Here is a 72,089-nt window from a genome sequence, read left to right on the forward strand (position 1 = left end):
CCAGCTCTCAGAGATTTCCACTGCAGCCCCAGCTGCTGCCACCTCACAGAGAGATTTCTGCCCTCCTGGGGATTGAACAGCTCAATCCCAGGAAGGCAGAACAATGCATATCCTTTAGGAGAGGGGTGTTACACTTTCTCTCATTGGAAATAGGTGTTACAGGCAAGGGAGGGGTAGCCTCCCAAAGGCTCTGGAAATGCTTTGAAAGGCACCAATTGTGCCCTCCTTGCATAATCCAGTCTACACCGGTTCAGGGACCCAGAGTCCCTGCTCTGGCATGGAACTGGGCAAAGGAAAGGGGAGTGATCACTCTGCTGTCGATCATCACCCCAGAGGTGGTGCCCAGAGCTCCTCCCGAGTGTCCCTGGCATAAGCCATCTTGGATTCCAAGGTGTGGGGACCCTCTGGAGACCTCTGAGTGGCCAGTGTCAGTAGGTGATGTCAGAAACCCCTCCTGATAGGTGCATACCTGGTAGGTAGCCAATCCCCCTCTCAGGGCTATTTAGAGTCTCTCCACTGGGTGTTTCCTCAGATTCAGTTTGCAAAATTCCTCTAGGACTCCTCTGCCTCCTCTGTTTCAGCTTCTGACTGTCGGCCCAACCGCAGACTGCTCCGGGAACCGATGTAACTGCAACAAAGTATCCAGGATGACTCCTGTGACCTGCAACTTCAGCTCCATTCAGCATTTGCAACAGTTTCCAAGGTGTGCATGCTCTGAGGACTGCCTGTCTTCACCCTGCACCAGAGAAAAAGAAGGAATTTCCCATGGAGTGATGAAGTCACTCCCCTGCTCCAGCAGGCACCCTTCTGCGACGATGACCGGTACTCTGGGACTCCTCTCCTGAGAGTGCTCCCTGGACACAGGTCATGGACCAAAGTGGCCCAGACTGTCAAAAGGTCCGGCAGTCCAAATATGGTGGAGGTAAGAGCTTGCCTTCTCGTGCTGCAACAGTAGCCCTGTGCACCGGGTCTTCTGCAGCTCCTTGGGTTTCTGTGCACTTATTCCAAGAATCCTTCATGCACAGCATTGCCCTGGTCCCCAGCACTCCATCCTGCGACGCACAGCTCCCTGAGTTGTTATCCGATAGCGTCGGACCTTCCAGTGTAGTGCTGCGATGATCGCACTTTGCATCTTCTTTGTTTTGGGACTCCCGTGGGTGCTGCCTGGTCTTCTGACGGCTCTCAGAAGTGCTGAGAGCTCCCTCTGTCTCCTCAGCCCGAGTTGAGGCCCCAGGACCCCCCTAGATCAAGGCAGCTCCTTTTTTAAGCAAACCGCGTACTTGCTTGAACCAAAGCTTGTTGGCGGAATCCAGCGACACAAACAGTCTGCATCCAACAACTCGACGTGGGACATCTCCTGCACCATACAGGAACCTACAGCCATCTTCTTTGGTGCTCTTCTGTACTTTTCTTCTGATTGGAGAATCCACCTTTGAACCTTCTTCTAGGTTGGCAGGGGCTCCTGTCTGTCCTGGACTCTTCTTCTACTTCTGTACTGGTCTCCCCTGTCCACAGGTCTTCAGGTCCAGGAATCCATTGTTTGTTGCTTGCAGTCTTGCTTGGTTCTTGCAAAATCCTTTATCATGACTTGTAGTGTGCCCTGAGGAAACTTGCTGTACTTTAATCCTGCGTTACTGGGCTCTGGGGTGGGGTACTTTACTCAACTTTGTGTTTTCCTACACTCCCAGCGCCCCTCTACACACTAGACTTACCTAGGGGAGAATTCGTCATTCTCATTCCACTATTTTCGTATATGGTTTGTGTTGCCCGTAGGCCCATTACAATCTATTTTATTTTCTACTGTTTGCACTATTCTATGACTGTTTACTTACCTGATTGTCGTTACTAGTGCATGTATTGTGTATACTATGTACCTCCAGAAGAGTATTACCTCTAAGATACGTTTGGCCTTGTGTCACTAAAATAAAGTACCTTTAATTGTTGTAACACTGAGTATTGTATTTTATTGTGTATAAGTACTGTGTAACTATAGTGGCATTGCAGGAGCTTTGCATGTCTCTTAGTTCAGCCTAAGCTGCTCTGCTGCAGCTACCTCTAGACAGCCTACGCTGCTAGAACACTGCCTACATTTCACTAATAAGGGATAACTGGGACTGGTATAAGGTGTAAATGCCTTAGGCACCCACTAAAAACAAGGACAGCCTCCTTCAGATGCACCTACTCCATTTGTCATATCCACATGTGGAGTATAATAGACTCTGAACACATCTAATCAACACAAGTATAACCTGTGTTGTTGCAAAGATTGATACAGACTTTGTGGACCTACTCATCTTAGTCATTCACCTAGCAAACAAAGTCAAGTACACTTATGGGACCTACTTAGCAGGGAATTAAACACAGACAATCACAGGGAGCACACCAACACTTTAAATACAATGGGCACCTTTCATGTGTACAAAAGCCACATGCAGTTCAAATTATCATGATAAGTGGCTACATCAAAATAACATTATCTACGTATCAACATCACTATCCACACTTCAGACATGAATAACCTTACATCTTTAGAGGAAAGGTACACTGACATAAAACAAGATCTAAGGTAATCATGATTGAGACATATACCTAGAGTCAAGCCAATTGAATGATAACATATCTAATGAATCCAACATGTGATTGTTAGCTACAACACCTGCAACACAATGAAGTCAGTGCAAATTACCTTCAAAACTGATTCTGAATTGCAAATGTAAACATGCCAAAGTTGAACCACAAAGCTGAAAACTTGCAGAAATTACCAATGTACATATGATGTTGGCTACAATAATGTATATTGTACCTATATAAAGGATGCCCTCCCCAATGTAGCATGCCTTAAACAATTGCCAAAGGGAATAGCATGGTAGCTACTTACCTTCACAATAACTTGTACATGGTACACATAGTCTGAACTCCCATGTTAATGATATGTCTTGCACTAGGAATGTAGTAATACCACACTGCTTTTCAGCATGTCGGATTACCATCCTGACTAAACATCAGAGGTGCCAAGGTACAGTCCACACTGATCAATAGGGGACACAGCTTCACCACTCTGAGTAAGTTTTGCAAGTATGCCATGTGAAATCTCAGATAGAGTTCGCACCCTCACATGATCTTGCCATTTCTTACACAACTCAGGGATATTTGTACTAGAGCTCACCTGTCAGACATGATGTTGCACAAATAGTTAGATCTAGGGGCATTGTAGTGCAGAGGACAAATACCTGTTTAACAGGATATTTGGAGTATGAATCAGTTGGTCGATAGGACAAACCAGCAAGGTGTGTATAGAGCCGTACGGTGGTACACGTATGACACAGTCACATGTGCATCACCACATGCTTTTATACAATAGTGTCAACATGGGTGAGTATCATGTCCCTATACACAATAGAATGTCCACACCTGTGTATCAATGTTATAAACTGCACATCTGGTGGTCCTAGGAGACCCTTTACCTTTAGCACTTACCACGTTGTCACAGCTTAAATACTTACACATCATACACTGAACTGGCAGAGGGATGTACATGTGTCTAGACAGTACTTCCCCCCTTGTGGCTGCTGTGCTACCCTCAATCACCCATCTAAATGAGGGTAGGCCACCGCAAAAATGTGGACCATTAATGAGGCGTATTGTGGTCCGAAGGGCACCCCTCTTTCCTTGGGAGGACATCCCCAGCTGGGCCTCTGATGTCTTCCAGGCCCATCATCTCGGGTCCTCCCACCACTTCCTACAGTGGGTGCTCTGCCGGCTGTGGACCCCAGGGTCTGCACTTGCTTGGTGATGGCACACCAGATTCCCTTCTTATGATGGCTGTTGACCTGCATGGATGACACATACCAGAGGAGAAAGTTATGCCCACAGGCAACATCCCAACACAAGTGGTGAAAAGAATTTCAGTCATAGCAAGTGAGCAAAAATACCCTTCCTCGCGGTTCAAACTGCTTAATAAATTACCATCAGCAGCCAGGCCATGTTTGAAGTGGAGTCAGCCATACAACATTCATGATCAGTAACATGTATTGAATAGAAGCATATAACCAGGCAACAAGATTGTACAGTACATGGTATGGGTCTACAATTATTTCTCACATCATTAGTGATGTTCATGCAGCATAAAATGTTGTGGATCAAGGAAGATAGATCACACACTGTCTACTATGTATCAGTACTGTATATCTGTCTATCCACATATACACATGTCCATACACCAACACATGATGACTCAATCCTCCAATCCTGCACATTTCATGTACACCATCATACACTCCACCTTTCACATAATGGTACACCATTGGACTCACCTGCTCCTCTGGTACACTATATAGCTGTCTATACAGGGGTCAGACCTCATCCACAACCTTTTCCAGCTCTTCTGGAGTGAAGCCTGGGGCCCTATCACCTGCTGGACGTGGCATGATTGCTCCCAGAAGCAGAACACAGCAGCTCAGGTCGTGGAGGTCTTGTTGGCATCAGTGTCAGGAGTCAAGTGAGGAATACTGATGAAGATAGCAGTCACTACCACCATGTACAGGACCGTCACAGCCGGTGGACATGTCATTGACCAAAGCCCGCCAAAGGCAGCAATGTGTTCCAATGGCAATGTCCACCGCATTGTAACCGCGTACAGCCATGGAGACATAGGCCGGCGGAATTAGGTCACTCCCTCATGTCCAGTACAGTAGGTCAGGCAGCTGCCATTTTGTCACAATTATGTGTATGGAAAAGTAATAGAAGGTGTGTCATTTACTTATAACAAGTCTTTACCAACACATTTTAAGTGCTGCCTTTATATGAACTGGTCTTAATGTGCATGTGAGTTGTAAAGGCTGTGTAAAAGAGGTAAGGCTGGTTATGGACATGTATTTCTAGCGTCAATGTCCTATTGTCAACGTAAATGGAGTATAGGTGCAACAACTATGTCCCACATGTAAACTTAGACATGTCAATTCCTGCTTGTCACATATTTATGCATGTAATGTACATTTGAGGGTTTAGGAGATCTGATTCAAGGAAACAGTCATAGAATGCATAGTTATGTGCTGTAAATCAAATTTCATATGTTTCCCCTTACATCATATTGAGATATGTGTGCCTTGTATATGAATATAGTAGTGATGTATAGATTGAAGCCTTCACCTAGTATATGGTTCTGTCCCACATAGGTACCCTGGCATGAGGAGATAAAACAACCTCCAGTGTACCACCCAATAGTAGACCTGCAAACCACGGAGGAGATGCACATAATACAAATCTATCAGCTGAATAGGCATACAATCATGGATCTATGTCGTCAGTTGGAGCTGGATCTGATGCCTGCCATTCGCAATCCCAATAGAATACCTCCCATCATTCAAGTCCTGTCAGTGCTACACTTCCTGGCCATTGGTTCCTTTCAGAATACCATGGCCCTAACTGCAGGGATATCTCAGCCCATGTTCAGCTTGGTTTTGAAGGCTGTGCTATCTGCATTTTTGAAACACCTGGACAGCTACATCAGGTTTCCCCAACATGAGAATTTGCACTATATGAAAGTAGAGTATTATACTTTGGGACACATTCTACATGTGGTTAGAGCCATAGATGGCACACATGTAGCCCTGGTTCCCCCTGAGTGCCAATGAACAGGTGTTTAGGAACATAAAAAACTACCACTCCATCAATGTCCAACTGGTCTGTTTGGCTGACCAGAACATTTCACAAGTATGTGCAAAGTGTCCTGGATGAGTCCATGATTCCTTCATCATTCGGAACAGCAATATCCCACTGCTGATGACACGACTGTACACAGAGAGGGCTTGGTTGGTTGGTAAGTCATAGATATCATATGTGTCTGTAAAGTTTTTCTTATGGCATAACAAATGGGCATTTCCAAGATATATGTTTGTGTTGTTGTTCCTATTCCTTACAAGGGACTCTGGTTATCCAATCCCTCCTTGGTTGTTGACACCAGTGAGGTAACCAGTAGGGGTGTGCGGGGAGCTCCGCACTACTGGTGGAGCTAACAGAGTTTTTTCCAAGCAGAACGCAGAGTTGTTTAAAAAACTCTGCTAGCCCCGCCAGCGAAGCTGAGCTCACCTGGTGCATGCTGCAGCCAGTATAGGCTGCACAGCACAAGTACAGACAGTCTGCATTTACACTGTGCAGTCCATAACTGGGCTTCAGCGCGCACCGGAGCAGATGAGGGAGGCACCCACTGAGGGAGCTTGTCACCGTTGGACGACAAGGAGAGGCTAGCCCTCCAAGAAGACCCGGGTAAGTCCTCGTCTCTTTTTTGTAATTGTTTGTGCACAATGGTGCACAAACAAAGGCTGAAATAGCTGCTTATGCTGCCTACTGTCCTGGTCTGATTTCAGGCCAGGGCCCTGGCAGTGAAAGCTGCAGTTTCAGGCCTCTTGTGCATCTCCCTGTCCTTTTTGCAGTGTACACGGGGCAGGCCCATGCACAACAGGCCTGGCTGCTTTTGCTGCCTATGGCCCTGGCCTGAATTCAGGCCAGGGCCATAGGCAGCAAGAGAAATCTTCTGTTTCAGGCCTCTTGTGCACCGGCCTGCCCTGTGTGCAGTGTACACTGGGCAGGCTAGTGTACAAGAGGCCTGAAATGGCAGCTCTCACTGCCTATTGCCCTCCTAAATGCGCCCATCTCAAAAGTGCTAAGCAGGGTCAGGCCTAGCTGTCCAGGCCTGACCCTGCTTAGCGTTTCCTAGATGGGAGCATTCAGGAGGACTCCGAGGGGTATGGAACTCCGGCTTTGTGGAATTCCATGGATTTTTTTTCAACTCCGTTGAATTCTGTAGAGCCAGACTCCATTCACTCTGCTCAGGCCTAATACACAACCATGTCAAGGGCAGTCCACTTCAGTGAGGCCCACAGAAGAACAAGGCATGTCATGGAGCAGACATTTGGGCTCCTAAAGGCAAGATTGTGCAGCCCTTCTCTACTGCACAACCTGGCCCTGAGACATCAGATACCAATCATTTTAGATGAGGTTGAGCCAGCATATCTTGTAGGTGTAAATGCAGATTTGCCAAGTGAAGATAATCATCAAAGTGATGTATATGTACACATCTGTCCTATCCCTTATCTTTGTCAATCTCAGATTAGCTGAGTTTCTGTTTGGTTTATCCTCATTTGGAGATTTCAGACAATGTCACAGTCAGATGGGATTTGCAGGCAGACATTGGAAGTGGACATGGATGAAACCATGTACTGCTCATCATGAGTTTGTCGAGTGTGACTTATATGGCCAGACTGTTAGGACGGTGGAATGGCAGTGTGCTTTTCCATCAAGTAGTCCTGTATGGTACTGGAGGTGGACAAATGGTGCCATATGTGTGTCCACTTGTGTCTGACACATGTCATGATGTCATCATGTTGAATCCAGGGCCTGTTCCATCACATGTTTTCTGTTGTATGTGACCTACCTTGTACATAGCTGTGTTACTACTTTGCAGACCAATGTGCATGTCTCTAAGGACTAACATAGGTGAGTTGCAAGCCTACAGTTACCTGACCATGGTAAGTGAAAGGTTCCAGGACTGGGGACATCAGTACCAATCTCTGTTTGTATCATGGGTATGGTTAGTAGAAAGCAAAGGTATGGGCATGTGATAAGGCTTTACCTGGTGATGCAAATAACCTATCTATTTGCCTCCTGGGCTGTAGCAGGACTAACATGTCCTGTGGGTTAGTAGTGTATGACAACTGAGCTGACATTCTGGAGTCATCAGCAGTGCTCCTCTATCTGCTGATTGAAAATCTGCAAATACATATGTGGACATGTACTTTACAGCTGAATTTTGTCATGACTCTGTTACAATCCGAATGGCAAATGTATCCTGGTCATACAGTACATGTGTGATGACCCTAACAAAGGTTTACATTAGAGTTGAAAAATTTGGTACAAGAGTTGTCATGCATGATAGTTGTACATGGTTGCTGCATCATACTTACACAGGACCAGTGTCTAAGTGGTATTTATTGGAGACTGTACAGCTATATGAGTGATTGAAAAACAAAATTACACAATGGAAACAGTGAAGGGGTCAGTCTTGGTGGATAAAATGATCTGGGTAGACGCTACACCTTTTGGAGACACATGTCCAGTGTCCATGAACCATTGGAAAACTGAATTAGGTTTCAGAAACAGTCAACAGGGTGTATTTGTTGCACACAAGGAGAACCAATCAGGAGAGGTTCACTTTCTGGCAGTGGGTTTGATCTTGGCATCTGCTCCTCCTGGATGTCTGGGTGAACATGCTGGGGGTTCTTCAGCTGCAGACGGTGGGGTGTCTGAGCCATGTCCTTCCCCAGGCAGGACCTCCATTCCACTAGCAGTCGCAGATGTTGAAGGGCCTGATGAATCATTGCTGGTGGATGTAGCCTGATGTTGGGTGCCAGACCTACTCATGGTAGTGTTGATGTCCGTCAGCACCCAAGCAATGGAAGTCAGGATGGCCTTTTGGGCCGGCCGTTGCTGCATGGCTTCCTCGTGACTGTCCCTCTGCAGCTGTTCAATTTCCCCAATGTGGTTAGTACCTGGCCTATCATGTTTTGGGAAGTTTGGTAGACACCCAAAACTTGGAAGATGGTGACCTGGTCAGTACTGTTCGTTTGAGCCCCCATTAACTGGCCCACACCATCCCTCCCATGCACCCTACTCCCACATGCCTATGCCCCTGGCAGTGTGCTCACTCCCACTGGTGGCAGGACCGTCATTGTCAAGGGTGACAAGAGATGACTCAGGTACCTGTACTGGGGGGCAAACAATGGTAGAGACTGTCCTTGGGACACAGGTTTAGGGGTGATTGGTTGCCTGTTATGGTGATGCAACAAGGCTGGGAGGAGTCAATGTGGGCATGGTGAGGCTGACAGTTGTAGACTGACCAGGTGTCCCTGATGGGCCAACTTCGTTGTCAGTGTCCAAACATCTAGGGGTATTGTCCTCACTGGTGCCTTCATCCAGAGGGATTGTGGCTGTTTCTGGTGACATTGGCAAGGTTACCTGTAGGAAAAGTGGAACAGACAGTTAGTGTGAGTGATGCAACAAGTGTTGTTTAAGTTTGAGTAGTAGTGATGCTGTGTGAGATGCATACATTGCCTTTACATGCTCCCCTGAAATGACAATGACAGCTGCTACCAATTCTTTGTTAGAACAAAGGGCCATAAGTATGAACACATTTTCCCATAGACACAGAATGGGTAAAACCCTTTGATACATCTATCCCAAAGTGAGACTCAGATTTTTCAATTCCACCATGCTCAAAGCTGTTTAACTATGTTAGCTGAATAATGACATGAGTGATCACATTTGTTGCCTGGTAAAGTGTATGCCATTGTATATCCAAATGAAAACCGAACAATGGTGTCAGAGTTGGCACACAGTAGAGGGGTTAACAGTTGACGTTGGCCTCTATCAGAATGTACTACAAGTGCATCCAGTTTGGTATCTGGTTCTGCATCCCAGGTGAGTCAATGTCAATCTTAGGAAACTTTCTCCAAGGGCAGTTTGATAGGGCACTCAGCTGTAGCTGTGTTTTGCTATTACTGGTAGTGGAAGTGGGCCATAAACTGTTTAATAGTGTAACATTCATGATGGATTACCTTACTTGTTGGTTTCACCTGCAAGACATCTCAGATCTAGTGTACTTTACTGTATTTCTTTATGGTGAAATAGTGCGTTCTGGGAGTTGTAATGCTGTCAGTTCCCATTACTTCACAAGCCATTTCCAAGGACTGTTGATCCATGTGAGCTTAGTAGACATGTGGAATGCCAAAGAGTGGCATTTGTACATCTGGCTCAGAGTAGCGGTGGGTGATTTGGTAATTAAGGTGGTGAAAGGAGGTGAGGAGCTTACAAAACAAAACTTTTTGATGCCATGAAGGTTGTGAGGACTTACCAGTCTCCACTTCACCAGGAATTTGTGTCAGGCCCTATGGATGCAGGATGTCCAAGACCTTCTCCTTTCATGATGTGAACTGTAGGGGAGGAGATGGGGGCCCACCACCAGTATTGAGGACCGCCAGCTGGTGCCTGGATAACATAAACATACCTTTCCCCTGAGGTCATTCCACCTCTTCCTGATGTCCTCCTTTGTGCATGGATAGCTGCCTAAGGAATTCACCCTGTCAACTATTCTTTGCCCCAACTCCATTTTCCTTGGTATTGAGGATTGCTTGAAATGTGTTCCGAAAAAAAGTGGCTCTATCCCTACTATTTCATCTACCATGACCCTCATCTCATCATCAGTGAAATGTGGGTGTTTTTTGGGGGATATGGTAGTGGTGGTAAACATGGTGAGGTTTAGTGTGGACAAAAAGAGGTGGGATGTAATGTTAGTGATGAAGTGTAGGTGCTATGATGTGAGTGAGTGACATTGTTTTGTATTGTGTGTGTGATAGTAAATGTTGTGTTTTGTATGCTGTGCAGGTTTGGGATGTGTGTTGTGAGATTTGTATTGGTGCCTAATCTTGCTTTCTGTTTCTCTGCAAAATGTTGCTCCTCCATGGCTGTGTGTTGCGTTTTGGTTGCAAAGAATTATGGGTTGTGTATGGGTGTGTTTTATGGTGCAGTGTGTCAGTGTTGGGCGTGTGAATGTGTGTCAGGTATGGGCTATTTGAACTATCCAATGTGGAGCAGAGTTCAAACTGCAGTGGTATGCACCGCCAATGGTTTTCCACCATGAAAGAACCGCTGTCATGATTTGTGGATCGTAATCAGATGGGAGGATTTTTTTCGGGCTGACGGTGCTACTTGTGGAACCGCCTCTTTTCCATCCTCCAGTGTCCTGGTGGTTTCGGAATTTGGCTGTTTTTTGACAGACTTTACAGTGTGCCTCTTTGTACGGCGGTCACATTACCGCCAATATGGTGGTCTTTTTGTGGCCATCACTGCTGCTGTCTTACCGTCAGACTGCAAAACTTAGGGGGTCATTCTGACCCCGGCGGTCATGGACCGCCGGGGCCAGGGTTGGCGGGAGCACCGCCAACAGGCTGGCGGTACCCCGCAGGGCATTCTGACAGCGGTGGTTTGGCCGCGCTCAGAAGTGGAAAACCGGCGGTCTCCCGCCGGTTTTCCGCTGCCCAAAAGAATCCTCCATGGCGGCGCAGCTCACTGCGCCGCCATGGGGATTCTGACACCCCATACCGCCATCCTGTTCCTGGCGGTTCGCCCGCCAGGAACAGGATGGCGGTATGGGGTGTCGTGGGGCCCCTGCAGTGCCCATGCCAATGGCATGGGCACTGCAGGGGCCCCCATAAGAGGGCCCCACAAAGAATTTCAGTATCTGCTCAGCAGACACTGAAATTCGCGACGGGTGCAACTGCACCCGTCGCACCTTCCCACTCCGCCTGCTCCATTCGGAGCCGGCGTCCTCGTGGGAAGGTTGTTTTCCACTGGGCTGGCGGGCGGCCTTTTGGCGGTCGCCCGCCAGCCTAGTGGAAAACCCAGAATCACCGCAGCGGTCTTACGACCGCGGTGCGGTATTCTGGAGGGGGGAACTCTGGCGGGCGGCCTCCGCCGCCCGCCAGAGTTAGAATCACCCCCTTAGTCTACAATGCCATCTTCCACACGTCACCTGTATAAGATGGTATGTCCCAAGGACGTCCAACTTAGTATAGAACTTTGAGTGCCTCACCTGATCTAAAAGGTCGGGTATCAATGATAGAGGGTATTTTTTATTGTTGCTTTGTTCACTGCACAGTAATTTACAAGCCCCTAAAATCGCATTCTTTTTGGGTACAAAGACGAGTGGGAATGAGACAGGTGAGGTGGAGTGGCAAATGAATCCTACTTGTAACAACTCATCCAAGTACTGCCGTAGATATACAATCTATGCTTCAGTTAGTGCATACACCCTTCTACAGGGCAGGGTGGCCCCGGAGATCAAATCAATGTGGCATTTGAAAGAGCGATGTGGCAGCAATTGTGTTGCTTTAACTGGATTGAAAACATCCTGAAAGTCTTAGTGTCAACATCAGGAGAGTGCGCACTCTACGGGCGACGTAATGCAAAAAGCCAATCCTTCTGTAATGTAATAGTTCATGCATTATGTGTTAATTCAGTATGTTAACATTTTGCATTGCAGAGATACATATTGAAACGTCATTAATGCTGTTTGCAATGTATTGGTCATTTTCAAGACTTTTCTGCACGATTACAGAGTGTGGTTAGGGAGTGGTCCCTATTCTAAGCCTTTCTAGAAACCTTTAATGCAGCCTGGCAGGGTTTGGCATGTGGGGGGGGCCTGGGTCTATTTAAGGGAACCAGCCCAGCTCCACATGCTCACTATTCAGAGGTCCCGGTGCAGAGCAGCAGCATTTTCCTGAGCTCCTGTTCCGGAGGCCTACCTAGGATTTCTAGGCCCTGTCTTCATTTCCTTGGTGATCTTCAAGCAGGGCGGTAAGGCAGAAGTGGGGTTAGGCCCTCGACTCCGTTTTCAGAAATACTTGAGTTTTGGGCCTTTTGGTTAACTGTGCGTATGATGGTTTTCTTGCATTTAACTCTTGCAGCTCGGATCGGCAGTGTGCGCGATCGTATTTTGGCATTTAGACCTTGATGGTTGAATCAGCAGCAGACTGCACGATTCGTTCTTGGCATTTAACTCTTACAGTTCAGATTGGCAGTGTGCCCGATCGTGTCTTGGCTTTTAACTCTTGATGGTTGAATCGGCAGCAGAGTGCATGATTCGTTCTTGCCATTTAACTCTTGCAGGTCGGATCGGCAGTGTGCGTTATTGTATCTTGGCATTTAAACCTTGATGGATGAATCGGCAGCAGAGTGCACAATTCATTCTTGGCATTTAACTATTGTATTTCAAATCGGCAGTGTGTGCGATCATGTTTTGACATTTGAACCTTGATGGTCGAATCGGCATCATTGTGCGTGATTCATTCTTGGCAATTAAAACTTGCAACTCAGATCGGCAGAGTGGGCGATCATATTTTGACATTTAAATCCTGATGGTTGAATCAATGGCAGAGTGTGTGAGTCATTCTTAGCATTTAACCCTTGTGTTTCAGATCGGCAGATTGTGCGATCATTTCTAGACATTGAAATCTTGATGCACACTTTGTTATTTAAAGTGTATAATAATTCATAAGCAATTGAATCTTGAACGTCTAGACAGAGTGTGTTCTTGCAGAATCATTCATGAGCTTATCGTAGTTTATTTCTGAAAACCAATGTGTTCATTCATGAGCTTATCACAGTTTATTCCTGAATACCAATGTATTCATTGATTACTGTTATAGTGTGTCCTTGCAGTATCATTCATGAGTTTAACGCAGTTTATTCCTGAAAACTAATGTGTTTACTGATTACTGTTGTTAAGTAGTTTCTATTCAAAGAAAAAACTTGGGTCAGTTCAAGGTTCAGAGCCTAAAATTGTATTCTACAAAACTCTCATTTGAAAGCTTGCATAATCCTTATTTATTTTCCAGGTACTCAGAGCTAACAAGGTCACAATATAAGAAAGCTCTTGATCATCCATGTTATCAGTATATAGATATTATGAACAAAGCCTATGAAAGTCAATGTGAATAATCTGGCTATTGTGTTCTTAACTCTTACTTCCACAGGTCTCCTTCCCCGCTGTTCCCAACCTAAAATCCCATCCCCCACTTGGCCATTCTTTAACTCTGTGCTATAATGGCTAGTAGAGTTTGGAGCTGCCAAGAGGTAGACATATTGGGAACAGGCACAAACCCCGGGGATCCGGACTCCCTGTCAGAATAGTGAGCCCACGATTTTTTAATCCTTCTCGTTTGCACTAGGTTGTCAATACGGCCACATTGGATGAGCTAGTTAAAGTAATTACGCAGCTCCAATTGGATGTAGTAGCATCTAAAGATATAGCAACCAGTCTAGCAGAGAGAGTGAGTCAGTTGCAAGACAGAGTAGAAAAGAAGGAGCAAAGTCCTCTGGGTGCAGGCTGGTTTGGCCCTCCTACTCAAGGTTCAGCAGGAAATCCTCCAACTAACAGTTCTCTCACAGTTCCCTCAGCCCTTCCTTTGGCTCCTCCAGAAATGTTTTCAGGTGACCCTCAGAAGGCACAATCCTTTTTGACTCAAGTAGAATTGCATTTTACCTCTCGGACAAACACCTTCCCTGATGCCCAGTCCAGGGTGGCTTTCCTGGTATCTTATTTGACTGGAGACTCAGCCACTTGGGCAATTCCTCTTGTGCGTAAAGACAGTCCACTGCTTTATAATTGGAGAAACTTTGTCCGGGAATTTGAAAGAGTGTTTGATCGAAGAACTGTCACTTTATCCGCAGACAGAGAACTGCTAGAATTGCGACAAGGCAATAAAGACTTGGGGGGTTATTCTAACTTTGGAGGAGTGTTAATCCGTCCCAAAAGTGACGGTAAAGTGACGGATATACCACCAGCCGTATTACGAGTTCCATAGGATATAATGGACTCGTAATACGGCTGGTGGTAAATCCGTCACTTTTCCGTCACTTTTGGGACGGATTAACACCTCCTCCAAAGTTAGAATAACCCCCTTAGTTTCGTACTTGGCTAGTTTTAATCGTCTGATAGCAGAAACATCTTGGCCTGAAGAAAAACAAGCAGCCCTGTTCTATCAAGGACTCAAAGATGAGTTAAAAGACATTGTTGCTCAGATCGATCCTCAACCCACGGATTGTCAAGATTTGATCAATCTTGTTTTAAGACTAGACCATTGTCTTTCTGAAAGACAAAGAACACGCAAACAAAAAGACTGAGGAACACTCCTGGTGTGTTCATGAACGCAGAGAATCACAAGTTCAGAAAGAGCATAATCATGATCTAATGGAAATTGGAACCATCAGACGGCCCTTGACGAAAGAAGAAAAAGATCTACGTAGAAAGAACGGACAATGCCTGTACTGTGGTAGAAAGGGTCATTTTGTCAAAGAATGTACAGTAAAACCAAAAGGCAAACAAATCTCCACCAAGAAAGTGATAGCTAATCTACAAATGGAGTCAGAAAACTAGAACACCTAAGGTGCAAACAAGGGTTGCTCTTGGGTGTAACTATGGACCCTTCACAGTCAAGACATCTCAAGTTAGACATAGAAGTGCTAGTTAAAAAGAAGAGTTATTTAAAGAAATCCTTAGTCAACTCAGGGGCTACTGGCAACTTTATTGATGCTCAATTGGTTAACACATGGGGGATCCCATGTAAGAAGAAGAAAACACCAGAAATAGTACAAGCCGTAGATGGAAAACTCCTAGATGGAGGTCCAGTGATTCTACAGACCCTCCCCTTATCTGTGATCTGCAAAGGGGGAATCAAGATACCAAACACGTAGAAAAACTTATCTTTGACGTCATTCATGCTCCTCAGTATGGGGTCTTCCTTGGAATGCTGTGGTTAAGTCACCATAACCCTGTGATAGACTGGCGAGAAAGAAAAATCATGTTTTCTTCACTCATATGCAAAGAAAAATATCTCCAGACAGCGAGAGTCACAGTTCCTCACAAAACTCACAGAGCCACAGCTGCTGAAAAAAATTTGACGCTACCCAGGCAGTATTCATCCTTCCAAGACGTATTTGATGAAAAAGAATCAGAAACCTTGCCACCTCACAGACCATATGACTGTCAAATTGATCTGACTCCTGGTGCTATACTCCCTAGTTGTCGTGTGTACGCCCTGTCAGAATACGAAAACCAACACCTAAAAAAATACTTAGACCAATTTCTAGCTAATGGATTAATTCGTCCCTCCAAGTCTCCTGCAGCATCTTGTCTTTTTTTTGTCTCAAAGACTAATGGGGATCTTCGAACCTATATAGACCACAGAGGATTGAATAAAATCACAGTAAAAAACAAATACCCATTACCCTTGATTCATGTCTTATTGGATCAAGTTAAAAAGGCCATAATCTACACCAAGTTAGACCTAAGAGGTGCTTACCACTTAGTCAGAATGAGACAAGACGATGAATGAAACACTAGCTTTAAAACTCGTTATGGTCTATTTGAGTACACTGTCTTGCCCTTTGGACTTTGTAATGCACCAGCAGCGTTCCAATTTTTTTTAACGATGTCCTCAGAGAATTTCTAGATATATTTGCAATAGTCTATATCGATGATATTCTAATCTATTCTGATAACGAAGTCGAACACTTGCAACATGTCAAGAAGATTCTCAAAGCCCTGTGAAAACATCATCTGTGTTGCAAATTAACTAATGTGAATTTCATGTCACCACCGTTTAATTTTTAGGGGTCATTCTTACCCCTAAAGGCATGGTCATGGCAGAAAGAAAAGTACAAGCAGTATCAGATTGGCCAATTCCAAAGACTGTTCGAGATGTTCAATTCTTCCTTTAAATCGAGTGGTCCGCTATCATGATCGAGGCTCACAATTTGCCTCTAACTTCTGGAAGACGTGGTTCAAAACACTCCAAGTTACTTTTACACTATCTACCAGTCATCCTCTTCAAACGGATGGCCAAACTGAGAGAATCAATCAGACATTGAAACAATATCTGCGTGGTTACGCTGAGAAAGCCCTTAATTCTTGGAAATCAATGCTTTGGTTTGCTGAACTGGCCTACAATAACTTGTATCAGACTTCCACTGGTGCAACACCCTTTATTGGTCTATTTGGCTACCATCCTGCTACTTTGCTAATCAGAATTCCACAAGAAAGTTCACTTACACCAGCGGTGTCAGAAACAATACGAAAACTCCATCAAACCCAGAAACAAATCCAACAACACCTAAATAAAGCAAAACAAATGTATAAAAAATATTATGACACAAAACATTGTGAAGGACCACAATATAAGCCAGGAGGCAGAGTGTGGCTTTCCACACGCCATATTGATTTCAAGAAAAAACATATTTTTAATCCCAAATATATAAGTCCTTACACAGTCCTTCTGCAGATCAATCCAGTAACCTATAAGCTGCAGTTACCAAAATCACAACGCATTCATCCAGTATTTCTTACTTCTCTCCCGAAAAGAGCAGTCCAAAAAAAATGCTCACAACCAGCTCCAGTTCTAGTACAAGGAGAGTTGGAATATGAAGTAAAACAGGTTCTAGATTCAAAGTTTAGAGGTCGTAATCTATGATATCTAATATATTGGAAAGGTTGCGGTCCAGAGGACAACTAATGGGTCTCTGCATTTGACATTTAGGCTCCACAACTAGTGCGACGTTTTCATCGTCTAAACCCAGACAAACCAGGCCCTAGAGTGCGCTCAGGAGGGGGGAGTTCTGTCAACATGAGGACAGTGCGCACTCTACGGGCAACGTAATGCAAAAAGCCAATCCTTACGTAATGTAATAATTCATGCATTATGTGTTAATGCAGTATGTTAACCTTTTGCATTGCAGAGGTTCATATTGAAACGTCATTAATGCTGTTTGTAATGTATTGCTCATTTTCAAGATTTTGCTGCAGGATTACATGGTGTGGTTAGGGTGTGGTCCCTATTTTAAGCCTTTCTAGAAACCTTTCCTGCAGCCTGGCTGGGTGTGGCACGTGGGCGGGGCCTGGGTCTATTTAAGGGAACCAGCCCAGCTCCACGTGCTCACTATTCAGAGGTCCCGGTGCAGAGCAGCAGCATTTTCCTGAGCTCCTGTTCGGGAGGCCTACCTAGGATTTCCACTCCCTGTCTTCATTTTCTTGGTGATCTTCAAGCAGGGTGGTAAGGCGGAGGTCAGGTTAGGCCACCGGCCCCGTTTAAAAAAATACTTGAGTTTTGGGCCTTTTGGTTAAGTCGCGTGGCATTTGGTTTTCTTGGCATTTAACTCTTGCAGCTCGGATCGGCAGTGTGCGCAACGTATTTTGGCATTTAAACCTTGATGGTTGAATCTGCAGCAGAGTGCATGATTCATTCTTGGCATTTAACTCTTACAGTTCAGATCGGCAGTGTGCGTGATCGTATCTTGGCATTTAAACCTTGATGGTTGAATCGGCAGCAGAGTGCATGATTCATTCTTGCCATTTAAGTCTTGCAGTTCAGATCAGCAGTGTGCGCGATCGTATCTTGGGATTTAAACCTTGATGGATGAATCGGCAGCAGAGTGCACAATTCATTCTTGGCATTTAACTCTTACAGTTCGGATCGGCAGTGTGCGTCATCATATCTTGGCATTTAAACCTTAATGGTTGAATTGGCAGCAGAGTGCATGACTCATTCTTGCCATTTAAGTCTTGCAGTTTGGATTGGCAGTTTGCGCAATTGTATCTTGGCATTTAAACCTGGATGGTTGAATCGGCAGCAGTGTGCACGATTCATTCTTGGCATTTAACTCCTGTAGTCCGGATCGGTAGTGTGCGCGATCATTTCCTGGCATTTAAAACTTGATGGTTGAATCAGCAGCAGTGTGTGCAATTCATTCTTGGCATTTAACTCTTGTAGTTCAGATCGGCAGTGTGCGTGATCGTATCCTGGCATTTAAACCTTGATGGTTGATTTGGCAGCAGTGTGCGTGATTCATTCTTGGCATTTAACTATTGTAGTTCAGATCGGCAGTGTGTGCAATCATGTTTTGACATTTGAACCTTGATGGTCGAATCGGCATCAGTGTGCGTGATTCATTCTTGGCAATTAAAACTTGCAACTCAGATCGGCAGAGTGTGCGATCATATTTTGACATTTAAATCCTGATGGTTGAATCATTGGCAGAGTGCGTGAATCATTCTTGGCATTTAACCCTTGTGTTTCAGGTCGGCAGATTGTGCGATCATTTCTAGACATTGAAATCTTGATGCACAGTTTGATATTTAATGTATATAATAATTCATAAGCAATAGAATCTTGAACGTCTAGACAGAGTGTGTTCTTGCAGTATCATTCATGAGCTTATCACAGTTTATTTCTGAAAACCAATGTGTTCATTCATGAGCTTATCACAGTTTATTCCTGAAAACCAATGTATTCATTGATTACTGTTATAGTGTGTCCTTGCAGTATCATTCATGAGTCGAACGCAGTTTATTCCTGAAAACTAATGTGTTTATTGATTGCTGTTGTTAAGTAGTTTCTATTCAAAGAAATAACTTGGGTCAGTCCAAGGTTCAGAGGCTAAAATTGTATTCTACAAAACTCTCATTTGAAAGCTTGCATAATCCTTATTTATTTTCCAGGTACTCAGAGCTAATAAGGTCATGATATAGGAAAGCTCTTGATCATCCATGTTATCAGTATATAGATATTAGGAACAAAGCTTCTGAAAGTCAATGTGAATAATCTGGCTATTGTGTTCTTAACTTTTACTTCCACAGGTCTCCTTCCCCGCTGTTCCCAACCTAAAATCCCATCCCCCACTTGGCCATTCTTTAACTCTGTGCTATAATGGCTAGTAGAGTTTGGAGCTTCCAAGAGGTAGACATATTGGGAACAGGCACACACCCCGGGGATCCGGACTCCCTGTCAGAATAGTGAGCCCACAATTTTTTAATCCTTCTCGTTTGCACTAGGTTGTCAATATGGCCACATTGGATGAGCTAGTTAAAGTAATTACGCAGCTCCAATTGGATGTAGTAGCATCTAAAGATATAGCAACCAGTCTAGCAGAGAGAGTGAGTCAGTTGCAAGACAGAGTAGAAAAGAAGGAGCAAGGTCCTCTGGGTGCAGGCTGGTTTGGTCCTCCTACTCAAGGTTCAGGAGGAAATCCTCCAACTAACAGTTCTCTCACAGTTCCCTCAGCTATTCCTGACTCCCTGTCAGAATAGTGAGCCCACGATTTTTTAATCCTTCTCGTTTGCACTAGGTTGTCAATATGGCCACATTGGATGAGCTAGTTAAAGTAATTACGCAGCTCCAATTGGATGTAGTAGCATCTAAAGATATAGCAACCAGTCTAGCAGAGAGAGTGAGTCAGTTGCAAGACAGAGTAGAAAAGAAGGAGCAAGGTCCTCTGGGTGCAGGCTGGTTTGGTCCTCCTACTCAAGGTTCAGGAGGAAATCCTCCAACTAACAGTTCTCTCACAGTTCCCTCAGCTATTCCTTTGGCTCTTCCAGAAATGATTTCAGGTGACCTTCAGAAAGCACAATCCTTTTTGACTCAAGTAGAATTGCATTTGACCTCTCGACCAAACACCTTCCCTGATGCCCAATCCAGGGTGGCCTTCCTGCTAGCTTATTTGACTGGAGACTTAACCACTTGCGCAATTCCTCTTGTGCGTAAAGACAGTCCACTGCTTTTAATTGGAGAAACTTTGTCCGGGAATTTGAAAGAGTGTTTGATCGAAGAACTGTCACTTTATCCGCAGACAGAGAACTGCTAGAATTGTGACAAGGCAATAAAGACTTATTTTCGTACTTGGCTAGTTTTAATCGTCTGATAGCAGAAACATCTTGGCCTGAAGAAAAACAAGCAGCCCTGTTCTATCAAGGACTCAAAGATGAGTTAAAAGACGTTGTTGCTCAGATCGATCCTCAACCCACGGATTGTCAATATTTGATAAATCTTGTTTTAAGACTAGACCATTGTCTTTCTGAAAGACAAAGAACACGCAAACAAAAAGTCTGAGAAACACTCCTGGTGTGTTCATGAACGCAGAGAATCACAAGTTCAGAAAGAGCACAAGCATGATCTAATGGAAATTGGAACCATCAGGCGGCCCTTGACGAAAGAAGAAAAAGATCTACGTAGAAAGAACGGACAATGACTATACTGTGGTAGAAAGGGTCACTTCGTCAAATAATGTACAGTAAAACCAAAAGGCAAACAAATCTCCACCATGAAAGTGATAGCTAATGTGCAAATGGAGTCGGAAAACTAGAACCCCCAAGGTGCAAACAACCGTTGCTCTTGGGTGTAACTATGGACCCTTCACAGTCAAGACATCTCAAGTGAGACCTAGAAGTGCTAGTTAAAAAGAAGAGTTATCTAAAGAAAGCCTTAGTCGACTCAGGGGCTACTGGCAACTTTATCGATGCACAATTGGTTCAAACATGGGGGATCCCATGTAAGAAGAAGAAAACACCAGAAATAGTACAAGTCGTAGATGGAAAACTCCTAGATGGAGGTCCAGTGATTCTACAGACCCTCCCCTTATCTGTGATCTGCAAAGGGGGAATCAAAATACCAAACACGTAGAAAAACTTATCTTTGACGTCATTCATGCTCCTCAGTATGGGGTCTTCCTTGGAATGCCGTGGTTAAGTCAAAATAACCCTGTGATAGACTGGCGAGAAAGAAAAATCATGTTTTCTTCACTCATATGCAAAGAAAAATATCTCCAGACAGCGAGAGTCACAGTTCCTCACAGTTCCTCACAAAACTCACATAGCCACAGCTGCTGAAAAAAATGTGATGCTACCCAGGCAGTATTCATCCTTCCAAGACGTATTTGATGAAAAAGAAGCAGAAACCTTGCCACCTCACAGACCATATGACTGTCAAATTGATCTGACTCCTGGTGCTATACTCCCTAGTTGTTGTGTGTAAGCCCTGTCAGAATACAAAAACCAACATCTAAAAATATACTTAGACCAATTTCTAGCTAATGGATTAATTCGTCCCTCCAAGTCTCCTGCAGCATCTTGTCTTTTTTTTGTCTCATAGACTAATGGGGATCTTCGAACCTAAATAGACTACAGAGGATTGAAGAAAATCACAGTAAAAAACAAATACCCATTACGCTTGATTCCTGTCTTGTTTGATCATGTTAAAAAGGCCAAAATCTACACCAGGTTAGCCCTAAGAGGTGCTTACCACTTAGTCAGAATGAGAGAAGACGATGAATGAAACACTAGCTTTAAAACTCGATATGGTCTATTTGAGTACACTGTCTTACCCTTTGGACTTTGTAATGCACCAGCAGCGTTCCAATTTTTTTTTAACGATGTCCTCAGAGAATTTCTAGATATATTTGCAATAGTCTAAATTGATGATATTCTAATCTTTTCTGATAACGAATTTGAAGACTTGCAACATGTCAAGAAGATTCTCAAAGCCCTGCGAAAACATCATCTATATTGCAAATTAACTAATGTGAATTTCATGTTACCACCGTTTAATTTTTAGGGGTCATTCTTACCCCTAAAGGCATGGTCATGGCAGAAAGAAAAGTACAAGCAGTATCTGATTGGCCAATTCCAAAGACTGTTTGAGATGTTCAATGCTTCCTTTAAATCGAGTGGTCCGCTATCATGATCGAGGCTCACAATTTGCCTCTAACTTCTGGAAGACGTGGTGCAAAACACTCCAAGTTACTTCTACACTATCTACCAGTCATCCTCTTCAAACGGATGGCCAAACTGAGAGAATCAATCAGACAATGAAACAATATCTGCGTGCTTACGCTGAGAAAGCCCTTGATTCTTGGAAATCAATGCTTTGGTTTGCTGAACTGGCCTACAATAACTTGTATCAGACTTCCACTGGTGCAACACCCTTTTTTGGTCTATTTGGCTACCATCCTGCTACTTTGCTAATCAGAATTCCACAAGAAACTTCACTTACACCAGCGGTGTCAGAAACAATACGGAAACTCCATCAAACCCAGAAACAAATCCAACAACACCTAAATAAAGCAAAACAAATGTATAAAAAATATTATGACAAAAAACATTGTGAAGGACCACAATATAAGCCAGGAGGCAGAGTATGGCTTTCCACACGCCATATTGATTTCAAGAAAAAACATATTTTTAATCCCAAATATATAGGTCCTTACACAGTCCTTCTGCAGATCAATCCAGTAACCTATAAGCTGCAGTTACCAAAATCACTACGTATTCATCCAGTATTTCTTACTTCGTTCCCGAAAAGAGCAGTAAAAAAAAAGGCTCACAACCAGTTCCAGTTCTAGTACAAGGAGAGTTGTAATATGAAGTAAAACAGGTTCTAGATTCAAAATTTAGAGGTCGTAATCTCTGATATCTAATATCTTGGAAAGGTTACGGTCCAGAGGACAACTAATGGGTCTCCGCATCTGACATTTATGCTTTACAACTAGTGCGACGTTTTAATCGACCAAAATCCAGACAAACCAGGCCATAGAGTACGCTCGGGAGGGGGGAGTACTGTCAACATCAGGACAGTTCGCGCTCTACGGGCAACGTAATGCAAAAAGCCAATCCTTACGTAATGTAATAATTCATGCATTATGTGTTAATGCAGTATGTTAACCTTTTGCATTGCAGAGGTTCATATTGAAACGTCATTAATGCTGTTTGTAATGTATTGCTCATTTTCAAGATTTTGCTGCAGGATTACATGGTGTGGTTAGGGTGTGGTCCCTATTTTAAGCCTTTCTAGAAACCTTTCCTGCGGCCTGGCTGGGTGTGGCACGTGGGCGGGGCCTGGGTCTATTTAAGGGAACCAGCCCAGCTCCACGTGCTCACTATTCAGAGGTCCCGGTGCAGAGCAGCAGCATTTTCCTGAGCTCCTGTTCCCGAGGCCTACCTAGGATTTCCACGCCCTGTCTTAATTTCCTTGGATGATCTTCAAGCAGGTCGGTAAAGCGGAGGTCAGGTTAGGCCACCGGCCCCGTTTAAAAAAATACTCAAGTTTAGGGCCTTTTGGTTAAGTCACGTGTTCAATGGTTTTCTTGGCATTTAACTCTTGCAGCTCGGATCGGCAGTATGCGCAATCGTATTTTGGCATTTAAACCTTGATGGTTGAATCGGCAGCAGAATGCACGATTCATTCTTGGCATTTAACTCTTCCAGTCCAGATCGGCAGTGTGCGTGATCGTATCTTGGCATTTAATCCTTGATGGTTGAATCGGCAGCAGAGTGCATGATTCATTCTTGGCATTTAACTCTTGTAGTTCGGATCGGCAGTGTGCGCGATCGTATCTTGGCATTTAAACCTTGATGGATGAATCGGCAGCAGAGTGCACAATTCATTCTTGGCATTTAACTCTTACAATTCGGATCGGCAGTGTGCGCGATGGTATCTTGGCATTTAAACCTGGATGGTTGAATCAGCAGCAGTGTGTGCAATTAATCCTTGGCATTTAACTCTTGTAGTTCAGATCGGCAGTGTGCGTGATCATATCCTGGCATTTAAACCTTGATGGTTGATTCAGCAGCAGTGTGCGTGATTCATTCTTGGCATTTAACTATTGTAGTTCAGACCGGCAGTGTGTGCGATCATGTTTTGACATTTGAACCTTGATGGTCGAATCGGCATCAGTGTGCGTGATTCATTCTTGGCAATTAAAACTTGCAACTCAGATTGGCAGAGTGTGCGATCATATTTTGACATTTAAATCCTGATGGTTGAATCATTGGCAGAGTGCGTGAGTCATTCTTGGCATTTAACCCTTGTGTTTCAGGTCGGCAGATTGTGCGATCATTTCTAGACATTGAACTCTTGATGCACAGTTTGATATTTAAAGTGTATAATAATTAATAAGCAATTGAATCTTGAACGTCTAGACAGAGTGTGTTCTTGCAGTATAATTCATGAGCTTATCACAGTTTATTTCTGAAAACCAATGTGTTCATTCATGAGCTTATCACAGTTTATTCCTGAAAACCAATGTATTCATTGATTACTGTTATAGTGTGTCCTTGCAGTATCATTCATGAGTCTAACACAGTTTATTCCTGAAAACTAATGTGTTTATTGATTACTGTTGTTAAGTAGTTTCTATTCAAAGAAATAACTTGGGTCAGTTCAAGGTTCAGAGCCTAAAATTGTATTCTACAAAACTCTCATTTGAAAGCTTGCATAATCCTTATTTATTTTCCAGGTACTCAGAGCTAATAAGGTCATGATATAGGAAAGCTCTTGATCATCCATGTTATCAGTATATAGATATTATGAACAAAGCTTATGAAAGTCAATGTGAATAATCTGGCAATTGTGTTCTTAACTTTTGCTTCCACAGGTCTCCTTCCCCGCTGTTCCCAACCTAAAATCCCATCCCCTACTTGGCCATTCTTTAACTCTGTGCTATAATGGCTAGTAGAGTTTGGAGCTTCCAAGAGGTGAACATATTGGGAACAGGCACAAACCCCGGGGATCCGGACTCCCTGTCAGAATAGTGAGCCCACAATTTTTTAATCCTTCTCGTTTGCACTAGGTTGTCAATATGGCCACATTGGATGAGCTAGTTAAAGTAATTACGCAGCTCCAATTGGATGTAGTAGCATCTAAAGATATAGCAACCAGTCTAGCAGAGAGAGTGAGTCAGTTGCAAGACAGAGTAGAAAAGAAGGATCAAGGTCCTCTGGGTGCAGGCTGGTTTGGTCCTCCTGCTCAAGGTTCAGGAGGAAATCCTCCAACTAACAGCTCTCTCACAGTTCCCTCAGCTATTCCTTTGGCTCCTCCAGAAATGTTTTCAGGTGACCCTCAGAAAGCACAATCCTTTTTGACTCAAGTAGAATTGCATTTTACCTCTCGACCAAACACCTTCCCTAATGCCCAATCCAGGGTGGCCTTCCTGCTAACTTATTTGACTGGAGACTCAGCCACTTGGGCAATTCCTCTTGTGCGTAAAGACAGCCCACTGCTTTATAATTGGAGAAACTTTGTCCGGGAATTTGAAAGAGTGTTTGATCGAAGAACTGTCACTTTATGCGCAGACAGAGAACTTCTAGAATTGTGACAAGGCAATAAAGACTTAGTTTCGTACTTGGCTAGTTTTAATCGTCTGATAGCAGAAACATCTTGGCCTGAAGAAAAACAAGCAGCCCTGTTCTATCAAGGACTCAAAGATGAGTTAAAGGACATTGTTGCTCAGATCTATCCTCAACCCACGGATTGTCAAGATTTGATAAATCTTGTTTTAAGACTAGACCATTGTCTTTCTGAAAGACAAAGAACACGCAAAGAAAAAGACTGAGAAACACTCCTGGTGTGTTCATGAACGCAGAGAATCACAAGTTCGGAAAGAGCACAATCATGATCTAATGGAAATTGGAACCATCAGGCGGCCCTTGACGAAAGAAGAAAAAGATCTACGTAGAAAGAACGGACAATGCCTATACTGTGGTAGAAAGGGTCACTTCGTCAAAGAATGTACAGTAAAACCAAAAGGCAAACAAATCTCCACCAAGAAAGTGATAGCTAATGTGCAAATGGAGTCGGAAAACTAGAACCCCCAAGGTGCAAACAAGGGTTGCTCTTGGGTGTAACTATGGACCCTTCACAGTCAAGACATCTCAAGTGAGACCTAGAAGTGCTAGTTAAAAAGAAGAGTTATCTAAAGAAAGCCTTAGTCGACTCAGGGGCTACTGGCAACTTTATCGATGCACAATTGGTTCAAACATGGGGGATCCCATGTAAGAAGAAGAAAACACCAGAAATAGTACAAACCGTGGATGGAAAACTCCTAGATGGAGGTCCAGTGATTCTACAGACCCTCCCCTTATCTGTGATCTGCAAAGGGGGAATCACGATACCAAACACGTAGAAAAACGTATCTTTGACGTCATTCATGCTCCTCAGTATGGGGTCTTCCTTGGAATGCTGTGGTTAAGTCACCATAACCCTGTGATAGACTGGCGAGAAAGAAAAATCATGTTTTCTTCACTCATATGCAAAGAAAAATATCTCCAGACAGCGAGAGTCACAGTCCCTCACAAAACTCACATAGCCACAGCTGCTGAAAAAAATGTGATGCTACCCAGGCAGTATTTATCCTTCCAAGACGTATTTGATTAAAAAGAAGCAGAAACCTTGCCACCTCACAGACCATATGACTGTCAAATTGATCTGACTCCTGGTGCTATACTCCCTAGTTGTCGTGTGTACGCCCTGTCAGAATACGAAAACCAACACCTAAAAATATACTTAGACCAATTTCGAGCTAATGGATTAATTCGTCCCTCCATGTCTCTTGCAGCATCTTGTCTTTCTTTTGCCTGAAAGACTAATGGGGATCTTTGAACCTATATAGACTACTGAGGATTGAATAAAATCACAGTAAAAAACAAATACCCATTACCCTTGATTCCTGTCTTATTGGATCAAGTTAAAAAGGCCAAAATCTACACCAAGTTAGACCTAAGAGGTGCTTACCACTTAGTCAGAATGAGAGAAGACGATGAATAAAACACTAGCTTCATAACTCGATATGGTCTATTCAAATACACTGTCTTGCCCTTTGGACTTTGTAATGCACCAGCAGCATTCCAATTTTTTTTGAACGATGTCCTCAGAGAATTTCTAGATATATTTGCCATAGTCTATATCGATGATATTCGAATCTATTCTGATAACGAAGTCGAACACTTGCAACATGTCACGAAGATTCTCAAAGCCCTGCGAAAACATCATCTATATTGCAAATTAACTAATGTGAATTTCATGTTACCACCGTTTAATTTTTAGGGGTCATTTTTACCCCTAAAGGCATGGTCATGGCAGAAAGAAAAGTACAAGGAGTATTTGATTGGCCAATTCCAAAGACTGTTTGAGATGTTCAATGCTTCCTTTAAATCGAGTGGTCCGCTATCATGATCGAGGCTCACAATTTGCCTCTAACTTCTGGAAGACTTGGTGCAAAACACTCCAAGTTACTTCTACAATATCTACCAGTCATCCTCCTCAAACGGATAGCCAAACTGAGAGAATCAATCAGACATTGAAACAATATCTGCGTGCTTACGCTGAGAAAGCCCTTAATTCTTGGAAATCAATGCTTTGGTTTGCTTAACTGGCCTACAATAGCTTGTATCAGACTTCCACTGGTGCAACACCGTTTTTTGGTCTATTTGGCTACCATCCTGCTACTTTGCTAATCAGAATTCCACAAGAAACTTCACTTACACCAGCGGTGTCAGAAACAATACGAGAACTCCATCAGACCCAGACACAAATCCAACAACACCTAATTAAAGCAAAACAAATGTATAAAAAATATTATGACAAAAAACATTGTGAAGGACCACAATATAAGCCAGGAGGCAGAGTGTGGCTTTCCACACGCCATATTGATTTTAAAAAAAAACATATTTTTAATCCCAAATATATAGGTCCTTACACAGTCCTTCTGCAGATCAATCCAGTAACCTATAAGTGGCAGTTACCAAAATCACTACGTATTCATCCAGTATTTCTTACTTCGCTCCCAAAAAGAGCAGTCCAAAAAAAATGCTCACAACCAGCTCCAGTTCTAGTACAAGGAGAATTGGAATATGAAGTAAAACAGGTTCTAGATTCAAAATTTAGAGGTCGTAATCTCTGATTTTTAACATCTTGGAAAGGTTACGGTCCAGAGGACAACTCATGGGTCCCTGCATCTGACATTTATGCTCCACAACTAGTGCGACGTTTTCTTCGCCTAAATCCAGACAAACCAGGCCCTAGAGTGCGCTCGAGAGGGGGGAGTACTGTCAACATCAGGACAGTGCGCGCTCTATGGGCAACGTAATGCAAAAAGCCAATCCTTACGTAATGTAATAATTCATGCATTATTTGTTAATGCTGTATGTTAACCTTTTTGCATTGCAGAGGTTCATATTGAAACGTCATTAATGCTGTTTGTAATGTATTGCTCATTTTCAAGATTTTGCTGCAGGATTACATGGTGTGGTTAGGGTGTGGTCCCTATTTTAAGCCTTTCTAGAAACCTTTCCTGCAGCCTGGCTGGGTGTTGCACATGGGCGGGGCCTGGGTCTATTTAAGGCAACCAGCCCAGCTCCACGTGCTCACTATTCAGAGGTCCCGGTGCAGAGCAGCAGCATTTTCCTGAGCTCCTGTTCCGGAGGCCTACCTAGGATTTCCACGCCCTGTCTTCATTTCCTTGGTGATCTTCAAGCAGGGTGGTAAGGCGGAGGTCGGGTTAGGCCACCGGCTCCGTTTTAAAAAATACTCAAGTTTTGGGCCTTTTGGTTAAGTCGCATGTGCAATGGTTTTTTTGGTATTTAACTCTTGCAGCTCTGATCGGCAGTGTGCGCGATTGTATCTTGGCATTTAAACCTTGATGGTTGAATCGGCAGCAGAGTGCATGATTCGTTCTTGCCATTTAACTCTTGCAGTTCGGATCGGCAGTGTGCGCAATCATATCCTGGCATTTAAAACTTGATGGTTGAATCGGTAGCAGTGTGTGCAATTCATTCTTGGCATTTAACTCTTGTAGTTCAGATCGGCAGTGTGCGTGATCATATCCTGGCATTGAAACCTTGATGATTGATTCGGCAGCAGTGTCACAGTTCCTCACAAAACTCACATAGCCACAGCTGCTGAAAAAAATGTGATGCTACCGAGGCAGTATTCATCCTTCCAAGACGTATTTGATGAAAAAGAAGTAGAAACCTTGCCACCTCACAGACCATATGACTGTCAAATTGATCTGACTCCTGGTGCTATACTCCCTAGTTGTCGTGTGTACGCCCTGTCAGAACATGAAAACCAACACCTAAGAAAATACTTAGACCAATTTCTAGCTAATGGATTAATTCGTCCCTCCAAGTCTCCTGCAGCATCTCGTTTTTTTTTTTGTCCCCAAGACTAATGGGCATCTTCAAACCTGTATAGACTACAGAAGATTAAATAAAATCACTGTAAAAAACAAATACCCATTATCCTTGATTCCTGTCTTATTGGATCAAGTTAAAAAGGCCAAAATCTACAACAAGTTAGACCTAAGAGGTGCTTACCTCTTAGTCAGAATGAGAGAAGACGATGAATGAAACACTAGCTTTAAAACTCGATATGGTCTATTCAAATACACTGTCTTGCCCTTTGGACTTTGTAATGCACCAGCAGTGTTCCAATTTTTTTTTAACGATGTTGCTCGGAGAATTTCTAGATATATTTGCAATAGTCTATATCGATGATATTCTAATCTATTCTGATAACGAAGTCGAACACGTGCAACATTTCAAGAAGATTCTCACAGCCCTGCGAAAACATCATCTATATTGTAAATTAACTAATGTGAATTTCATGTTATCACCATCATTCTTACCCCTAAAGGCATGGTCATGGCAGAAAGAAAAGTACAAGCAGTATCTGATTGGCCAATTCCAAAGACTGTTCGAGATGTTCAATGCTTCCTAGGCTTTGCAAACTTTTATTGCAGGTTCATAGATCATTTCTCATAGACAGTGGCACCAATCACCAAGCTATAACGAAAGAAAAAAACATTTGTATGGTCTCCAGAAGCTGAGAAGGCTTTTTCCACCTTAAAGGAAACTTTCTCCACTGCCCCAGTCTTGACTCACCCAGATACTGAACGTCCGTTCGTACTGGAAGCAGATGCTTCAGATGTGGCAGTTGATGCAGTGTTATCACAAAGCAGTAAAGATACTGGTCAGCTACACCCTGTAGCCTACATGTCTCGAAAACTAAACAAAGCAGAAATAAACTATGTCATCGCTGAGAAAGAGCTTCTAGCAATCTGATACTATTTGCTAGTTGCCAAGTACACTATCACCGTGTACACAGATAATCGTAATCTTCAGTTCAAGAGCTCAGCTAGACTGCCAAGAGGTGGACATATTGGGAACAGGCGCAAACCCTGAGGATCCGGACTCCCTGACACTTGGTATATATCAGGTAAAGTGGAAAGCTTATATTTCTCAGAAGTTGTTGCGCATGTAAAGGGGCTAGCCACTCAGTTGTAGCTTCCTGATGACAGGAGTTTCTGCAATACGTGGAATCCAAAGTTACTGTGCATATTTGGGGATTATACTGTATGAGCCAGGGTATCCCAAAGATATCTCCAAAAGTAGGGATGTCAATGAGATCAAAGGTAAGTATTTCTGTGTGCCCATTTCCACAGAGGAGGATAAGAGAAGATGTCTGATGGGTAATTTATCCTGATGTTAATTCAGAGATATCCACTGTACGAACAGGTTCTGGGAATTCCTAATTTGCTGGCTAACGTTAGATCAAAGCAATTATCTGTTGCCCCGGAATCGATCAACATAGGGAGGACCTTTCTTTGTTGTGAACCTAGAATGAGTTTAACTTGAATGGTAAGGTGACTAGTACCCTAGCTATGGTATTTGCAAGATATTGGGAGATCTGAGGTACTTCTTCTCTCGATGAGGCGATCTTCGCTCCTGTCAAGAGAATTAGTTTTCCTGTTGACCTGGAAGATGTACACTAGCAGCTGCCTTGTTAGATTTTTTAAGATGTGCTGAACATTCATGGGCAAAATGCCCATCTTTACCACAGTAGAGGCACAACTACAACTATAATTTACGCCAAGGCTCCTTTTCTTCAGTTGGCAACGGGAATCAAATGCTACCTATCTGCATGGGTTCTGTGTCTGAGCTCTTAGTGTCAGTGTCTTTATTATCTGTTTTAACCACTCTTACGTTCGTGTCGGTACGAGGACTGTCACCCTTGTGCTCCGCTAATCTATGGTCTAACTTTCCTACCAAGTCTACAAACTCTGAATACTCATCAGGAAGGTCTACTAAATGGGAAAGAGCATCTTTTAATCATCCCTCACACTCTGATAAAAAAGGGAAGTTCACTTCTCCTCCAGCCAACTAGTTTCAGACAAGAGACAGTTGAAGTTTGTCATGTGTGTCAGTAAGTCTTTTGTACCATGTCGCAAGTTTAACAGTTTGTTGTCACTTGCTTGTACAAATGCATGTTTAGCAAATAGACTGGTTATGGCTGTCACAGAGGCAGGCCAGTTGTTCAAAATAGAGTCATTGTTATCAATCAGTAGCATTGACCAATTGCCTGCTACTCCCCCAGATAAGAAATGACGAAAGCCACTTTTGTTGCATCTGTGGGGAAGGCCTGTGATTTACATAAAAAGTGTAGCTGGCATTGATTAATGAATGTTGGGTATTTGGCACCATCCCCAAAGAAACATTCTGAATTAGCTATCTGGGCTGAGGTGGGTACTGTTAGTGCTACCTGCACAGGTGTTATGTTCTCTTGACTAGATTGTTAATGTATGGTAGGTTTAGTGTAAGTGTCAAAATGTCAGATATGTTTCCCCACCGAGTTTTCCTATGAGTTGCTCCTTGGTTTGTAACGTACTAACTCATTGCTCAACTTGAAATTCTCTTCTCTGAGCTTCAGCACTTTTAATTGCAGGTTCTGCTATAATCTCTCTATGTCCCCTGCTGTGGGTTTTCTGCCACTAATGCCTGGGCCAGATCCAATGTGTCCATGTGGTCTTCCATATGACCCAAAGGGAAATTAAGGTTTTGTCCCTTGACCTTCTGTCATGAACCACTCATCTAAATTTCACAGGTTGTTCCGATGGGGTGAGTATGGTCCTAACTCTCTCTAGGGCCTGCCCGCGATTGTAGTGATTCTGTTAGCTAAGCGCTGAACAAGGTGAGGCCCCAAAGGGAAGGGGGATTTGGAGGAGAAAGAAAGAAAAAACAAAGCACTCGGTTCTCAGCACTCCTTCTTATCGAGGCAGGGGCAGGTGGACAGGATGTGTTGTAACGGGCATCTGGCCCCCTTGGTTAGCAGAACTTCAGCATGGGAACAGGTCTCTTAAAAAGAAGCACAATTAGTTTACTTACGTGTTGGGTCTTCTGAACACAGCTTTGATTTTATGGCACAAAACTTAACATGTTAACAGACATACAGGTGAGAGTACCTAAAATCTCAACAGGGGCTTTCATCGCATTTAATTACTTTTTGTGCCATACAGCACATAAACGAACAAAGTTCTCAACGACTATGGGGCATATTTAAGAAACATTGCGCCTCTTAGTGCCCCCCCTACTGCCACCATGTATGCACCGTATTTGAAATACAGCGCACCATGGCGCAGGGTAGGGGGCCATAGTGTCATTTTTTTACATTATAGATGTACTCTGCAGGAGTATCGCCAAAATGTTGGCGCTACTCCTGCTGAGTACATAGGGGCTCATGGTAATCAATGGCGTGCCCTCTTTTAATGCCTGATCTGAGCAGGTGTTAAAAGTAGCCAAAAAAATGATGCAAAGAAATCTCTTAGATTTCCTTGCGCCATTCTTTCTGCCCCCGTAACGGGGGAACGCCCCCTTTGCATACATTATGCCTGGTGTGGCATAATGTAGCACAAAGGGTTTTAAAGTGCTGCAATGCGTGCATTGCACCACTTTGTAAATATGGCGCAACGTTTAAAAAAATAACACTAATGTAGCGTTAGAATGGTGCTAAATGCTCTTAAACATGCCACAAAATACTTTGGGGGTTATTCCAACTTTGGAGGAGGTGGTAATCCGTCCCAAATGTGACGGATTTACCACCAGCCGTATTACGAGTTCCATAGGATATAATGGACTCGTAATACGGCTGGTGGTATATCCGTCATTTTACGGTCACTTTTGGGACGGATTACCACTTCCTCCAAAGTTGGAATAACCCCCTTTGTCTCTTCACCAAATCTGGACACCTGTTTCCTCACAGCAGCTAAGAAAGATCTGGTGAGCAATTACAGTCAAATATTTTTTAAAACATATAAAACCAGGAACTGCACAAGAGTCAATTGTTTGCAAACAACACAAAACAGTAAATTGAAGCGCTCCAGGTTTCTGGTGCTACTCAGTGTTCCTTGCAAGAACTTCACTAAAAGATTATTATCTGTTATGCAGTTGATAGTTTTTCCTAAAAAGGACCTAACATGCCAGACCATGTTCATGCTGGATAGTTTTTCATCAAATCTCACACAATGTGAGTCTACGTATTAAGTTACAACTGAGTTGTTGTCCCTTTTAATTTTTCCTGCAGATAGGGAGGCATAGAGCTGAGGCTGTGTGGAGGATGGTTTACAGGTGATGGGTTACCCAGGGAACTGATGCTGAAAAGGAATGCTGGTCGAAGGAGGAAAAGTCTGTTGCCACGTTACAGGAGGCTGGATATTGAGGTAGGGAGTAGAGACAAGGCCTAGCATGGGCACATTGAAACACTTGGTTTAAATAGTCTTCTTTGGGGTGTGAGTCACCGTTTGTTGTTTTCCTTGTAAGAGGCTTAATTACTTGTGGTCCTTGGAACAATTCATCCTGGTTTTGCAATATGTACATAAAGGTTGGTGATCATTAACCAAGGATGAGTCATCATGTTTTTGCAATATGTACATAACGCATGGTGGTGAATAATCAAGGAGGAGTCATGTTTTCTTCCGCTTGCTGTGATCAATCACGCATGAGACATCATGCCATACGCTCATAGCACTTGGTGATTACTTAGAAAATAAAACAATGTTCTTTCACATAAAGTCATTCAACCAACTGTGGTTCAACATCTCAAACAAAGTGAGCCATAAATACATACACCCTAGTGCAAAACGGCACTACAGAGAAACACAATGTCATGACTCCATCAAATGCATGCATACCTTAACTCAAGAACATTACAAGCACATCCCATTGTACTGCAGCATTGCACGTGACCGTGCTGTAGCAGAGGGAGTAGGGTCACAATAGCATTTCGGGGAATCCATCAGTACGGTGTTGGAAGATTGACAGAGGGAGCAGATGCCAGTCATCACTTCTATTCAGGTAAGAGAACCATGGAGTGAAGTGAACTAGTTTAGTTGGTGCATAACTAACTTCTACTGCAGATGAGATAAGTAATTGTTTGTCTAGGTTTCTGTAGCTAATATAGGGAATGGCAGAATACCCTCCTAATGGGGAATATTACTACAAAGGGAAGTAGAATAAGGGTATAACGAAGTGTAACTAAGTGGCATACACTTTGAGAAATAGGTTTAAAAGACAGGCTGCCCTAAAAGGCATCAGTGAAAAGGTAAAGTAAAACTCAAAATAATTCTTCAGAAAAAGTAAATAAGAGAGTTTTTCCCTTTGCTATACATAAAAAAATAAACCCACCCTTTCCACCCACAACAGACCCACTCATCTCCCACAATAATAACTCTCCCCATCCCCAACCAATGTCCAAAATAAATATAGTGGCCAGAAGTCTGAAAAAAGAATGCCCTGCCAAAATTTCCACCCTCTCCACAAACAACAAAACTTCTTCCCACAAAAACCAAAAATTAAAAAAGGGCTAGAAAAAGGCATTTTCAATAAAGGTCAAAGGTGTGGATTCTGGGCCTTGAGGCTTGCTATCCAATGGCCCAAGTGTGTTAGCTAGTGTAGCACTTGGCAATGGAGTAACCGGTCTGAAGAGAGGGTGGCAATGGTAGTATGGGGGCCAGGCATCTCAAAGTTGCCAGCAGTGCTGGCATGGCCTGGAGGCTGAAGGCACAGGAGGTTTGCTGGTGAAACTGGGACCAGGGCAGGAGCATATGCCTCACTCTCTTTCCACCAGCCACCAGCCATTGGTACGTGGCCCTGGTGGCCTCCAACCTCCACCACCCGGAGCCAGGCCGATGTCGCCTACCGGGTCGGTGGTGGTGATGGTCCAGCAGGATCAAGTAAGAAAAAAAAGAAAGTCAAATTGTACTTATATCTCTTCTGGTGTATACACCTCTATTTACCTAAAGCCTTTTTCACTCAGGGGGAGTCGGCTTGGCAAAAAATTATTTGGGGGTATAAAAAGCTCAGGGCCAATATATGAATGTTGAAGAGGCTTAGAACGGATGGTGGACTCTTGTTACCCGATTTATGAATATATTTTTTAGTAGCATTCATATCCCAGCTATTCAAAGTGCTGGAGTGTGAACCATGGGGGCTAAGATGTGTGTTTTCAGAATATCTCCCTTGGGAGAATAATATCACCCCACATACCGACATAGTCTACTTCAAGCAGACTTGATTTAAGACATTGGGAATTACAACCCAATTTTCCATGACAGGTGTCTATTAGCATCATCAACTGTTGGCAGGCATCCTGCTTATTCACATTGGGCACTTTTCATGAGGGGGATTGTTTTACTCTCCTTTGAGAGACTTTCCCAGTGATTTCCTCTCCTTCTGGGTTCTTTAGATACCTGCAAATTCACCATTTTATAATGAGTCTGAAGGGGTAAAGTATTAATTGCTCAGCTAAAGCTTTTCTTGACTATCTGCAGAGGGGGCCACCTAAGAAGAGTATTATCTGGGCTTACAAACTGATTTTGATAGAGGTTCAACAACTGCCAAATATTTTTCAGACTATGGCTGAAGAATGGAGCCAACATCTTGGGGTCCTGGTTACTCCAGAGGAAATGAGGAGTACTATTGTCTTTTCTCATACGGATTTGAATGTCTCTTGGATCAAAATTCATCAGTTTAAATGTATTAATGATCTCTACTATACTCCTTACCATCTATTTCATATGAATCTGAGGCCGGCCTCCAAGTGCTTTCGATGCTCCAGTGACCAGGATGACTCTGTTCATATTTTCACCAGCTGCCCTGTTGTCTCTCTTTATTGGCAGACAGCTTTTTGTAAATTGAATCTTCTTTGTCCAATCGCACTGAGATGGGATCCCAAATTAAGAATACTTAGTCATTCACCTATTATACACAACCAGTTAAGAGGTATTTATTTTTGTGCTATCAGTTTAGCTCAATTGATTTTGGCTAGCCATTGGTTATTGGCCAAGTCTCCTAATCCTTGCTTTTGTGGCATGAATTTATTAATATGGTCTACTGGAATGCCCGATTATAGATAACAATGAGTGGCAAGACCGTGTAAGGAAGACGGGGAGCCATTTAGAGGATGTCTTTCTCACCTACAGCCTGGTCACAACCACCCATTCCCCTAGGTCTTATTTATTTTTTCGTTTTCTCATGTTCCTTTTTGTACCACATTTGATACATCCAGTTGCACCCGTATGCCTGTCTGGAATTCCAACTTCTGTATAGACATGTACCTCATCGTGTATTACTGTGTTTCATTTATGAAAAATATTCCAAAGAAAAAGACAAATTGCAAAGAATGCTCTGTACAAACACTGGTTTAAGAGTATATAGTGGCACAGTATAGATACATTGCTGGTCTCCTAGGGCCATTGCAATTTTTTATGTGATTAGGAAAGTCACAGGGACATACTTTTACCAACGCATGCCTCACGTACTAGCTGGCTGGAATGAGTCAACATAAGATTAAAAAACAGAGATTTTTTTTCTTGTAACGATTTTCTAAAGAAAGTAAACCATACAGACACTTTATGTGAAAACAGAATAATAACTCAGAGTAATGAGTAAGGCCTCATTCACCATGGAGAACACGTATTCTATTCTTGTTGTGCTAAATGACTGGGGGTGTGCTAGCTAGAGCATCAGGTACAAATTAGCTACTCTCTGCATTCTGCAGCTGGGGCAGGTGTCATGGACAAAAAACTACCTTTGATTCCAATTGCCCTGTTCTTCTCCAAATGCCTTTCAATTCTACCCTGACTCCAAAGAGACAGAGGAATAATATATCACACACGGATATTAAATATCCTGACTTCCTTAAGTAGATGGTGGGGAAAATTATGCACTGCATTACAGGGAAAGGAACATCATACATACATTTTATTGGGCACTTTTGGCACAGAGTTTCCCATCCGCAAAACATGAAACCACAGACACTTAAACCCATTTTTACTTCCTGGCCTCTCTCTCAAACACAAAATATTTCAATCAAACACATTTGCTTGGCAGTAAGGGAAGGGCCTGATTTAGAACTTGGCAGGTGCAATACACCATCACAAATGTGACGTCTTTCCACCATTTCACAACCCCCATAGGATATAATGGAATCGTACTTGGGCAGATGGGATATTTGTCACATGTGTGACTAAGTATTTCTCACCTCCAAGTTCTAAATCAGACCCTTAATCTGCTCCAGCAGGGTAAGGTGCAGGGAAGAGGCTGGGTAGGTACGGTAGAGATTTTGCTATAGAAATGGGGCTAAGCTTAGGCTTAGTCATTAACTGTAGTTGAAACTGAAAGTTGATGAATGTCAAAAGGGAAACATTTGGACAGGTATGCGTGCATTATGAAAGCCATGTGAACCACTTGTCCCGTAACATGTGGAACATACTAAAAAAAAAATGTTTCAATGTTTTTGGTAAGCTGGGACAGAACTTAGGAACAAATAAAGGAGTGCAGTACTAAGAGTTGACTGAGTGGACACTGGGAGGGAACGGAAAGACACCTTGTTTTTGTTTTTTTTGCAATCCATTCAAAGATTCATAAACGCTGAATTAACAGAAGCAGACGCACATTGCACATCCAAAAGTGCAGTGCCAAATTGAATAATGCTGACGTTAGGTGGGGTCATGACCCATTGGTCGCGAAATGCAATGGAGAAGGAGGTCATGGATGATGATGGGTGGGATCTGCCTCACATAACAAATACAGTTGGTATACTAGTAATGGTCAATAACCAAGCAATGTGGATGTCCCTTCCACAGCAGAGAGTCCTCCCTCAGCTGTTGCTGCATCGTCTGGTGCACTGGTGCTGAACCCGGCACTGGTGGTCTGTGTGGCTGGAAAAAACATTACACATTTTAGATGCCAGATACACCTCCTCCTTTTTTTAACAAAATACAACAACAAAACATGACTACAGTTCAGTTTGCAGTGTCTCCTTCCCCATCTAAAATATCACTTTGGGCATTTTGTTAGTTGACATTGTTAGAAAAGCCAGTAGTCAAGTGAACCGTAATGGAGCGGCAGAGATATGATGATGACTCTGAGTCACTTGAGACCCAATAAAGGGGTGGAATAAATTGGTCAATGAAGGACATATGGTTTTGGTTGGCAAGTGCAATGGAACTGCAATCATAGAACTTTTCTGCCATGCCTCATTGTCATCAAAACTGCTGGAATAGTGAATAATACAAGCAACACAACATTGAGGGGTAACCATATCCATGGCCCCTCTTTCATGTCAAATGAGCATAAGCAAGAAATAGAAAGGCTTCTCAGAAAACAAGTGTAGAATACCTTGATTGTGTCTGCAAACTCTGCAGTCTTTACAGTAGGGGGCCGAATCTATTGTCTTAGTCTTCAGTGCCAGTCCACAGAGCATATAGGGTAGGGGTGAGGGAAAGATTAATAATCAAGCAGAAGAAAGATACAGATTAGTACAGACAGGAGGAAGCCAGCTACAGACACAAGAAATTTAGGAAACAAGATAATGCAGGGAGAAATAGCAAGAATTAACAAACATTGAAAAGAACAACGAGGATTTGAGAAAAAAGTCACAGTATAGGAGAAAAAAGGACAAATTATTCAAATGGTGAGAGGTAAAGGTCAGAGAAATATATGATATTAATAAGAACATATTGGGGCCGGCAGAGCCATCAGCTGCGGTGCTGCAGGCTGTACTTCCACCTGCCACAGCATTGGTGGTGGCTGCGTCCTCAACCCAACCCTCTGATGCTCTCTTCTTGCCCTTGGCGTAGGAAGCTGGCCTGGTTTGTAGTGGGTACCAAAGGTACATACACCTTATACCAGGTCAAGTTATCCCTTATTAGTTAAATGTAGTCAGTGTCTAGAAGCCAGGCTGTCTAGAGGTAGCTGTAGATAGAGCAGCCAAGGTTGAACTAGGAGACATGCAAAGCTCTTGCAATACCAATGTAGTCACACAGTACTCACACACATGAAACACAATACTTAGTTTTACAAAAATAAATGTACTTTATTTTAGTGACACAATGCTAAAAATACTTTGGGGACTATACTCCCTTAGGAGGTAAGTAAATTACACAATATGTACACAAGTAACCAAAAACAGATAAGTACACAGCAGGAAAACGGTGCAAATAGTGAAAATCACAAGAGGTTGCAATGGGCCTAGGGGGAACACAAATGATATACTAAAATAGTGGAATGCGAAAATTGGTTTCCCACCTAGGCAAGTGTAGTGTGTAGAGGGGTGCTGGGAGTGTAAGAAAACACCATAGGTAAGTAAAATACCCCACCCCAGAGCCCCGGAAAGCAGGAGTAAAACACAGCAAGTTTCCTAAACACACTAGAACTCATGATAGAAGATAATGCGAGAACCAGAAGAGACTGCAAGACACCAAGAATGGATTGCTGGACCTAAAGAGCTGTGAAAGAAGGGAACCAAGTCCAAGAAGCACTGAAAAGTCCAGGGAGAACAGGAGTCCCTGCTAACCCAGATGAAGGTGCAAAAGGAGAACCAACGGTGAGAAGACAAAGTTATTGCAAAAAAGAAGACAGATGAGGGTTCCTGGTTGGTGCAGAGGATGTCCCATGTTGGAAGGATGAATGCAGTCTGGTTTACGTCACTGGATTCTGCCAACAAGCCTTGGCTCATGCAAAACATGCGGTTGGTGGAAAATGGCACTGCCCGGGATCAGGAGGGACCTGGTGGACTTTACCCAAGAGGGGGAGACAGAGGGGGCTCTCAGCAACTCAGAGAGCCCTCAGAAGACCAGGCAGTGTGCACAGGAGTCCGACAACATGGGGAAAAAGGAGACGCAAATGGAGGCCCACACAGCACAACACAAATGATTCACACGCTGCCTGAGAACAACTCCGGAAGCTGTGCATTTCAGGATGGAGTGCTGGAGGCATAAGCTGTGCTGTGCATGAAGAACTTCTTGGAAGGTCGCACACAAGCCTTGGCAACTGCAAGTCACGCAGTGCATGGGTGTTTTGTCTTGCGTGGGGAGGTAAGCTCTTACCTACACTAAAGTTGGACAGCTGGACGACCTTGAAACTTTTGCAGTTGCTGGCAGGAGCTGAAGTTACAATGTTGCAGAAGTTGTCTATGCTTCTTTGGAGCAGTTTTGTAGAGTTCGGTTGTTCCATCAGTAGAAGATGAAGTAAAGCATACAGAGGATTCCTGCTAGAGTCTTGCAATCTGAGTCTGAAGAAACACCCAGAGGAGAGACCCTAAATAGCCCTGAGCAGGAGATTGGTCACCTATCCAGGTAAGCACCTATCAGGAGGGGCCACTGATGTCACCTGCTGGCACTGGACACTCAGATGCTCCCAGAGTGTCCCACCATCTTGGAATCCAAGATGGTAAAACCCAGGGACACTATGGAGGAGCTCTGGGCACTACCCCTGGAGTGGTGATGGACAGGGGAGTGGTCACTCCCCTTTTCTTTGTTCAGTTCTGTGCCAGAGCAAGGACTAGGGTTCCCTGAACCGGTGTAGACTGGATTATGCAAGGAGGGCACCATCTGTGCACTTCAAAGCATTTTCAGAGGCTCTGGGAGGATACCCTCCCCATGCCTGTAATACCTATTTCCAAAGGGAGAGGGTGTAACACCCCTCTCCTAAAGGAAATGTATTGTTCTGCCTTACTGGGATTGAGCTGCTCAAGCCCCAGGAAGGCAGAAGCCTGTCTGTGAGGTGGCAGCCGCCTGGGGCTGCAGTGAAAACCTCAGAAGGCTCATATGGCAGTAATGGGGGTCCACTGTGGAGCTCCCAGATTACATGGGATTGTGCAACCAATACTGGAATCAGTACTGGGGTACAATTCCCAGTTGTTAGACACCTTACATGGCCATATTCAGAGTAACCATTGTGAAGCTGGACATAGGTATTGACCTATGTGCAGTGCACACTTACAAATGGTGTCCCGCACTCACTAAGTCCTGGAAAATGGACCTGGAGAACGTGGGGACACCTCTGCTAGTGCAGGGGTGCCCTCACACACAGGTACTTTGCGCCCATTCTTCATTCTCTGAAGGCCTGACACATAGGTGACTTATAAGTGACCTGGTGCAGTGAAAATGGCTGTGAAAAAGTGCATGAACTATTTCATACAGGCTGCAATGGCAGTCCTGAAGACGCCTTTGTAAGGGCTACTTATGGGTGGCAAAATGAAGGCTGCAGCCTATAAGGATCCCCTGGAACCCCAATGCACTGGGTAGCTAGGTAACATATAGTAGGGACTTATAATGGGGGTCCAGTATGCCAATTTGGAGTGAAATGCTGGGTTACCAGTATGTAAGGACAAATTTGGAAGTAGAGAGAGCATAAGCACTGGGGTCCTGGTTATCAGGATCCTAGTGACACAGTCAAGCATACTGACAAAAACAGTGAAACATACTGACAAGTAGGCCTCAAACCATAAGCACTGGGGTCCTGACTGGCAGGATCCCATTGACACAGTCAAAACACACTGACAAACAGGCCAGAAATGGGGGTAACCATGCTAGAAAGAGGCTACTTTCTCTCACTTGGGCACGGATGTTAAAAATAATGAAGATAACAAAAATAGATTAGTGGTACAGTTAATCGCCTAGAAAATATTTTGACAGGCAAATGCATTAACGTATTGACATTGTACTTTTCTAAATCAGATCACCTATATTATCGAGTTGACCTGTTCCTAATTTCTGAAACCTGACCTAAGCCCTATTCCAAATTTCCTCAACTACATTTGTAAATACTAATGGATTGTCACAAATGATCTCAACTTCACAACCTACTTTGATGGGCTAAATCAATCAGTTTCCCTTTTCAATTCATAAATTCATACTACACATCACTGGGAGACTGCTTTGGACTGTATGAGTTACATAAAAGGAAAGACACAAAGGGCCTGATATGAGAAAAGTCTTGTTGCAATCCAATGTAGTGCCTTTTTTCTTGCTCCCCTTAGCACCCTCCTACTACCACCATACATGAACTGTATTTAATAAATGGCGCACTATGGCGAAGGGTAGGGGCAATAGTTAACATTTTTGACGCTCTTAATGTGCTGTGTAGGATGAGTGCCAAAATGTGCCCCTAATCCTGCGCAGTACATAGGGGCCCTCTTTGGTATGCCCCCTTTTAACGCCTGCTCTGAGCAGGCTTCAAACAAACCCACAAAAAATGACACAGTGGCATCTCTAAGATTCCACTGTACCATCTTTGCAGTACCCCTAATGGGGGAAGGCCCCTCTTGCATACATTAAGCCTGGCACTGGCATAATGTGGCGAAAGGGGTTACAAAGTGGTGCAATGCATGCATTGTGCCACTTTGTAAATATGGTGCCGCAATTTTGGCCTTGTTGGGCCACATTAGCGTAAAAAAATTATTCTGATGTGGTGCAAGGAGGTGCTAGGCCCTCTCAAACCTGGGCTAAAGAATGCTAATTTACTGATATATCTTAGTGACAGGAGGACAGTGGATTCTGCATGACTTCTTAAATAATAAGCCCAATCCAGCACCTAAAGCAACAATCAGAACTAGGTAGCACTGAGCACCTGCCTTGCTCAAATTGTATCACATAATATTTGTAATGCTACGTGAACTTAACTTACCTCTGAGTGTGGGCAGCATGCTATTTGAAAAAAAATAGCATTGTAGAATACAACAAAATTAGTAATTATTAGTACTCACCAGGTCCTGCTTCCAGTGGAGGAAGTTGGGCCAGTGGTGTATCAGCTGTGGATGGGTGTGCCGAATCCCAGTACGCCTGTGAATACAACTGCTCACCTTCCCGCCCAGTAGCCGTAGCTCCTGCAGGCCATACCTACTTCCAGGACTGCAACCGGCTACCAGCATGGAGGAGAGGTGGTGCTGCACAAACACAAAACAGTGCGGCCACCTCATCTTGCTGAAAATGGCATGGGACTGAACCTCCGAGCGGCACAAGCAACTGCAGGATGTGCCATTAGCTGGGGCACCCCTGGCACTGACGCCATCTGTCCCACGCTCTGCATTGGTGATGGGTGGAAATCCCAAAAAAAGATCGGAAAGAGAAGGAATAGAGAGGAAGAAATGAGGAAGTTAGGGGGAAATGAAAAAGGAACAAAAAGTCACAGAAAATTAAAAAAGAGACAAAAAATGTAAAATACACAAACACAAATACACATACTAATGAAATAAATGTAAAACAGGGACAGATAAGTGGGATAAAGTTAGGATTGTTAAAATAGAGATTGGATTTAAAAGTAGGCCCAGCATCATGCACAGAATTGGAAAAACTAGATGGCCGCATGCGCATGTGACACGTGGTGCAGTTCACACTTGCTTCACAAAACAGAGCCCGCTACTTACATCAGTCAACGTGAATGGGCGGCCAAGCAAAACTCTGCCTGTTTGTGGTGTTCATGGAGTTTTTTGCCTGCTCTGCAGAATTAAGTGTAGCAGAACTCCATGAGCACCAACCCGGCCTAATTAGGAGGACTATTCAACAGAATGCAGTGGGATTGATTGAAATGCCTGTGTGCGACAGACTGATATATGCCCTAGTGATTGTGTGCATCTTCTCACATTGGGTGGAGGCCTACCCACCAGGAGAAATGACAGTCTCACAGTACCCAAGCAGTTTTGAGGGAGTTGATTTGTAGGTTTGGTTTTCTGAATTCACTGGAGTCAGAACAAGGGACTAATTTAGATAACGATGTACTGAAACAGCTGTGTGCAGCATTACAAGTGGAGCAGAGATTGCTTTGCAATTATGGGCCAGAGTCCTCTGGCATTGTGGAGCAGGTGAATGGAAACATTGAAAGCCAGATTGGCCAAAGTGTGTGCATCAACATCTCTGAAGTAGCCAGATGCTTTACCTCCTGTGTTGATGAGTCTTCCTGACAGAAAAACAGAATTGTCCCCTCATAAAATAATCATGGAGAGAACAATGAGACGGGCTTTAGTGCCTGCAAATGTGCTTGTGAACTTTACATATGACATGGTTCTTGACTATTGAAAGGGACTAGCTGATGTGGTCTGTTCTGTGTCACACCAGGTTGAAGTATTGCTACCTCTTCAAGTCTGGACCAGAGCCATGACTTCATTGCTGGTGACTGGGTCTTGGTGAAGAAAAAGGTTGGGAAAATGTGTCTGGTGCATAAGTGCAGTGGACCATACAAGGTCATCTTAGTGATAAATACTGTTGTAAAGTGTGGAGGTCATCCCAACTGGATTTATGCAGCCCACACTTGTAGAGTGGAGTGTCTTCCTGATGATATGACAGTACCTCTTCCTGAAGTACAGCCTACACCTGAGAGACAGCTAGAAGAGGGTGCACAGAGTACTGAGACTCAGCTGAGGCCTGTAACAGCACATCCTCAGCCTGAGGGGGGTCTTGATGAACTTACAGTAGGGAGCCTAATCCTGAACCACTACCTGAGCCAGACTCAGACCTTGATGAAGGGCCTAGTGTTGTGATAGGCTGAGTAGAGACTGAGGATTGCTGGCTGAGATAGCAAAAAAGAAAGAGAATAAGATTGTTTTCAGAACAAGGACTGAGTACTATCCCAGAAGATACTGAGGATTCTGGCATGAGCGACAGTGAAAGTGAACAACCTGTATTCAGGAGATCAAAAAGAGCTAGAGTGCCATGTCAGAGGTATTTATCACCTGAATTGACATATTTTGCTGATAACAATTGTGAAGGGGAAGTCTGTGATTTGGAGGGACAAGAGTGAGATCCCAGATGAGCCTTAGTGAACCAGAGAATGCAACATGAACTGAGTTTGAACTTGCACTCTCATTAAATAAACTGATTTGAAAAATTATTGACATGATCATGTAAACCAAACTTTGATTTGTAAATAACAAAGAGGCCATTGTACAAAAACAAATAAGAAGATTCCCAGGCCCAAGGTAGCAGAAAGAGCGTTAGGGTGTAATTTAGAAGAAGACGGAGTAGGGCTAGGGAAGTCTCACAAAGATTCTGTAAATTATTAAATTATTGCACATTGTTTGAACTTTGGTTTGCCATTTGTACAAATGACCCTGTTGCTGATTCTCCCTACTCAACAGTCTGATTCTAGAGAAGTCATGGAAACTAATAACACAAATAAACTTAGGTTTATATTAGTAGAGATGTTGTTTGTCATTGTTGCACTACTAATTGTTCTCCTTGTAGAATTATTTTTACCCACATTTTACAAAATGTATTTCGCAACAACGCATGCTGGAACCATGCATGCCTAAACAACGCGGTCGGAACAACGACTGCGTTGTTACCACTAATGCCTTTACCACGAATGTCTTAACAATGATTTTTCATTGTAAAGGCATTCCTGGTAAAGGCATTAGTGAACGGCATGTGTGGTTCCAGCATGCGACTCCCCTGGCCCCCCACACCTAAAAATGACCATGACCACCCACAGCCCGCCCGTAAAACCACCGCAACCTCCTACCCCGCCCCTAAAATTATCCCGACCCGAGCCCCTGCCCTTGAAACCTGAAACCTAAAACTACCTCAACCCCCACCCCTCAAATTACCCCGACCCCCCACTTCTGTCCCTAAAACCTAAAACCACCCCAACCTTCACCCTGCCCCTTAAACCACCCCAATCCCCCACCTGCCCCTAAAACCACCCCAATCCCCCACCCTGCCCCTAAAATTACAGTGATCCCCCACCCCGCCCATAAAGCCACCACAACCCCCACCTCTGCCCCTAAAACCTAAACTACCCCACCCCCACCCCAAAAAAGTAAAAATACCCCAGACTCCCACCCCGCCCCTAAAAGTAAAAATACCCTCACCCCCACACCACCCCTAAAACTAAAAATGTCCGACCCCCCGTCCCTATACCTGAACCACCCTCACCCCCAAAAACGAAAAATACCCCGACCCCCCCACCCCGCCCCTAAAACTAAAAATGCCCGGACCCCCCTCCCTGCCCCTAAAACACCCCGACCCCCCACCCCCAAAAACTAAAAAGACCCCAACCCCCCACCCCGCCCCTAAAATTAAAAAATCCTCGACCCCCATCCCCACCCCTAAACCACCCCAATCCCCCACCCCAACCCTAAAACAAAAAAAGCACCACCCCCTAACCCTAAACCACCACGACCCCCCACCCCCCAAAAATTTAAATACCCTGAACCCCCACCCCATCCCTAAAACCTAAACTACCCCAACCCCCACCTCCAAAAATTAAAAATACCCCAGACACCCCACCCGTCCCTAAAACTAAATATGCCCCACCCCAAAACTAAAAATGCCCGACCCCCCTCCCCCGCCCCTAAACGACCCTGACCCCACCCCCAAAATATAAAAATACCCTTACCCCCACCCCGCTCCTAAAACTAAAAATGGCCTGACCCCCCTTCCCACCCCTAAACCACCCGACCCCCACCCCAAAAACTAAAATTATCCCGCCCCGCCTCTTAAACTAAAAATGCCTCTCCTCCCTCCCCGCCCCTAAACCACCCCGACCCCACCCTCTAAAACTAAAAATACAATGACCCCCCAACCCCCAAAACAGCCCCAGTCCTACTTACCTCCTCCTTGATCACGTCCTCCTCCTCAGCCGACTCCCTTCTTCTGTGCCTTAAACCATGCATGTGTGTGGTTAAGCACATGCGTGGTTAAGGCCCCGAACAAGGAAGTCATGGATAACGAAAGCGCTGTTCCGCTTTCATTTTCCACGGCTTCATTGTTCAGGAGTCATGCTTCAGTCTGCTTCCCCATTTTACACAGTACACAAACTCAAGCCTAGTGTTACCCCTAAGGCCCAGAGTCTTATAGATAATAGCTTGCACACACTTGATTATAAAACTTTGCATATAGATTCCTCTAAAGGGCATTATTCTTCAAATGTGTATTTTAAATTGCTTTAAGAATACGTTGACACTATGGATGCATTGAGCTGTTATGTCTGTATGCATTTACCTGTGTTGGCGCAGGGTGAATTACCTCTCACCATATTCCTCTTACGTATGGTGTTACATGTAGCCTTCCGTTAAGTCTGTTTTTTGGAAAGAGACATTCTCAATATTCTTATTCGAATCATGACTTGGTACTTCCTGAAGTTCCTCTGTTCAAGTATTTGAATACCATTTTCATGCTAAGGCAATGGATAAAGGAAACTGTATAACTTTTAAAATAAATCTGGAATATTTCACACACACTATAGCGCCTGTCTCAGTTTACAAGATTCCATTCCAGATTATCCTCGGTTACATCTCTACATAGGACCTCTACACTCAGTAACCCACTTCAAAATGTCCATCGTAGAGCACGCCGCTTTCATATAACCCATGGGAAGACGGAGTTCCCCATACCCTCACGGCTGTCACCCTTCTGATGCACTGAGTAGGAAGGCAGTCAGGAGACAGTGTTTACCAAGAAATAGGGGGTTGGGAGACAGTGTTCCTTATAAGTAAGATGAGAAGGCCATAAAGAGATTGATGTCCTCCATAGTTTCTGTAGAATTGAAAAGTTTTCAGGAGGCTTGATAACACATGGAACTTTTTCTTCTCCCTTCACTTACAGACTAAACATGGGTTTTTCTAAAAAACGCAGGTAGGTGAGTGTTGTTTTTCCTCCTTTGGGTACTGACCAAGAGATTTTCCAGCTCTCTTTTTAACAACAAGGTTTACCTGTTGCAGGTGACCGGTTAAGTGGAAACAATTCCCTAAGAGCTGCACCAAAAAGCTAACTTGAGAAGGTATATGTGGTTTACATGTGGTTCTATTGATCTGGCATTTGGGGAGACCGATTGCATGTAGATGGTGCATACAGGATAGCAATACTGTCCTGGTTAACTGCTACTACTCCATAATTGCACACTAAGACTAGGAAAGGCAACACCTGGGTGATGACAACCATCTAACGGCTGGATGGTTTTAACTTTTAATTGTGTATATTTGGTATTTTATTCATTAGATTATTTCATCTTTCGTCAAATCCCGAGGAGGCCGAAAGGAGTTATGTGCTGAAACACATTCACACCTATGTTTTGGAGGAGTCACATTAATAAAAAGTTCAAGATTTGTCTGAGACACGCATTCAATGATAATTTGAAACAGCGCCTTATGATACATTGCAATTTTATAACTTTCTCCTAAAATGGACTGGCATATAAATTAGTAGCACAGGCAAGAATGATTACATTGAGGAAGGACGATATTATCCGACAAATTTGGTATTGTAGCAAATGTGTATATATTATTTTGTCTTCTGTCTGATTATTTTTTCTGAAAGTGTTCCTGAATCAATAAACCCACAGACTGTGAGCAAACTAAGATCACTCCCGCAAGTACTGCTTAAAGAAATAAACATGTATTTTGTCATATATTAGGCTCTCCAGTGACTGATTCAGGCTTTTACTGGGCTGAACTATTATTGATGATCGTTTCCTGATACGTCCTGCTATTTTTGTTGCATTTACCCATGTGCAGACATATTAGGGAGAATTGGGCGTACCCCTAGATGATTTACGCTTCCTCTGATTAGCACCAGGAAAAACTTTTTGGGTAGCTGTGTGCTTTACAAGGCGAAATAAGCATAACAATGTAGACGGCACTCAACTAGTCATCTCCTTTGAGCATGACATTTAAAACGTCAAACAGAGATTAATCGTCTGCATGAGGAAAATTGCTACATGGATGGCCCTAAACTGTCTTCAGTAAAACGAAGACAAAATAAAATTTGTTTTGAAATGCACAGCTATACCGGTCGGAGGAATGATGGCCATCTGAGTTTGGTTCTGCACCTTCTTTAAGTAGAACAGCATGAACTGTATATCTTTCTTGACGAGAACCTGTCCATGAAAGTTCAGGTCACATTTAACTGTGGAACTTGTGCTGGAACTATGCGGCTTCTTTGGTGAGTCTTTCAGTAGCTTCCGCTGAAATCAAGGAGAACTCTTTCTCCGGCAGTAATAATGGTCCCCTTGGACTAGAGAAATTCCCTACTATTAGCCTATTGAATCCCTCCTTTCCAAAGTTCAAGTCGTTCAAAACACTGCTGTCTGCTTGGTTAACAAATTCCTGCCAGTTGCCCCGTCTGCTCCGTTGTTTAGAGCACTTCACTGGCTCCCAACCAGGAAATGATCCTTGTTCAAATGACTTTGCCTGACCCATACGTCACTGATTGAGAAAACCTAGTATACTTACAGGAGAAAATCACTCACTATTGTCCCGGAATAAACCCAAGATCTAAAAATGATATTGTTGCTACGTCCCCGCCACATTCGTACATCAAGATACCACAGATGTTCATTTTCTTCCCTTGCCCCCTACCGATGGAATAGGCTACCTGTATACATTCATTCTCGCACTGATTTCACAAGTTCGAAAAAGACATCTTAAAACTAGGTGGTTTTGACTTGCCGCTTCCAAAATGACTTCTTCAGTGCCTAGATACCCCTTTGGGGCGGGCCTTTGCGCTATATATTAAATGCCCTTTAGCATGATATGGAGGTAGAGTGGTAATCTGAATAACTACTGTCTTGCATATATGTGTGAATAAACGTGTAGACCAGTAAGAGTAGATGATTTCTGAAACCCTAGCCAGAGTAGTGCTGGTGTGAGAATTACTGGGTATGACTCGTTCACTACTGCCTCACCTATTCCTTATTTAGGTCATAGAGCCAACATGTGTCATAGCCAATATAAATTTGACCTAAATGTTGGCCTGTCAAATCACCTCCACAACCTGTTAAATAGAAGCATGTTGCTAGAGGCCTAACACAAATGAAAGGCCCCCTGCAGATTGTGAAGGGCTTCCGAGTCTCCTGCAGCATAGAAATATTCACTGGCACTTGGCTAAATACCACCCCCTTCAAGGGTTGGTCCCTGCACGTTGCCCGTTTTCCATAACTGTCTGTTTAAGACGAATAATTTTATAGCACTGTCATTTTATGAATGGGCTAACACAAGGCTATTTTTCATGATGTTAAAAGTAGTTGGACTGTGGAAGAGTGGGTTTATGTAGGTCTCCAAAGGAGAGGACAGCATTCTGAGAGGAGTTAAAGCTTATGTTAACTTGTTGGGATCCCTCCTCAAAGAAAGAATTAAACCAGGTACTTGCTTCAATGCTCATGACCACAGTGGTGAGTCATTGTAAAACAATCCAATGGGGCACTGTTCCAAAAGCAGCTGACGGATTTTGGATAATCAAGAGCTCTCTCATCAATAAAATTGAAAGTCACCTAAAAAATGATCTGAGTAATTTCTTATTGGTATTAGGAACCCAAATCGAGATTGAACAATGGGATGTTTTCTGCTGAGCATCAAGATAGTTTTGTAGATGGTTCACTACGCCATTATCTCTTCCACTGCTGTTCTACTGCTGTTCTACATTAAGCCTATGGGATTTGCCTATTTGGCCTTGCAGCATCTTATATAGGCAAGTTCAGCTTTGCTCCTTCCTTTTTTAGATTTTCTGGTTGGTCTTGAGGGTTTGATGGGTCATTGAGACATCCATGGACGCTGCCTATCCGTTAACTAGACATTTGTTATGGCTAAAATGTGATTATGTAAGAATTGCTGCCACAAAGAAAAATAACAGCAAACAATACTATCGTACGCAACCAGCTCAATAAGGTCCTTTGAATGTATGAGGTCTATTGTAATTTTTAACGTTCTGGTGGAGTGGATACTTGGTTTAGCATTTCTGTTTCTGATTCACTCAGTTGCAGACACATCTCAATGCCAAATGCTATGTTATGAGTACTCATACATGCAACTTTTGTTGTAGCTTGAATGTCTGTATTTAAATATCCTACTGGTGTATTACAGTCCGTCCTCAAGGAAATACCCTGGCACATTACTAATGCTGAAATAAAAAAGAAACGGTTGGTGTAAACAACTCACACTTCAATTAAACTAGGCTTTTGTGCACTGTAAGTAATCCATGAAAACTAATGCTCATTGGGGCTGTAAGCCTCACCCTAAATATTTGTGCAAAGGTGGCAAACATGCAATTGGTGAGACTTTTTACTGTTACTTAGGCATACGAACTGGCACTTGAGAAGGGGTATAACAGAAATAGTGCACCCTCTCCAACAACCATTTTGGGAGGAAAGAAACAACTAAAGCATTGCTACAAAACTGGGAGGACAAAGGGAGGAATATCCAACAATACTTTGACTCTTGAATATACCCCAAGCCATAAACAAGGTGCAGCACAGCAAAAAAACAAACTAATTTTTAATCCTGAGGTAGGATATGCTTGCACCCCACTCCCAACACAAGCCTTGTGGCCTTTGACTGATACAGCTCCCGCTCCCCAAGCTCAAAATCGTTGCTCCCAGTCAATGATGTTTCGGGAAGGGATTTAACTTCTTAGCAGGGTCTTAACACTGAAGATATGTAAATCTACAAACTGTAATCAACCCACTTGCTCAAGAGATAATACAGGTGCCGGAAAAGAACAGATTAGTACACTGATAAGCAGGGCTCCTGCTACCCATCACTAAAAGATGGTCCATTTCCATCCATACCAAAACCCCAGCAATCACAAGATATGTGTCATCCTTCCTGGGAGGATATATTCTTACAAATAAAAAAAAAGAATCTCAAAAAGGTATACAGGAATAAATAAATAAATAAATAAATAATTGAAACGTAGACAAAAAGCAGCATCCAGCCAGGGTGGTGCCTGAGTAGATCGAATAAGATCTCACTCCACGTTATCGACTCCGTCATCATCGACCTCCTGGACAGGGCAAAGTTACCGTCTTAACCCAATGACAGATCCGTTCATTGGACATTCCTCTGACGATTCAAGGAACTAAGCCAGGAGGACACAGACAAGACCCAGGGGAGGGAGAAGAAAAAGAGAAAGTGTTGTTTTAGTGCGGAGGATTACGAAATACTGATGAGAGGGGTGACGGAGCATCAACATCAAGGGGGTCATTCCGACCCTGGCAGTCATGGACCGCCAGGGCCGGGGACCGCTTATGCACCGCCAACAGGCTGGCGGTGCATCCAGGCCAATTCTGACCGCGGCGGTAAAGCAGCGGTCAGAAAAGGGAAACCGGCGGTTTCCCGCCGGTTTTCCCCTGGCCTGCAGAATCCTCCATGGCGGCGCTGCAGGCAGCGCCGCCATGGGGATTCCGACCCCCTTTCCGCCAGCCTGGTTCTGGCGGTTTTGACCGCCAGAACCTGGCTGGCGGGAACGGGTGTCGTGGGGCCCCTGGGGGCCCCTGCAGTGCCCATGCCACTGGCATGGGCACTGCAGGGGCCCCCTAACAGGGTCCCACACAGATTTTCAGTGTCTGCATAGCAGACACTGATAATCGCGACGGGTGCAACTGCACCCGTCGCACCCTTTCCACTCTGCCGGCTCCATTCGGAGCCGGCATCCTGGTGGAAGGGGGTTTCCCGCTGGGCGGGCGGCCTTCTGGCGGTCGCCCGCCAGCCCAGCGGGAAACTCAGAATGACCGCCGCAGTCTTTTGACCGCGGTACGGTCTTCTGGCGGTTCCCGCTTGGTGGGCGGCTCCCGCCGCCCGCCAAGATTGGAATCACCCCCCAAGTCTTCATCACCTCCAAATTGCCAATTAGCAGGAGAGCGGCAATCTGGCAGCAGATATTAGATAAGATTAACATTGTGGCAGAGGTGATGAGAACCGTCACTGAGTGCAAGAAACGCTGGCATAACTGCAAGTGAAGGACAAAGGAATGAATGGCAAGGAACAGGAAGGCAGCACTGCAACTGGGGGTGGTAGTCAAGCACCACAAGAGGAGCTGGACGAGATGGAGGAGATGGTTGCAGCAGTCATCCTGCAGGAACTGTTCACTAGAATCGCAGGACAGGACAGCGCAGACTACCAGGAAACACCACAGATGCAGGGTAAGTGGCATGGGGAAATTAATGCTAAATTGTTAAGTGCAAGAAGGGGGAGGCACATAGGACATACTCAATGCATGTCAAAGGAGTGCAGAGGGACACATTGCACATGAAGAGTGTAGCACCATGTTGTCTTAAGCTACACCTGCACCTACGCCTTGGCAGTGCCATGCACCACAACACATACACAACCTGGACATATGTCAATTACCAGACCTAAATACCTACATTTTACATATGCAGCACACAGGAAGGATAGCATGTCTAGTGACTGTGCCTCTGATTGTGTCATCACAACATCCCTCGCATGTAGACAAATTAACCCTTCCAACATAACAAACACATCAGAGACTAGGAAGTCAGTCAATACCATTCCTGGGGTTACGTCATGGTGGTGTCCCTTGCAGTAACACCCTGCAATTGCCTTGCCTCAATGGCCAAACACGTGTGATGCATCTTACAGCACACAAGTCATTGCAACCATTCAAACAGTACCCAGACATGTGCCAGTAGCACCACCACTCTGCACATTAACAACACATCCACGTTAGGCAGCAACCACTCCATCGTCGCTCTGTGGGGCACTTAGCACAACATTGTTGATGGATCAAATAGAGTCAGTGAAAGTCTTGGGGCACATTAGGTGTGACAGGACACACTGCTTTTAGCCCTGCAAATCAGGCAGTGGAAAGGGCAAAGGGGCAGGACATGGGACCCCCTGCACTTCCCATGCCAGGTGCATGGGCTGTGCAGGGGCACCCAAGGCGACACCACACCACATCCCCACCAACCTTTGCATGGAGGTTTCACTGCCGTGCAAAGGCTGGTGGAAAAGTGGGATAATACCTGGAGGGTAGCACTGATCCTATTACTGGTCTGGTGTCACAAAACAGGTGGCATTGCCAGGCTGTAAGCTGCTGGAAACCTCCCAGTGCCATGCCATTGACCCATGGGGCATTCCTCATTGACAACAGTTGCCACTACCACCTGCGGTATTGGGGGTGGTCATATAGACATTGGCAATCAGGTGGTCATAGGACTGCCGCACTTGTATTGAGGGACCAGTTTGACTACCTGCAGAATCACCATCAAACTAGCTTCAGGCCCTGACCTATGTTCAACTCAATTTAACTGGCTATGTCCATAAAACACATTTATTATCAGGCACTATCACATACATAATGATGTACACAACACAAATTATATTAATGCTGGCCATCCCTGGGTCTACCCCGGTGCCTGTGTCAAATTAGCTGCACTTCCACCATGCTGCATTTCTTGTATCATAGTGCAAGGATGATTGCATTGAGGGGGTGATCATGGGTGTGTAGGAAGGAGCACCTACCTGCACAGACAGAAGACAAAATTTAACTCTGCTAGGTCCATGTGTGCTGTGCAATGTAGCACACATGTACATACATTAACATGAGGAGCTATCAAAAGTAACAACAGCATAGCGTCCTGGTAATGCCATCCCTGGGGTGATGCAAGGTTTCAGTACTGCACAGGTGTATGTGAAACATGTAAGACTGGGACAGGAGCATATTGCCATGTGTGGTGCTGGGGCTTGAGCACTGCAAACCATGCAAATGGATGCATATGGAGGGTTGACAATGACAGGATAGTGTCAAGCCACAAAAATGATATACATCACACATAGTACATATGACGCAGCCAATTGCACCACCTGAGCCTCCCCTCATGTGACACTCAGGTGGGGCAAAGGGCTGATAGACTGCAACCATGATGTACAGGAACAATGTTTGGGAACTAAGATGACAATGAGCCTCCAATAGCAAGTCAGTGACGTGACATATCAATTGCCACAACACAGAAAGATTGATTTTGCACAATCTCATTGCACAGGATGATGGCGCTCCTGCTGATCTGCCTGTCCTAGAGTACCCCGATGACCTGGATGACCAGTTGACAATCATCAGCCTAGAGACCCTCCAAGAAGTCCTCGTATCCCTCCAGACACCACCTCCAGTCACAAGGAGGAGTAAAAATATAGCAGCTATCACAGATGCCCCACCCAACACCCCAATAGTAAGACCTGCTAGCACGGACACAGCTGAGAAATCCGAGGACCCAGGGACCAGCTTTGAGAGGACAGTGGTAGAAGTCCAGGAGGAGCTGGCCAAGGAGTTGCGAGTGGGGATGTAGACAACTGCAGCCAGCCTCGAGGTTATGCGCATGTGCCTGGTTACGGCCAATGAACAGACTGCAGCCAAATGAGGCACACACTCCCCAATGCATGAAGTTACAGTATCTGAGGGACATAGCTGCTGCTATGAGGGAGAGACCACACTTACGTTACTGACCTCCCAAACTGGCAGCAGCATGATTGAGAACAAGCTGAACTCCATGCGTAGGGAAGTGGCCTCCCTCAGGGCAGATATGGCTGCCTACCACAGGGATGTTGCTGCTATCCTCAAAGATCAGCAGCTCCTCCTTGCTGCAGTGATGCCACATGTTGCTCCACAGATGGCAGCTGCCAGAAATTGGGAGTCAACATCTCCAACCACTAAAGTGTGTGTTCCCCCCTCTATGCCCCCCCCCACCACCATCAAGGGCAGAGGAGACACCACACTCATCAGAGGACGAAGATGTGGAACAGATCATCTTCACCCGGAAGAGTTCCGGTAGCACCAGCCCATGCCACATGGCCAATGTTTTCCTTTGTCCAGTGCTTGAGATCATGCTAGTGTTTGCACAGTTGGAAATGTACACTCCTCACTGACACACTGTTGACCTTTCTGCTATGGACTGTAATTGTCTCTCACTTTCCAATTGGCAATTCATGCTCCTCTGCAATGAACGAGACTTCACCCAAGAAAGTCCCATGAGATGTCCCTCAACCCTGGACTTGTGTCACAATTGTATGGATTTAAAAAATGGGGTCACTGACCTGGACATTGTATATATTGCACTACGACACTTGTAAATAAGAACCTCCTACACAAACAGCTTGTTTATGTGTATTGTAACACATCTACTATGCTTAGGAATTGTGATGTGTGTAACCATGTCAATAGTCATAGAGTGTTAGTACAAGAGTGAAGGAATATGGGGGCAAATATCTACACACAAGGGGGCAAATTTATAGGCCCCTAGCACCACCTTGCACCACATTAACATAATTTATTTTTACGTTAATGTGACCCAACGAGGCCAAAAGCCCCACGCCATATTTACAGAGTGGCGCAATGAATGCATAGCGCCACTCTGTAACCCTTTGTGCTACATTATGCCTTCGCCAGGCATAATGTCTGCAAAGGGGGCGGTCACCCATTAGGGTAGCCGGTAAAAAGGTGCAAGTCATCCTATGAGATTTCTTTGCGCCATTTATTTAGGCACTTTTAACACAAGCTCGAGAGCAGGCGTTAAAAGGGTGCTTCCATTCTTTAGAATGGGCCCCTATGTACTCAGCAGGAGTAGCACCAATATTCTGGCACTACTCCTGCAGAGTACATCAATAGCATCATAAAAAATGACACTATTGCCCCCTACCGTGCGCCATTGTGCGCCATATTTAAAATACGGTGCACACATGGTGGCGGTAGGGAGGTGCTAATGGTCGCAGGGGACGTGGCGCTGCACTCAGTGCAGCGCCACTTTCCATAAATCTCATCCCCTAAAAGCAATTCACTGAATATTTAAAAAATGTAGTACACATGTATGCTTCACTCACTACATATGGCAGGAATTCCTGTAAAACAGTTCACAGGCAATATCGTCAGCTGGGAAAACCAGTAGAACACATTGGTGTGAAACATAGGTTCTTAACCTCATTTGAAATTGCCACTGGTCATTTTTGCAGGATAGATTTTAAATGTAGACTGTTGTCAGATGTGCCACAGTGCCCAATATTCCTAGATAGGACCCTAACACTGACAACTGAATTACCACACTTACCTGTCCAATACAAAGTACACATAGTCACCTTGAGAGGTGGGTACACTGGATGGCAGATGCATGGACAAGTAGATGTGTTATTGTTGCTGCCAATTTGACAGCTCAGTTGTAAACAGGTGATGAACATGTCAAGAAAGGGATTTGGAGGCAGGACGGAATCCTTAGGCCAACACACAGTTTTCACTGTGCACTCATGGGAATACCCTGAGACACAAGCATATCACACAAAAAGTGACCAAAAATGTTTATTAGGTATGAAACTAAACTAAAACAAATTAATAAAACATATCCTAACCTAAACTAACCTATTATAACTAAACTTAACCAACATCTAAAACTAACTACCCTATTCTAAACTTACCTAACACATTTAACACCATAATCTAAACACTGGCCCCCCACCCCTCTTAAGTTAAGAGGCACATGCATGGCAACATATACTCACACTACACATATACTAACTAAATCTAAACAAATATATATATATTTATTTTTTGAATTTTTATTTACACACTTATATACCCCAACATGACCCCACACCCACCTACAAATTAACACCTAAAAAGTAGAAAACTCACCCCCAAATCCACTTATCCTCGTGCACATACACTTCATTCTAATTGCATGCAAACTGTCCACAAGCATTGCATGGCACACTCCAACTCATCTGCTACTGTCATCCAAGAGCAGTGAACAGTATGCCAATGGGAGACTCATCAACAGGTCCGCTGATCTCCACTCCAAGATTATTGAGCAGGTCCTGCTCCCTGGCCACCAGATCTGCATAGCGATGCTTGCGCTGGTGCTCATTCCTGGTGCTCTTGTAGACCCTCTTCAGGTGGTTGAGCACCTTGCCGCACCGCAGCCCCCTGGCCTCAGTCCGGTAGCCTTGGATGACCCGGTCCCCCATCTCCATCATCATCAAATACTGGGACAAAAAGCACAAGATACAATACGCAACCAAGTCACAACCACCAGCTCCAAAAGACAACCACAAGGTCAAAAAGGCACAGACTGTAAAGAGTAAGTGAAACTACACTCACTGTACCATGCTTGAAGACAAGATTTCCTATTACATCACTTCCTGTCCCTGTGCGTCACATTTTCCATTAAGCGTGTTTTTCTATGACGCATTTGACATTTGCGTGGGTTTTTTAGACGCATAACACACGTGCGTCGTTTGTATTGATACATACTCATTATGTGTTGATTTCACTGAAATTCAGCATTGAGAGGAGTGTGAAGGTGGAATTTACGCGAAGGGCGCATGTGTCATGTTGTTTGCGTTTGCGGATGTTTTAGACACATTTACCTCTTTTTCTTTTTACTCAATTCCTGATTGTGTGTGTTTTTTTCATTGTCCTTAGATGCACTCTGAATCAACATACACATGATATAGGCTGTGCTGCACTGTGGCATATTGGGTATGCCCACATGTGGTAGTCCATGCAACAATGTGATGAGGGTGTGATTGGTGTTTTCCACCAATGTGTGTGTTACAAAGTTAAGAGCATGCAAATAGTTGTGCGCTGTGCATATATGTGCATATGTGACAACAGTGTATCCATATATGTTTGCCAGTCAGTACAATGCAGTATTTCTGGTTTGTGATTGTGTTTTTGTATGTGATGTGTGATGTTGTCATAGAGAGCATAACATTTTAAACAACATACATAGGTCAAGCACCATTGATGATCAGTGAACCAATGCTACTTAGGAAATGTTACCAGCCAACTGTGGCCCTGTGTAGGTTTGGAGTTTATGGAGACTTGTATGTGGCCTACATATATATCTGACATGTGTACATCTTTGGTACATACTGTGTATGACACATTTTGCCTACATTCCATCCAGATTATGTTTTGACCACAAATGTTTGATTTAACTCATTGCATTTACCAATGGTTGATGGTTTTGTGTTGTGAACCTGCAGCCCTAGCTGCATATGTTCTCATCCATACTGAAGTGCATTCCACAGATGTGTCCGTGCAATGTGTGAGGTCATGTGTGCTCTTTTTCAGGATTGGGTCCCATGGCACTGGCAGGACAGATTATGATTGATGAACTGCGCAAGCCCAAATTCTTCCATTACTTGTTATACCTGGGCAAATTATGATGACCATTGTTACCAGCGATGTCCCCCCCCCTTGTCACACATGATCCATGCAACCATTGCAACTTTCACACTTAGTTGTGACAGTGTTCTGTTCCAACATTACTAACTTTCTAAATTTGGACTTCCACTACCTCATGTGTGGTCCCGTTGCATAGTTCCAATGTGGACGTGATGTAGTTGTGTGTGATGAGCAATTGATGAACAAGTTGGTAATGTGGTTGTACAATATATGTTGTGGTCCATAGATTGTGCCCTTCAGATGTCACATACCAGTGATGAGCCTTTTAGTGATGTGTGTGATGGTGACAGTACAATCTTACACATCACATATGATGTTGCAACAGTACTTATCAGATTCTTATTTGTAACATGCTCCCTGAGGTTAGACTCACAATCCTGTGGTATACATAGTGGAGACTGAAAAGACCAAAGCAGGATTGGTTGTATAAGTGAGGTGTTTATTTGCGAAATTAACAAGGTGATTTAAGTGGTGCTTAAGTGAAAAAGTTCTCAACTGTGTGCTGTCTGCGACGTATCCCAGCAGGAGTGTTGTACTGTTCCTCTTCCATTTCTGCACCACCATCCTCCTCCTCCTCCTCCTCAGGCAGGTCATCAACCTGGTCATACATGGGGACTTTTATCTGGAAACGTATGTTATGCAGGAAAGCACATGTCAGGATGATTTTGCAGACAATGTGTGGGACATATAGGAGGCTGCCTCCTGTGAGGTCCAGGCATCTGAATCTTTACTTCAGTATGCCAAATGTCCTCTTCATGATATTCTGTGTCTTACCATGACCGTCATTGTATGTACGCTCTGCTGCTGTGTTTGGGTTTGCAAATTGGGTCATAGTCCATGGCTGTATGCCATATCCCTGATCCGCTGCAAAAGATAAAAGGAGTAAGTTGTTGTTAAGGCTTGCAACAGGTTTGTCATGTAGCATGGCAGTTGTTATTTTGAGTTGGTTGTGATTCATATGTGTTTGTGGTATGTTGTGAGTTTCTGGCCTTATGCAAAGTTTTCTTAGCACTGTGTTGTTGGACATGACAATCTTGATTATTGGGTCAAGGACCTGGGACATATGTTTTGGAATCCTAACTGATGGTCAGTTTGTATGTACCATGCGTTGTATAGTGCATCTTTGTGTCAGTGTGCTATCATTAGAGGTGACGTGACACATCCTCATAACACATTGGGGTCATATGTGGTAGCAACATTGTAGCCCTACAGAGCCTGGACATCCCAGCTATTTTGACATGTGTCATTACAGATTAAGTGCAACACTTAGGCCCATTTAAATGAGTAAGTGACAGTGCACAACAGGGCTCCAGTATTGGCAGCACTGTGTTGCAACATTTTGACTATGCAGGAATGCACCATGTGTGACATGTTACTAGGCAACCCTGTGCTGTCAGTAGTGCTTGACTGTGTCACTGAGGCTCTTCTAATCAGAACCTCAGTGTTTATGCTCTCTCTGCCTTCAAATTTGTCACTGTAGGCTAGTGACTTAATTTACCAATTTCAGCTGGCACACTGGACCCCCCCTTATAAGTCCCTAGTATTAGGTACCTAGGTACCCAGGCCATTGGGGTTCCAGGAGATCCTTACGGGCTGCAGCATTTCTTTTGACACCCATAAGGAGCTCAGACAAACCCTTCCACAAGCCTGCCATTGCAGCCTGCGTGAAATAGTGCACACACTATTTCACAGCCATTTTCACTGCACTTAACTAACTATGGGGGTCATTCTGACCCTGGCGGTAATTACCGCCATGGCGGAGGTTGGCGGTAGCACCGCCAACAGGCTGGCGGTGCACTGCTGGGCATTCTGACCGCGGCGGTTCAGCCGCGGCCAGAAACGGAAAGTCGGCGGTGTACCGCCGACTTTCCGCTGCCCTTGAGAATCCTCCATGGCGGCGGAGCGCGCTCCGCCGCCATGGGGCCCCGCGGCACCCCCTACCGCCATCCTGTTCCTGGCGGGTCTCCCGCCAGGAACAGGATGGCGGTAGGGGGTGCCGCGGGGCCCCTGGGGGCCCCTGCAGTGCCCATGCCAATGGCATGGGCACTGCAGGGGCCCCCGTAACAGGGCCCCACAAAGTATTTCAGTGTCTGCTATGCAGACACTGAAATACGCGACGGGTGCCACTGCACCCGTCGCACCTTCCCACTCCGCCGGCTCAATTCTGAGCCGGCGTCCTCGTGGGAAGGCTGTTTCCCACTGGGCTGGCGGGCGGCCTTTTGGCGGTCGCCCGCCAGCCCAGTGGGAAACCCAGAATGACCGCCGCGGTCTTTCGACCGCAGTACGGTCTTCTGGCGGTTCCCGCTTGGCGGGCGGCTCCCGCCGCCCGCCAATATCAGAATCACCCCCTATATGTCTAACATTCACTTGCTGAAGGTTAGGTGCAAAGTTACTAAGTGTGAGGGCACCCTTGCACTAGCAAAGGTGCCCCCACATTGTGCTGGGCCATTTCCCGGGACTTTGTGAGTGCGGGGATGCCATTACACATCAATACCTATATGTAGCTTCACAAGGGTAACTCCGAATATGGCCATGTAACATGTCTAAGATCATGGAATTGTCCCCCCATTCCAAATCTGTTATTGGGGAGCCAATTCCATGCATCCTGGCGGCTCCACTATGGACCCCCAGTACTGCCAAACCAGCTCTCTGAGGCATGTACTGCAGCTACAGCTGCCTACAACCTCACAGACAGGGCTCTGCCCTCCTGGGGTCTCAGCAGCTCAGTCCCAGGAATGCAGAACAAAGCATTACCTTTGAGACCAGGGTGTTACATCCTCTAACTTTGGAAAATAGGTGTTCCTGGCTGGGGAGGGATAGCCTCCCCCAGCCTCTGGAAATGATTTGAAGGGCACAGATGGTGCCCTCCTTGCATAAGCCAGTCTACACCAGTTCAGGGACCCCTTGTCCCATGCTCTGGCATGAAACTGGACAAAGGAAAGAGGAGTGACCACTCCCCTGTCCATCACCACCTTAGGGGTGGTTCCCAGAGCTCCTCCAGTGTGTCCCAGACTTCATCCATCTTGCTTTGCAGGGTGTGGGGGCACTTTGGAGGGCTCTGAGTGGCCAGTGTCAGCAGGTGAAATCAGATAACCCCCCTGATAGGTCCTTACCTGATAAGGTAGCCAAACCCCCTCTCAGGGCTATTTAGGGTCTCTCCTGTGGGTTCTCTTCAGATTCTGCTTGCAGGTTTCAGGAATCTTCTGCAACTACTACTTCATCCTATGACCTCAGATCGACCACAGCCTGCTCCAGGAACCGCTGTAACAGTAACAAAGTATCCACAAAGGATACTTTTATTCTGCAACTTTAGCTCCAGCCATTAACTACAACAGTTTCCATGGTATGCAGGCACTGGGAACTCCCTGTCTTCATCCTGCACCAGAAGGACCAAAGAAATCCCCCGTGGTGTGACAGAGTCACTCGCCTGCTCACGCAGGCGCCTTCCAAGACAGTGACTGGTACCTTTGGACTCCGCTCACAGTGACAAGCATGCTCCTAAGGACACAGAGGGTGGACACCATGTACCTAGACTATCCTGAGGTTCTGCTTATGCAATTTGGAGGAGGTAAAGCCTTGCCTTCCTTGAGAGTAATAGTACCCCTATAAACTGCGTCTTCTTCACCTCCTGAGGCCACTGCAATATTTGCAAAATTCCTTCATGCTCATCCTGGCCCAGGTCCCCAGCACTCCATCCTGCGATGCTCAACTTGCTGAGTTGTCTTCTGGCGGCTTGGGACCTTCCTTTTTTGTGCTGCACCAACCGCATTCGGCACCTCCTTTGTCCCTGTGTCCTGGGACTCCCGTGGGTGCTGTCTGGCATCCTGAGGGCTCTCTAAAGTGCTGAGAAACCCCCTCTTCCTCCTCACTCAGGGTTGTGGCCCCCAGGTCGCTCCTGGGTCCAGCCAGTGCCATTTTGATGCAAAATGCACATTTGTCATAACCAAGGATTTTTGTTGACTTGCAACACGAAATCACATCTGCATCCATCTTCACATTCTGGGACATCTTCTGCATCATGTAAGAAACCGCTGGCATCTTCCTAGGGTGCCTTTGTGCTGTCTTCGTCCAACTGGGGACTCTTCTTTTGCACCCTCTTCTGGGTTGGCAGGGGCTCCTGCCCCTTCTGGAACTTCTTTCTACTTCTGGACCTGGTCTACTTCTTTTGCAGGTCTTCAGGTCCAGGAATCCAACAGTTGTTGTTTGCAGACTTGGTTGATTACTCCAAAATCCCAATCACAAGATGTAGTGTGTCCTAAGGAAACGTAAAGTACTTTACTCCTGCTTTTCTGGGATCTGGGGTAATTTACATACCTTTACTGTATTCTTACTCTCCCAGCGATTCTTCACACACTACACTTGTCTAGAGGGGTATTTGTGATTTGCATTCCACTTTCTTAGTATATGGTTTGTGTTGCCCCTAGACCTGTTTTTCCCCCTTTGCATTCTATAGCATTTCCTATTGTTTGCACTATCCTATGTCTAATTACTTACCTTATTTTGGTGTCTAGTGTATATATTGTGTATAATACTTACCTCCAGAAGGAGTATTGCCTACCTTTATTTTTGGTGACACTGAATATTGCCTTTATTTGTGTATAAGTACTCTGTAACTATGAGTGGTATTGCATGAGCTTTGCATGTCTTCAAGTTCAGCCTAAGCTGCTCTGCTATAGCTACCTCTGTCAGCCTGAGCTGCTAGAACACTACTACTTCACTAATAAGGGATAACTGGACGTGATAAAAGGTGTGAGTACCCAAGGTACCCATTACAAACCAGGCCAACCACCTACAGTCATCCGCAAACTTGAACATACAGTGCAGGCATTCCAATAGCACCAGGGGCTCTCACATAGGTCCCTTGGTGATCCTGAGTGCCCAAAGGTGTGTATCCCATTGTTTCAGGATGATCAACATTACTACCAATGTCTCTCTTATCTTCCAAAACATGATTCAGCATTTATACTGTCAACACATGCACAGCTCAGCTACTTAGCATATGTGTTCCTTGGCACAGTGCATGTAAGGTGAGTGATGTCCTAAATACTCCTACGGGGTCCCACTATGGCATCCACAATCTGCAGTGTCTAACAGTGACTCTGCCCCATGGTGGGCCATTTATTGTTTATGGTATTGACATGATGGTGTTGTGGGTCAGTAAGTGGTGCATGTGAGGTGGCACTCCGGTAGGTGTCATGCCACTTCTCACAAATCTGGCACACAGTATGTGATGGCATTCATTTTGTATTCCAATATGTGTGACCCAATGCGTCAGGCAGATGTATATGCACACTATAGGTAAGTCAGGTATGTGTTGATGAGATGTAGTTGGTATTGGCACCAGTTGTTTGGCATTTGATGTTTGTTCTGGCAGTGACTTGTACAGCATGATTTGAGGGATCTGTGCCTATGTGAGACTTACGTAACACAAGCATGGTGTATGCCATGGACACTGCTGTGCTATTCTTTGTTTGGTGTACTGTGTGTGAAGTGTACATAGTAGGCAACCTGTGGGCACTTGTAGTGGTTTGTGAAGTTCTTTTGTTGGCAAAGGGTACATATGTGCACTGTCCTTCACGTGATGTGCCTGACAAGTTGTGGGTGTGTTACATACATGTGGGTGTATGTGTTTGTGGGGTGTACTGATTGTGCTGTACTGCAGCATGGTGCATATGTGTTGTTACCTGCACATCTGTGTTACCCTGCTTATGTGTTTTTGTAGTGGTGTGTGTCTTGTGTGTCCTACAGGGTTGGTGTGTTGTGTGTACATTGCTCGGTTTGTTGACTTACCCACAAGTAGGCCATTTCCATATTGTCCACCCTGGAAGTGTTTTTTGATCCTGCCATGCTGGAACATGAAGGCGTCATGGACACTTCCAGGATAGTTGGCCAAAATGTTTTTGAATAGTCCCTGGTGGTCCACTATGGCCTGCACAATAATGGAATGTGTGTGCTTGAGATTCCGGTATAAGTGCTCTGTTGCTGCAGGTGGCACAAGTCGGACATGGGTGAGGTCCATTGCCCCAAGCACATGCAGTAAGCCATAAAACTTGTGGACCCCTGTTTTATCTCCTGCTGCGTCTGATGGGTGTTAGGGAAACTGATGTGGTGGGTTGTCAGGCAGATTATTGCGTCTAACACATTTGGCAGGAACACAGAGAATGACGGCTGTGACACACCAGCAACCAGGGTACCCGTGGTTTGAAATGAGCCACTTGCCAGAATGTGCAGGACAGCTAGTAGCTTTGTCACAGGTGATATATTCTATGGGGTCTGCACGCTGGCTGTGATTTGTGGCTCAATGTGGTGCCTCAGGTGTATTATGGCTTGCTAGTTGAGTCTGTATATCCTCATAATGTCTTGTTCCCTGAGGCCAAGGAGGGTTGTGCTGTTTCTGGAAACCCTCTCCTGCCTTCTGCATTGCCTTTGTGGGCCACCTTATGGTGTTTTCTGTTGTTGTTGCTGTCCACTGCATTGTCTAGCAACCTGGAGCAGTAGCACTTCCATTTTCTCCTGTGGGTTTGTAATGTTGCTTCTGTGTATTTTCCTTACTAGTGGTGTGTGGGCCTCATTCTAATGCCTGGTCTCAGCCAGGTGTTAAAATTCGACACAAATGGGAGTTAACGTCCAACCCATGCGTCTTTTTTGCCCGGGTCGATAAATATGCCGCTAGGGGCTTAGAGTAATTTTTGGGAAGGGAACCCCTACCTTGCATTTTATTGACGCAAGGAGGTTTCACACATTAAAAAAAAAAAGGCGTTAACTTCAATATTTTCACACTATACGGGTCTAGAGTCAGAATATAAATATGGAGTTACGTTTCCGCTGAATTAGTGTAAAAAAAATATGCTAATTCAGCACAAACAGGGTATAAATATGGGCCTAAGAGGCTCATCGCGAATTGGCTAGCGGAAGGACCACTGGAGCAGAATAGCTTTCAGCATAATTTTCTTCTACATGTTTTGGCATTATGGATCCAAGATAGTTGTAAATGTACATTGCAGCACATGTCACTGGCTTATTGTCACCCTTTAATAATGAAACAATTATAGAATCAGTCCCTCAACTGGGTAGAGAAGTGCTTAATTTGAGCTGGTGGTTTCTGGTGCTCAGCACCAGCATTTAATTGCCAACACCGGGATTTGTCCAATTATTAGATGAGCACAATAACAGTTGCTAATCAAATCAATATACTTTAAAAAGGAGTATTACCGCCCACCCAAGCCATTTTCATAGCTTAGGTCCCTGCAATAGTCTGAAAAGTCACACTTGTAGGAGTGTGATTGTTAGTAGTTGTGTTATTATAATCATTGGCAGCACGTCCGGGATCAATGTGTTGTGCAAGCTACAGTGGCCTCTGATGAGAGCTTTTGCACGTCTTTTTTTTTTACAAACTATACATTGGTAGAGGTGCAAAGGAGGCAAAGTTGTGCGTACCCATCTCAGTTCTTAATCTTAATTATAAGATTTTAGCAAGCCCATGGCGAAGTATCTGTTCCCCTTCCTGTGTAGTGTTGTACTCATCAAATTTGATTTGCACCAGTATGACACACCCCTCCAAACATCAGGCAGCGCTTTAATGTGACAGAAAATACCGCAAGTTCCGCTGAATGTCCAACAGTATTAGAGACTGACCTACAAAAACGTTCAGTACTGTCAATTTCCATAATGTTTGATGAATTGCCAAAAATGTTTGTGGGGACAGATATATTAACTTGGCACGCTCTTTGATATAGTGAACCAATAGCAAGGTTGGTTACAGGTTACTTGGTTGACTACAGCTAATTGGTGAAAATACAGAAACATCAACCTTTTCTTTTGTCCCCATTGAACTTTGCATTAATTATGGAGCCCTTAGCCAATGTCACACATGGGTAAGTAGGGACATTAGTATCACACATACTTGAAAGCACAGATGCATTATCATTATATTCAGAGTCTCCTTCTGTACACACAAAGAGGCTCATTAAGACCCTGGTGGTCTTTAGACCACCAGGTTCGCAGTGGCAGTCTGACCACTGCCAAAGCGTTGGTCTGACTGCTTTGGTGGTGGTCTTACCGCCACGTTATGACCGTGACTGTTGTGCCGCAGTGGGACTGCCAGCACAGGCCATTCTCCACAGGAGGGACTTGCGGTCCTGGTGGTCCTAATCCGCCTGAGCAGAGCTTCAAACAGCATGGCCCTGGGGATTATAAGCCTCCTCTCTTCCAGCTTTTACATGGCGGTAGCACTGCCATGTCTGCTTTGCAGACAGTGAACATCGTGACAGGTGCTGGTGCACCCTACGGACTACAGCATTTGGTTACAATGTGTTAGGCCATTCCCCGCTTGACTATTGGGTGGAAACAGGCTTTCCGCCTGCTGACCCAGCAGGGAACTCCTAATAGGGCCCATGGGATGGTGGCCACAAGCTCAGCAACTTGACTGCGGGACTTCGGCAAACAGTGAAAAACATCCACAGAAGTCTTAATGACCCCCATAATGTTGAAAAATGGCAACTTGCACTTAAAGGTACACTAGAATGATTTGGGAATGTACTTGGTGTACCTGTTGAGTAGAGAAACTCTTGCATGTATCCAATCAGATAAGAACAGGCTGTAATAACCCCTACCCCAGACGTGTGACTCACTCCATCGGGAATTACATACATTCTGATCTGTGGAAACACAAACTTATTTGAAGGCCCTAGAAGTGGTTGACGGTAATATTGGCAGAGCTTTGACAATGTTAGAAGAGGATGTTGGTTTTCTGGGCAGAACTTCCATTATCTGTGATGGGAGTAATGACCTATTGAAAATTACAAATGAGCCTCGTTTTTTATGTACTTCTTTGGGAACCTGTCAATGCAGCAGTCAATCAAATGGTTTCATGAATTTAATAGAATTCTTGCTTCACCAATTTGGAGCTCAGGTACATGAAGAGTTGAATTATGCAAGCACTATCTCCGTATAGTGAGGGTAAAATGGGGAATTCCTAACCCAGAACCTTATTAGTTTGTGGCACAATTGCAGTGGATTGATAAATGATTCAGAAATGGACTATGCACTGGCAGGGTTAAGGAGACGAGACTGATTGCCTTGCTCCTTGATATAGCATGCTATTCTGAGAAACGGAGTCTGTTGACAGTGACTTCAAAGTACTGTTGGAACAGATGCCTCAATCCGAATGTGAAGACAACATGTACTGCAAATCTTGGGAGATACCACCTGCAAACTCGGAAAGGGGCAGGACTTAAGGCTGTAGTTGATCTGTATACTGACTAAGGGCCTGATTTAGAACTCGGTGGGTGGATTACTCCATCACAACAGTGACAGATATCCTGTTGCCGAAATCTAAATATCATTCAATATAATGGGATTAGATTTTAGTGGACGCAGTTCTGAATCAGGCCCTAACTCCCACAATATCACTTACAGACACTTTTACAGCCCAGAAAATTTTCATTGGTAATGCAAGAATTTTAGAATGTAGAAATAGGCTGACCTTCGCTACAACACAAAAATGTGAGAATTTTTACTCTGGGTAATGAGAAAAATCCATTATCATACTACACCAGGCAATAGTATGGGATACTAAAGGTGACTTGAAAGACCTGGTCTTGGTCTGGTGGTATGGGTAAAGACCAGCGGGAAGACTATGGCGGTCATTACAACCCTGGCGGATGGTGTTAAAGCGGCGGTAAGACCACCAACAGACCGGCGGTAAAAATTTGGAATTACGACCGTGGCGGAAACCGCCAACTAAGACAGCCACTTTAACACTCCGACCGACACGGCGGTACAGACAAACAGCTTGGCGGTCACCGGCAACAGACAAGCGGGAGACAATGTACTGCCCACACTATTATGACATGCCAATCCGCCACCTTTTCCGGGGCGGATTCACCACGGATAAAAACACGGCGGAAACAGGCATTTAGAAGGGAAATTGCTCACCTCTACACACTCCACGAGGAAGGAGGGCACCATGGAGCCTGAACTCCATATTCTTCCTGCAATAGTCTTCCTGCTCCTGTACCAGGAGCACCAACGCCGGCAGCGAAGACCACGGTGAGTACTGCACCTACGACATAGGGGAGGGGGGAGGCAAAAAACAGGGACACACACACGCAACATCCCAACCCCCACCCCCACCCTCACCCACTACAACACACACACCAATGCATATCCAAACATTACAGTAACACCCCCCAACCCCCCTGCAAGAATGCAAAGACAAAAGGAAATGAGTGTAACTATTGTATAATATCAAAATAGAGTAAGCAAAAATATACATATATACACTATTAACAAAATATACACCACGAATAGTAGTCCAGGTAATACACCATTCATAGTCCGTGGACCACTGGGCCCAAAATGCATGGGCGAGGCCCACACAATATACCCGAACATGACGGAGAGAACACTGCAGGGGCATCAGATAGAAACACAATAGGCACCTCAGGGGGAAGGGAAGGAGGGGCACCTCAGCCGGATGAGTGCACAACGCCAGATCCACGAGGGGGCTCCATGCCCATTGATGTATCCTGGGGAAAGCCACAGTCTCACAAGTCTCTCCAGTGGGTGGTTTGCCCACTGTACAATCCTGGGGAGTGCAAAGCCACAGTCTCACAAGTCTCTCCAGTGGGTGGTTTGCCCACCGCTTTATCCTGGGGTGTGCAAAGCCATAGTCTCTCAAGTCTCTCCAGTGGGTGGTTTGCCCACTGTACAATCATGAGGAGTGCAAATCCACAGTCTCTCAAGTCTCTCCAGTGGGTGGTTTGCCCACTGCTTTATCCTGGGGAGGGCAAAGCCACAGTCTCTCAAGTCTCTCCAGTGGGTGGTTTGCCCACTGTACCATCCTGGGGAGTGCAAAGCCACAGTCTCTCAAGCCTCTCCAGTGGGTGGTTTGCCCACTGCTTTATCCTGGAGAGTGCAAAGCCACAGTCTCTCAAGTCTCTCCAGTGGGTAGTTTGCCCACTGTACCATCCTAGGGAGTGAAAGCCACAGTCTCTCAAGTCTCTCCAGTGGGTGGTTTGCCCACTGCTTTATCTTGGGGAGTGCAAAGCCACAGTCTCTCAAGTCTCTCCAGTGGGTGGTTTGCCCACTGTACCATCCTGGGAAGTGCAAAGCCACAGTCTCTCAAGTCTCTACAGTGGGTGGTTTGCCCACTGTACCATCCTGGGGAGTGCAAGCCACAGACTCTCAAGTGGATGACAGTCTCCACTGGTTCTGGAGGGGGCTGGTGCCCAAAGTGCTTCATCCTGTGCAGGACAGACGGAGTGGATGCATGTCTCCACTGGTTCTGGAGGGGGACTTGTGCCCAGAGTGCTTCATCCTGCCAAGGACAGACGGAGTGGATGCATCTCTCCACTGGTTCTGGAGGGGGACTGGTGCCCAGAGTGCTTCATCCTGTGCAGGACAGACGGAGTGGATGCATGTCTCCACTGGTTCTGGAGGGGGACTGGTGCCCAGAGTGCTTCATCCTGCCAAGGACAGACGGAGTGGATGCATGTCTCCACTGGTTCTGGAAGGGGTCTGGTGCCCAGAGTGCTTCATCCTGTGCAGGACAGACGGAGTGGATGCATGTCTCCACTGGTTCTGGATGGGGACTGGTGCCCAGAGTGCATCACTCACCCCGTGACGGTCCCAGTTGCGTCAGTGCCCCTGCCGCTCATGGACTAGCGGTGCTTGACTTGGTGATCCTTGCCCTGTTCAGCGGTGCTTGTCCTGTTCAGCGGTGCTTGACTTGGTGGTCCTTGCCCTGTTCAGCGGTGCTTGCCCTGTTCAGTGGTGCTTGACTTGGCGTCCTTGCCCTGTTCAGCGGTGCTTGCCCTGTTCAGTGGTCCTTGCCCTGTTCAGCCGTCCTTGCCCTGTTCAGCGGTGCTTGCCCTGTTCAGCGGTGCTTGACTTGGCGGTCCTTGCCCTGTTCAGCGGTGCTTGCCCTGTTCAGCGGTGCTTGACTTGGCGGTCCTTGCCCTGTTCAGCGGTGCTTGACTTGGCGGTCCTTGCTCTGTTCAGGGGTGCTTGCCCTGTTCAGCGTTGGTTGACTTGGCGGTCCTTGCCCTGTTCAGCGGTCCTTGCCCTTTTCAGCGGTGCTTGCCCTGTTCAGCGGTGCTTGACTTGGCGGTCCTTGCCCTGTTCAGCGGTGCTTGCCCTGTTCAGCGGTGATTGACTTGGCGTTCATTCATTGCCCAGCTGGGCTGGGGCTGGAGGTCCTTCATTGCCCAGCTGGGCTGTGGCTGGCGGGGTCCTCCTGGGCAGCTGGGCTGTGGCTGGCGGGGTCCTCCTGGACAGCTGGGCTGTGGCTGGCAGGGCCCCCCTGGGCAGCTGGGCTGTGTCTGGCGAAGTACTCCTGGACAGGTGGGCTGTGGCTGGCGGGGACCTCCTGGACGGCTGGGCTGTGGCTGGTGGGGCCGTCCTGGACAGCTGCGCTTTGGCTGGCGGGGCCCTCCTGGACAGCTGGGCTGTGGCTGGCGCGGTCCTCCTGGACAGCTGGGCTGTGGCTGGCGGGGCCTGGGCAGCGGGGATGATGGCGCTCTTCTCCGCCGTGCTGCTCCTCCCTGACTTTGCAGCTTTCTTCTGCCCCTACCCCACCTTGAGAGGAGTCACAGCTGAGTCCACACTCCCCCCGGGACCCCTGTGAGCGGCTTGGGTGGCTGGAGTCTTCCCCCTCTACCGCCGGGCACTGGCCAACTTCTAGTGCTTCACGGGGGGAACTGGCTGTGCTCTGGCTCCGTGATACACTGGCTGGCCTGGTGGCCGGTGCACTCCACATACCTGTGACAACAGGCACCACTGGTCCCGTCGATTTATGGCTGAGGTGCTAGTACGGGACCTATGAGTTGGACGGGGGTGGGAAATTGGTTAAGGGCGGACAT

This window comes from Pleurodeles waltl, chromosome 11 (genome assembly GCF_031143425.1).
Source record: "Pleurodeles waltl isolate 20211129_DDA chromosome 11, aPleWal1.hap1.20221129, whole genome shotgun sequence".
NCBI lineage: Eukaryota > Metazoa > Chordata > Amphibia > Caudata > Salamandridae > Pleurodeles > Pleurodeles waltl.